Raw genomic sequence first — 67,830 nt, forward strand, 5'->3', positions numbered from 1 at the left:
TCAGTAACAGCTCTGACACCTAAAACACATCAGAATTGATGATTTCAAGCAAATTTCACTTGAAGTGGTGTGACATTTAGAGTGATTCGAATGGAAAGTCCTGGTCACACCATGTATGCAAATACAATTAGCTGTCACAGCTGGAGCTGCTTAGCATGTGGGCGGGATGATGTGGCTGTGTAGACTTCATGTGACTCTCGGCTTATCATAAAATACTTCTTTAAGAAATTATTCTTGGCTGGCACAGTATGTCATGAAGTGACTTCCAGAAAATCAGCTGAGTAATGAGTCTCAGTTTGTTCTACTGCTAATTACATTTAGTGGATTTAGTTTTGAGTTGAGGTGGAGAGTTCTTGACTGAAATCCAAATTTTAGACCAGTTGGTGTTAGTCTTTCTATGTACAGCAAGGTGCCAGCTGGTATGAGTTCTTAAGTGAATCAATCAGATTAAAACATATCAACCAAGCTCTGTCCAGTACACCATGCTGATGATTAAGATACAGGTCAGGGACTTGGTGAATTAGGCATGGCACCATAGATAGGCCTTCATTTAAAAGAATAGTAACATACTAACCCAAAAAAGTGAGAACTTTTTAGTCTTTCGAGCACAAGTGATTGTTGATCAAAGATCCTGAGCTGATTTGAGTTTGTGTCCTCTCACCTGTGAGGTAGTCCTGCGTGTGGAGCAGTTTACAGGTGACGTCTCTCTCCAGCTTGTTGGGTTTGTCTCCGTACGGCGACGGGCCTCCCTGCCAGTACACCCTGCTCTGGCACAGCCTCCGGGCATAGAGCCCATCTGCTCGCATCCACAGCAACACTCCCCTCTCGAGGCTGGCTGGTGGACTCGGAGGACACTCGTCTGGCCTCCTCTGGGATGATAGGCTGTCAACAGGCAGGGGCACCAACTCATGACCTCCAGGCGTCAGGTAGTGCTTATCTGGGTTGCAAGGAGTGATATGGCAGCCATCCGGGCTGGAAGTGGTCACCTCTCTCACCAGAGAGTCCCGGAAATATACGGATACGTGCAGACGGAAGTCTAGAGGAGGACACAGGTAGAAGTTAGCTGAAATTTCTTTTTTTTAAACTCTTTTATGGACTGTCTTTGTTTTATTTTTTAAAAATGAAGCACGTAAGGTTTTCAATGTTCACCACAGCCCAAAGTCGCAGGGTGCTGCTGTATATTATTATTTCAGCGTTCTACATGCTGCTATGTCTTGTACTTCTATAGGAGCGTTCTGCTGAATCTGACAGCAATCTGCATTTTTTTTGGAAATGGTTTTCTGTGTATTGTTTATATGATCAAAATAAACACAAGCAAGAACGATTTGCATCAGATACAAAATTCCTTCACATGTCACTAAAACTAGACCAAAAAACGAAGCTAGTTTGAACACGCTCGGTCGTCAGCTTTGATTAAAGTTGCGTTCCTTTTTTCCAGCCTCTAGGGGGCAGAGTAAATATTCAAAATTAGCCGCATGTCTATTGAATCAAGCTACCAGCTTTACCTAAAAATAAATACATTTTAGATTATAGCCACCTCATGAAATTCCACTGATAGCGGCTCTGTAGTTGCTAGATATTTAACTTTATTATTAAATTTGGTGCTGATTTTCTGTCTGCTGTTTGTTATGGACAGTCAGAGTACAGTTAATAAAAATGGCAGCCTGCAGCATGATACAGATCCATACACTAAATGCAAGAACTGAAATTAAACTGCACTGAATAAAGCCAAGGAACAAAGTCTCAGGTGAAATTAGTAGTTTTCTGACTTCTGCACAGCATTACGCAGTTTCAACCTAATTGTACCTTTAAATGCTAAAATCTGTGTCATACTGTGACATTTTCAGCTGTTTTGAGCTTATGTAAATATGCATTTGCTGCTTGTTCTATGTAGATGGATTTTTGCTTTTTTTTTAAAAAATAGGACCTTAAGTTTAATTCTCAGCAGAGGATTCTGGTGAGAGTTCCTGATTTTATAGCGTGAGGGGAAAAAGTGAACTGAAAGTATTCGTGTACCTGAAAGTGCCTCTGCTGATCTGATGCTGGCGTCCAGTGTGAAAGGCGAGGGCTGACTCTCAGCTGGACCGTATGAGTAAATTGAGGCTCTTAGCTGGTATCCTGCACACAGAACAAACTATGTAGGCAATGCTAAAACTGATAACAATGCTTTTATTTTGCACGCTAAATAATAAGCCGTGTACCATTTTCCATGGATGAGCCCTGCCACGGCAGGGTGCGGGGCGGACAAGGACACTGAGTGAAGGGCAGCTCGGGCAGAGAGGCCTGCTCCTGACAGTAATCTCTCCAGCCGCATTCTGGACTCGCCATGTACTGTGGCATCTATAGAGAGGAAAGCAGTTAGCTGAGTGCACATCTTTGATCATAAGATACCAACAAACAGTCTTTGCATGATGCTTTTGTAATACATTACTCTTTAGTAGGCTTATAAGGACTTTTTTGCAACTTGTTTTATATGACCATTGCAGAATTCTTTCTTCATCCATAGATTTTTGCTTAAGCTAGTGATAAAATCCTTGCACCATAAACTCTGATTTGTTTTTGCATGAAAAGATAACGCCAACTCGCTGACTCACAAAAATAACTTAAATCAACTTGAGAGGAGAAAGCTGATTTGTTCATTTTGAGTGTGTAGTACTTTAAAAGGATAGGTCACACAGATTAATCAGTGCAGAAAAATCAATTATGGTGAGTAACATCTGAAACTACACCATGTCCGAGAAACTGAGATCTAAGAAATAGACATCACATTACTAAAGTACGGATTTAAAACTAAGCATCTGCAGCCTTTGTAGACGTGTTCCATACTTTATGAAAACAAATGTAAATTATTAAGTAAAGCAGAGCATAACTATACTCTTCATTACCCAGGCAGGAAGTACAGATAACTTTAAATAAACTAGGATAGATAAAGTTAAATGCAACAACATTTAATTTAGTAAATGAGAATTAGCATTTACAGTGTGGCAAAAACATATTTTGCCATAAATTGTGTGCTTTTTTTTTTAAATCAGTTGCTGCCAAGAAATCTAAAAAGGACCCAAAAACTCCAGAGTTTCTATCAGCCCCTGAAGTCAGCACAAGTCATAGTTGGGGATGCACATCATTACCCTTCACTTGTGTTTGTAAGGTCATCCATGCATGCACAATATGACACTGTCTGTGTCTTCAACCTCCCTAATTCTCTCTGTCTTACTTTAGTCCCGCCCCACTTGTTTCTATGTGCAGGAAAATCACCTGAGTCGGCACAGAGGGGTAGGAGGGATGCATCTGAAAGCTCCCTGGGCTCAGAGGACTGTCCTCCTGTCTGGGCCCTGCATGCGGGAAAGAACATTTTTATTAGAAAAGCGCTCTAGAAAATGTCTGAACACATTTTCTGTCAGTACATTTAGAAAAGTCCACATCGATGCAAGTACTTCAGCATGACTTGAGCTGGTGCTTTGACAGTTTGAGGAGTCAGAGAATTTCCACTTTATGTCTGATACACAACTAATTATCAGATTGTGATCATCTAATAATAATAACTACAATAAAACACATCAGTAAAACCCTTTATCCAGTTTGGTTATTGCCGCTGTAGCCCAATCAGCTTTCAGTATTACTACCAGCTTAATTCATGCTGCAGTAAACTTTTTTCAACGCTTTGTTCGAAGGGGGACTGACTTTTCTTGGCGCCCTCGGGGATGATGCGGTAAACTTTGTAGGGGTCCGAGATGTCCAGCTGGCTCCTGTCCACCAGTTCCTCAAAGTCATTGCTCTTGTTGAGGGCGCAGCGCAGGCGTGTCTTCCATGTCGGCGGGTCGGGTTTGTCGATGCCCTCCCGAAACTTGCCTTTGAACAGCGCCCAGGCCTGCAGACAGGTCCGCGGGGAAATGTTTAGAATACCTCCCTCAAGTTTAGCGCGAGAGAATCACACAGCCTGGCCTCTCCTAACTGCGACTGCACGGCCTGTAGAAGAACATCCTCCCGGTGCTGATAACTAGTTACTAACTCTTCACCAATAATTATAAAATAAAACTTTCGTTTATTTTCGTTAAGTGGCTTCTTTGGAGCACACAGTCATTTTAAAGAAGTTGTTTTGCGTCGCTCTCCCAGTAATGTGTGACTTTTTTTACAGCATGGTTCAAATATTCTTATATGGAAATAATCGCATCCTAATGTATGGAGCGAATTTCATGAAAGACAGCAAAACCCTTTTTTATATAATGCATCAGAGAATATTCAAACGCTACTAAGACGCCTAATCGAGTTAATTATTTTTACACACATCATTAAAAGGCTATAAGAAAGTTTAACAGCTCTAAAGTTTGTAATACTTTAACACGTATTGCTGTTGTTTTATTCTGAAAGGCGCAGCTCGCTTGTGGCTGGCGGACCCCGGAGGATGCGGGTCTCTTACCTTAAAAAGCGCGGCATCCTCATCCCGGTTGTAGTCCTGTTTCCCGGCGTGTTTCCACGGTATCCTGAAGATGGTCTTCTCGTCGTTCTCCCAAACCAGACCGGGATATTTCCCGCAGTCCACCTGCTCGATGAGCCACTGGCGCAGCTTGCCGTTGCCGCTGCTGCCGGAGCCTCCGTAATCCACGTCGGGGTTCATCTCTGACCAAAAAGACGCACGGGACAACTCCACTGTCTGCTCCTGTAACGTAGTAATATCACACGCTCTCGTGTTTGTGTGTGTTTTGAAAGTAGGCTTGTGTAGGTTTAGTAAAGAATGATTAAGTTAAGTAAAACTACTAAAGGTTAACCCACTGCGCTCCCACGCAGACTAACTTCACTGTGCGCTTCGCAGGCTGATCGAAGCCGTCTTACCTGTGAAACTTGAAAGCCGTCGAGTTTTGATATCAGTCAGGGTCAGAAAGTCCTCATCATTCCGGCGGGCCCGCTTAAATCCACCCAGCCTATGGTGAGCAGAGGGAGGGCGGAGCCGGGATGCTGAGGAGGGTGCACCTGCTGCTTCTGCTAGGCCCGCCTGCTTCCCTCCTGCGAAGCTTATCAGCGCGCACACAGCGGCCGATCTACAGTAATACACTGGGGAAACCCTGCCGGCGTCAACCCGAAGTGTCACACACCCGCACACGTGGAAAATGATAGGATGGAGACGAAAACAATTCTTTGAAATTATAAAGCTTTACGAAAAGTACTCTAGAGTGGTCCAGAGGTAGAAGCGACGCAGAAAAACATCGGCAGCAGTTTTCCCACTGGAAGATTATTCAGAACAGCTGACATAACGCCTCAGACAGGAACACAATACCACATAAGATTATCATTTGCCGTGTCAGAGCTTTAGGAGGCCTGTTAGGAGAATTCGACAGATGATCAATTCTGTAAAAGCAATGCGGTCCAGGAGTCCGAGAAAACATGGTTTTGAAAAGTTCCCACTCATTTCCCCTCAGTATGATTTTCAAAGTGAGTCTGGCTCCTGTGGCAGTTTTGCAGTGCTGCAATAAATATCCATCACTGCTTTCATTACTTAAGTGAACGCAGTGATGTGAGTATAAGACAGATCTAAAAGTGTGTTAGTTACAAACTAACAACTTTCCCCCCTTATTTGCTTTCAGTTTTTCTGGGATAAGTACAAATACTGATGTGTTGCGTAACCTACAACTGTTTAAGGTACTCAGTTTGTATTTTATATGAAATATGAGAGAGAAACGTGCCTAGAGAGTCATTAGTCATTATGCAGCAGACTGGTTCCTGTCAGTCTTATGCTGTCAGCATTAATCAGGAATACACAAACTGTGACATTCTGGGCTGATAACCTGTAGTTATCCTTAAAATTTGTGGATATTTTTAACTTTTTATATGTTTTTTAATTATTCTTATGAACATATTAAATATTTATGAATAGATTTTATTTTTGTATGTTTTGAACATTTAACTCTTGGGACATGTATGTGATGGAACAGATAAATGTCAGCCTCTGATAATGGCCGTTAACCAGGATACCGATATCAGTCTGATACCTGTACACGCCTATTATTAATATATGAATTTACCATCAGTACTGATGCATGAAGCGACATTATAATGTACATTGTAGAGCTTAAGCTCATCTCAGATCGATGTCTTTAATGCTCTCCTACTCTTAATCTCTCTCTCTAATTCAGAAAAGTAAGTACAATTTTGTTCTAATGTCGTGAAGTAGAAATATAAAACTTTGAAAGTAGAATTATGAAGTGATATTAGATAGGTACAAGTACTTATTTGAAGCTTTACCTACTTATCAGCACGAGAACTGAAAGGAACTCATTATGCAAATGCTTCCCATCAGCGTTATACCATAGTTGATCCTAATCTGTAACCGGTTGCCAGGTTACAGAAATCAGTCGTGTTTTTTTTTTTTCTCTGTAGTGTTCATCTTTAAAATGACAACTGTGTGAAAAATGCACATGTGGATGTATGATGCACTTCATCACACGTAATCTCAGTGCTGCTCTACATTTCACATATGGCACTTTTAAACCAACAATATTCAGCCGACAGCTGTAGCTGAACAACTTCTCATGTTGAGATTTTAAATAATTCAAAAATGAGCATATAAAAGTGACCATGCACTGTTATATGTTAAGCCACTTGGGGAGGATTCACGAACACGTTCTAGCTCGTGGACCCCCACTAAAAGCTCTGGGCCCCTTGGTTATTGTAGTTCTGAGTTCCTCTGAGGAGTGGTTTCCACTTTTCAGCTGGTGTCATTTAAATAACTGAAAGAGGCCTGAAGAGGTAGAATTGTGCAATATTTTAAAGGGCAAAGACCTGTGACGCAGAATTTTCTCACCACCAGTTATCTGGTGACCTTTGAGCTGACTGCTACAATGTAGACCACTATATGAAGAAGTCAAAACTAATTCAATTACTGTGGGGTCATAATAATGTCAGAATTTCATCGTCAGCAGAGATACTGTTCTCCACAATATGTGCGATAAACTTCTACTTAAGTCATTTATGACCTTTACCTGGATCTGAATACTGCTTTTATCCAGAAACCAGGTCAAAGATGGATTTTAGTCCCTCGTTTTGTTTCGAAAAGGCTTGAAATAACTAAAAAAAAAAGAAGATTAATACATTCCTTTGTTGCATTATTACAATCTAAATATTTTCACTTGATGAGTTAAATGTCATCTCAATGCATGCATAATTAAACAAAATACGAAATGCAAACTAACATGAAAACGTTAACATAAAAACTCTACATATATAACTGCATTTACACAGACTGTGCACATATTAAACTGCACAAATAACATCAAATGAAAAGTTTACATTTAGGAAGAACAGCACAATAGTTAAAAACAGCACATCTGATTTTTTTTTTTTTTTACTGTAAAATATAAAATAAAGCGTTCTTTAGCTCTCACACGGTCTCAGAAAGTAATAGTCATTTTTCAAGTACAAGACACAGCATAACATAACTGACGGGGGACGGCGGGGTGGGGGGGTGTACAGGAGGAGTATGTGTTCACACTGTGGACTGTATGTACATATATTTCCTTGGTGTCATGCTTGACTGCCCTTGCATGTTGTTTTGACAGTTAGAGGCAAGGACATGACATGACGAAGGGAACTGAAGACGGTGACATAAAATCCCCCCGTCACATGTCTGCTTAGCCACTCCACACACACGGGACTGAACTTATCATCCTGACACTGAACTTTTTATGAGACAGGTGTTGCTGACGCAGTGCGAGGTCGGGGGCAAAATGATTTTAAAATGTGCACCCGGTCTCTGTGGGATTAAAGGGCCAATCAGAAGCCCGCTGTCCTCTGCTTCTTAAGTTCAGGTGAGAAATGACTGAAGATGCAGAAATGAGTTTCTTTATTTGCTGCTCGTGGCCAGCGCGGGAGTGATGCTGGTTGTTATGGCATCGCTGGTGCTGGATTTCCGGTTTAAAAGGGCCTCGATCTCCTCATCATCACTGAACGTGCTCTTCCCGTACAGCTCCTTCCACCAAGCTCGATACTGCGGGGAGCAGAGTCAAAGACAATGTCTCTGTTTAAGACAGGCACTGGACACGTTTTACATCGGACAGTCACTTAAAACAACACCTCACTGCTGTATAAAATCAGCTTACAGGCTGCTGATTGCCTTACACGCATCACTGCACAGCTTACAGATGAAACGCTGCGTTATGTTATAAATTTGGATTCAAGAGTACATGCCTGCATGAATGAAGCCAAAAGTAATAAAAATCCACAGACATTAAATACAAACAATATTTCTAATTAAAAATGCAATAATTATAATCATAAAAAATAAGTCATGACTCATCCTTTTCTGTTATTTGTGTAATATTTGAGACTGTATGTACTTTTGTACACCTGCATTAGTGAACTGTTGAAGTATCAGGTTAATTACTATTATTATTCATGACTAATGCACTGTTTTGTATATATTTTATATATATTATTTTAATCATTTGAGGGAACTCATCATAGAGGCGGAGCATCTTCAGTTGTGTTTGTAATAGCAGCACTATTCATTCCTAAGTATTCATTACCACCGTTGCCTTTTATTGTTTTTTTGTGTGTGTGATGTGATTAAAGTGCAGACTTTATTTAAGGCTTTTACATTAACTGTTTATGAATTACAAAGCATTTTATACCCAGTCCTCCCTTTTTTCAGAGACTCAAATATAATTTGACACTAATATAATTTAAAGTATAAGGATTTTTTTTAAATACCTTTATGAAAAGCCTTTGCAGCTCATGTCTGCCTGAAGTGTAGAGCACACGGATATGACATCTCCCTGGAGATGCTCTGTTAGGTCTCTACTGCCACACCTTCTGCTGCTGGTTATTTGTAGGTCTTTGCCTTCAGTTTTGTATTTAATAACTGAAAAGCGTGCTCGTTACCCATTTGCACTGTGAAGTGAACTCTATCAACAGTCACATCGATATTAACCACCGTTTAAACTGGCAGCCATATGTGATGTGGTATGTTCTGGATCATGAACTGTTCTTTTTCTTCTCCTGGTTTCATCTCTCCAAAGAATTTTTTTCTATGGCTGGGCAAGTTCTTCAGATGTCTAATCTGTTCTTATTGTTCTTGAGTGTAACAAGTGGTTTGAGCAGATTGTTCATTTGGAAGCTCTTAAAGACCTCACATCCACTGAAATCTGCTGCTTTGCTAATTGTCCAATTACTTTTGAGTCTCTGAAAATGGTGTGATGAGTACAAAAATAACTATAGTTTTCAAAGAATTTGTTTTAATCGCCCTGAATCCGAGCTGAAAGTGTCCACTGTTTATGTTTAAATACAACTTCATGTACGGCACATTTTAGTGCTATTTGAGGTACTTCACAAAAAAAATTAAAAGACTTTAAAGTGAAACGAGCAACATAACTGCACCAAAATGCAGTGCAGTTTACGGAATGCATGCTAATTTGATTTAGGCTGCTGTGAAACTTAACTGAAAAAGGTGAAGCATAACCAAAAACAGAGCTGAGGTATCAGTTGTAGTAGTAGCAGGGCCCAGTCCCACTGACAAGTTTATGAGAGCTTTTCGGCAGACGTTCTGTGCCCTTTATGCACACTTTCAATAAGTCTGCATTTTTGCTGACTTTGCCCACAGCTCATAGCATCTTGACTTAAACAGGGTTACTGAAAAAAGCAGAAAACAAGCATGTGATGAGCAGCCTCCTAAATGTTCAAAAATGCTACATTTATTACACACCTGATTTAGACTTTTTTTTAAAGACTGCTCACAGTGCACATACAGCAGGGGGAGTAATTATTTGACACTTATTTCACTCAGTGATGTGTAAATCAATTCTACCTTTTTTTAAAAAAAAATGTGTTGATGTTCTGTCTCGGTCCAAAAATTAGAGACTGTTCGTTTCTTTGTAAGCGAATAAACTAAACCAGCAGGGGATCAGTTATTTCATTGTTTCCCCCACTGTAAGCTGGAGTTTTAGGCACATGTGGCCTGGATCCTTGTCAAGCTGAAGAAGTTTAGATTGAGCACTTTTAAAACTTATCCGAACACATCTGACATCCTTATACACAGATATCATTTTATAATACAGTTCTGCAGCTGTTCTATATTTGTTTTTGGACTGAATACTACAACTGCTCCTTTTCCAATAACTGTCCATGTGGGAAATGCTTTTGGGCCCATGTCATGTGACATGAAGGTCATTCCATGCAGGACAGCAGCAGAGTAATCGTCCAGCAGCTGAATAGGATGAGTAGTCTTCAAACAGCGGCATGCACTGCTCTCGTCACAAAACGGCACCAGCTCTAACAAGAAGAGAGGGTTAAATGGTCCATGTGGGAGCATAAGGAAAAGTACATGTGAAGCATCTGTTTCTCAGATATGTACTTCTCACACAGGTCCTCATTTAGGAGCTTTACTAACACCCATATAAACCAGACTGGGTTGGCTTTTGAAGGGAGTAGTTCACACTGTTGTATGAAAACGTCAGGTTTTTGTTTTGTTTAGTTTTTTTGCAATTTCTCATGTCATAGCCTCCAGCTTTTAGACAAAGAATGCTTTGATGAGCGGTATATTGAGACCAGGCTGTACCTGAACTCACAAATTAAACCCACACACTCATCTGTCCAAATGTATTGCATCTTTTAATCCACATAACCGTTTTCAGCTGTCCCAACATAACTGATTTTTTTTCAATGAATAATCAAAAGTGAAATTAATTATGATGACTCACTTCTGTTAGTTCTGTGTTTTCAAACTCCTCCAGCTGCCGCAGGAAGCCCAGGTTGGGCCCCGCACACGGCCTGACTGACCGAACCGCTGCCAGGGACTCTACCCATCCGTGACCCGTCACCGTCATGATGTAGGCCACCACCAGAGTCACGCTGCGGGACACTCCTGCCATGCTGAGAACACAGGCCTTCACAGCTCAGAGCAAGATAATCACCTCATATTCAGATTCTCTGCTTTAGTGTACAAAGAAGTGAAACCCCTTCTGTCCCAAAGCTGTGGTTAAATGCCTGATTTTGCATGTTTGATATGAGAAAAGATGAAAGGTAATGAAATGTGCAATGAAAGCTTTAACCAAAATTTTTGGCAGACAGCTTCTTTTTGGTGCTAGTGATGTGGTTGAAAATGAGAACGGGGTCGATAAAATATGAGGACCTCCGGTCTGCGATCAAACCCAGAGCAAATTCTCATGATTATGAATAAAAATCTTTTAGATCTTAATGTTGAAACTTTTTACAACATCTCTATGCCAAAATACGTAATATAGTCTACCATATATCGTAACTGAATGTTTTTTTAATATGACCAAGTATCATTTCAGATGACATGTAAAACAGGACTGAGGCGTTCCACTCACCAGTGGACGAGGCAGCCTTCTCCTTTCAGTCGGGATTCATGGATGAACATGATGCTGTCTCTGAAGTACTGAATCCTGGTGAAATGAATCACATTCACAAGATATACAACATAGTGAGGATCATGCCTTTCAACCTTAAAACTGGATTATTATTATTTATTATTATTTACCATAGCTGTACAATTTAGTTTGTAGTCGGTAAAGAGATCATGTGTTTAATTATTTAAACCAACCTTTTTAAAAAAGGATGCATTTGGATAAATTTTCTATTTTGCAAGCTGTAATTCATTTCTTTTATTTATAGAAATGGGGCAAAGAGCTCATACATATATGCAGGTTTTATATATATTCAACATTTATTCAAGTACTCACAGGTTTTGCTTGGAATGGTCAGCTGCGGATATACAAAGGTATGTCATGCCCTGTGAGAGAGGGAGCAGCTTCATTAAAGAAGTGAATACTTTAGTGGCAAAAGTTAACATGATAGGAAAAGGCGAGTGCTCAACTATTGAGCAGGGGTCATTTGTTTGAAAACTGGAACTAAACTCACTTCTTGTTTCTCACTTCCTATGGGACAGCCCCTGAAACCTTGCCCCTCTGGCCCTGCCCATGTGGTAGGTCACGACATAACGATGTTTGCTTGTGTTTGTCTCTGTGCTTGTGTGTGTGTGTGTGCTGTGTTGTGCACCTGGCAGCTGATGGTACATGCAGTGGACAGAAACCACCTCGTCCTGGTATGACTGCACCACTGCAAAAACCCCTGAGCCCTCTGGGACAGACCGAGTCCTGGAAGTGCTCCAGACAGGTGAGATTGCACGCACAGAGCCCCGACAAATGCAGACACATTTATAAATACCAATGAAAGTGCCCATATTAAAGACATGCCTAAGGTTCATGAAGGCTAAATTATTATTTCTGATAGAGAGAGTCAGATTATGCAAACGGTTACCGAGAAGTCCTCATATCTTCACACTATCACTCTTATAGCTCATCATGGCCTTGACTCAGTGGTACTGTTTGTAAAATCATGACTACACTCTAAGTCAAAATATATGAAAATTGTGGATAAATGCAGACATTTATTTACTTTACTTGCAAAAGGAATATTTGGGGCTTGGAATTAGTTGCAAAAGATGACCTTTTATTTTGCAGTATGATAATTAGGTTCATATACAGTAAATGGCACATTTAGAGACTTGGCCAGATGTAAATGCGCAGACCACATCATCGTTGCAAATTCTACCTTCCTCTCTCAGGAACCATCACGCTGTCTTCCAAGAAATCAATCAGTCCGCGGTTTGACTGTTAGGTATGCAAATAACCCATCCCATCTGGCCACTTGGTCTAAAACAGACCTGAGTCATCATTTTTGCCTCAAAACTCAAAAAGTTGCATCACACATGATTTTGTATGTTTTAAAAAAAGCAACTGAATAACTGTCATCACAGTTCAGAATGAGTCCGTAGGGCCAGACTTCACTTCAGGCCCAAAACCTTGTAAAAGTTTTGGTGGTTGACCAGTTTGAGTAGTGATACTGTAATACAAGTTGCTGTTTCTCTTCACTGTTCAATGAAACATGCTAACATGGATGGAGAAAGTGTAGAGAAATCGCTGAGCGCTTTTCATGTTCGCTTTCAACAAGAAAAGATGAAAGTTGTGAAAGCGGACACTGAAGATGGCAAGCGGATTCAAGATTTTCAAGAGACAAGTCCCAGTACGAAGCCGACGGGAGGACGTAATGTATTTAATGGGCTCAGATGAGATCAGGAGACTTAAAGTCAAATCATTCAATCTGTAAATAATTACAGGCTTGTACACATCAAAAGTGTGCATCATTTCATAAACTCTGACTCAAGGTATTGTGTATTTACAGAAAGATACCTCAGAAAAACCTCAAAATCAAACTATTTGTTCAGTAAAACTTACATCTTCACACATATTTTATGCTTCAATCTATCAGCTCCTCACATTCACTAACACACACACAAACACACACAAAAACACCTTTCCTGCTGTTTCATACACAAATTGCCACATCTAAATGCAGCACTGAAAAGCCAGAAACTTTTTTTTGCAAAGTTCCACTTTCAAGACTTTCTGGACCTCAAGCTGCTGAGCTAAAAGCATCTCGTGTGAACAATACTGTGCAACATCCACTAACCTTGGCTTGCATCTGCCTCACAGCTGCATCAACTGAAAACAGCATTCAGATTTTCATATATATACTAGAATCCCACACAATATCGAGGACCCACAGTCAATTAGAAAATTGCTTCTCTGGTGAGAACTGGTGAATTCCAGGTCTTATGACTGAATTTAAAAAAAGAAGACAGAAGACACATGTGACTTTCACACTAATTGAAGTGGTCTCTTTCAATAGCCTTTGATAAAGATCTGATGTTGATAATGAATGATCTGATGATCATTCAGCCTTTAAAAACACAAGGTGACCTCAGAAGATTAGAAATGGAACGATTTATTGCTATTAACTGTGTCTGTATGCAGTGTATCATTTCAAAGCATTTATTTAAAACTTGTCCTCTCTTTTCATAAACTTGTTAAGGTAATAACTATATTTGAAGCAGCTCTGTAAACATATTAAGGTGGGAAAGAGGCTCTGGGCTGACAACAATATCTCACAGTTTCAGAATGAGTATTAATCAGCAGGGGGACACAGCAACCACAGTCGTGCTCAGAGGAGCTTATGTACTTTATGGTTGGGTTAATGTTGAGGTCAGGGGGTCGTGCAATCTGATGCAAGACATTAAAAAAGGCCTCACCTCCAGAACGGGCGCAGCTGTATCATGGATGGACAGGATGTGGGTGATGTTGTGCTGAGCCAGCAGCTCCCCGTCTCGAGCATCTGTGGAACGCAAAGAAAATCGAGAAATACACGATACACCCTGCATCCAATCACCAATCACACCGTGTGAGCTCCAAACTAAATAAAGCATCTTCTGCCCAACAACAACCCCCCTCCTGAAGTGACTTCCAAGCAAATGTGGCCTTAAGATTTCAAAGTTTTGCTCTGGTTTTGAACTGAAAGAAAAACCGGAAAACCAGTGTTTCTAAAACAGTCCAACAGCTTGGCCCAAAAGCAAGAAACAGTAATTGTTCTAATCAAATTTTGTTCTTTGAAAGGAAGCCAAATGTTTTCTACCTTGGACAGATGTGCCTTGAGCATTTTTTCTCATATGCTTTGCAAGTTTGCAGGATGCTGATTGGGGCCACCTATACAAGAGCAAGATGAGTTTGCACTGAAACCTCCTTAAAGCTAAATTCACTCAGTAATTAAATGTTTTGTCATTGGAACTCTTATTAACTGTAGGACACAACCAACCAATTGCATCATACAGTAAGAAAACAGTGTGAGTGGCATCAGTGCACAGAACACTTGCAGAGGAAATACAACCCTAAATCACTGGATGACCGCAGCGTCAATGTTATGCAACAAGTGCTGCAGTGTGTCATGAGATAAATAGTTTAGTTGAGTGTCAGATGCTGATATAACAGTGAAGTGACGAGAGATGATTTTTTGCTTAGGGCTGAGAGGTTCAGCACCACTCAAGGTTTCTAGGTGCTGGCCTAAAACCTGCATCCTCCCATTCAAATCCGTCAGCTTCCTTCATGAAAGATTACGTTTTTCTTTTTTTCCCCCATGGTTAAATATTAGTTCTCAAGGAGAGAAATGTTTCCAAATCTCTTCTGATTTCTAAAGTGCTAAATTTAAGTGTTGTCATCATGGCTACCTTTATTTCTTTTATAAAGTCAGGTTGTTATAAATTCAGAGATCAAGCCTTTAGTAGTGTTGAAGCTGATGAGATTGGGACTAAAGATGTGGGATTAAGCAAAAACATAGAAGATGTGATGAACATTGAAGAAACTAACAGCTTAGTTTAGCAGACTAGCAAAGCTAAGCAGAGTACAGACTAGCTCAGAATAGTAAGAGTAGAACAGCAGTAACGCCTGTAAATATCCAAAAGTGGCATTGATGGAACTTTCGCAGCCAAAAGCTCCAGCTCGCTTTATATGTGCTAAGTCATGTAGATGAATGAAGATCAAAGGCCTGCTTAAGATTAAAAAGGTGTCACATTTCCTATTTGACAGCAATTCCTTGAACATACTTTATTTCTAAAAAAGAGCTGCCTGCATTTTAAGACGTTTCCTGTGTAGTCATGATTCTTAATGTGTGCAAAGATTAAAAAAAGCAGCCCAACAATTGCATTTGGTGCTTTATGGAAACGTGTGGAATGTAGTTCACACCGAGGGACACCCCCGCGCCATGGGGCATCCCCTCCCACACCACCGCTCAAATATTCACATCAGCGCTCAAAGTAATGTTTCCCCCAGCTGCTGGCAGATTTATACCTACTCAGAGGGTAAAAAACACACTTTTTTTTGTTAAAATGCAATATTTCAATAGCTCAGCTTTACACTGTGACCTCTCGACTCTATAGAAACTGAGCTCAGTGTAGCATCTCACCACATGCCCCTCCGTATGAGGAACTGAAACAAACTACTACTACATTATCCGGAAAATAAATCAATTTTTTTACACACATGACAAAAGGCACCGCAGCCTACCTTTGATATTTCCAAGATAAAGATCAGGCAGGACCTAAAAACAGTTCAAAATTGTGTAAAATGGAAAATGCAGAAGTTAAAGAAAAAACAAGATCTTGGGGTTGTTGTTTTTGTCTTTTTTAGAAAAATATCATGGCAGGCTCTGAAGGTTTGATTTCCTAGATATCGTTGTTGATACTGTACCTTGTTTATTCCGTTACCCATCTCTGCCAAAGGTGTGTAGATAAGCACACTGAATTTAAGAGGAATTTGAAGTCATAACTGGAAAGTGATTCCTTTAGGGAGACGCTTAAAGCAGCAACTTAACTGTCTCTAGTCACTAACTGCTACTCGGTTTAAAGGAACCCTGACAACTTTTTAGTTTAACTCAAACTGTCATGAAGACCTCAGCTCGTCCGTCTCCCTGAGTGCCACTTCATTGAGAGCACGTTTTCCTCAGAATGTGACCTTAGCACATGTTTATATTTAGACCATGCGTTGGTCATGGGACCATGGATAGGCACATAGCAACCAGACAAAGATGGTTGAAGGCCAGAACAGATCCGATGGCCCAGCTATCACTATCTGCTGAGCTGTCAGCACCCTGCTAGGAACACCTTTGAATGAAGCTCAAAATCAATTATCTGTGTGTTCCTGCTGTAAATGAGAGGGCAGCTGTCTTAAAACCAAGATTGCAATCAGGATTCTTTCTCTGTGTTTATCCATTCAGATCAAATTCAGTCTCTATTTCTACTAATATCTGTGACAACCTCAAGCCAGTGTTACACGTTTGTGCCCAAGAGTTGCAAACCAGTGTGGCAAAAAAAATCCCCACAATTTTCTGTTTCCTAAAAACAAGTTGTACTTTTCAAATACCCGTTCTAATATTTTCTAATAACAAAGTAGTGCTTTTAAACCTAATTTCGTCTTCGATTTCAGAATTCCCCCATTTATGTCTAATTTTGTGCTTCTCAGTGGACATCCTCTTAATTCTAACTCGCTCTGTTCATTTCCAGTAAATCTGGCTACATCTTCAGTGCATCGCTCTGAGCCGATCGAGGTATTTTTAGCCCGGCTTTGTCTTGTGTTCCTCTGTGTGGTTCAGTGTGTGTGTGTGTGCGTGCGTGTGTGTGTGTGTGTGGCACAGAGACAGGCAGGGGAGAGTGGAGGCGTTTACAAAAATCTGCCTGCTGCCTGCCTCAGAGAACTAGGTGGAACAGCTCATCGGCACCGAAAACTCAAAACCATTGATAAACAAAACAGCTCACACATTAGAAACCATGATGATACATTAAAAATACACCTTGATCAGAGCTGAGAGAGTGCGCGTCTGTGTGTGTGTGTGTGGGTGGAGGGGGTGGGAGATTGGGTTTCACAATAAAACTGTCTTTTTAACAAGAAGAAGAGGAGTCTTTCGGGTTTGAGGAAGGTTTGCACATCAAGCCATCACTTTATCGAAAGCCGTTTTTGGGCTCCAACTTAATACTTACTTTTTAAATGTACTTAATTATTAGTTTGCTTATTAAATTGCCTCTTAATAGTGAGGAAACACGTTGTTGTGTGTGAAACAGTCTAAAACCTCAAACTATCTCATTTATGGCGAAATAACTGAGAAAATCATCACATTTGAGAAGCTGAAACCACAAGACCTTTGTGTCTTTAGCCACAGGTCTTTGTAGCCACATGCAAGCCTGTCTCTCTGTGGTTGGCTGTGTTGTTGTGCTGGCACACCACTTCAGTTTAATATTGCAACAATTATTCCACGAGTTTCTCTAAAATCCTATACAGACGTGTACAATCACCAGAGGTTGAAACCTACTCATTTTGGTGAATTTGGGACTTGTCCTCTACAGCTACCATGAAGTTTATGGTAGTGGAAATATCTGAGAAATCACAAAATATTCAGCGTCTCTTAAGGATGAATTCCAATAACTTTGGTGCAAAGTTTTCCTCTCCAGAGGGTCAAAGATGTTGCTTCATTCATTCAAGCCAACATCAGATAAGGGGTCTCGTACACATATTCATATTTCCCTGTCAGTCCATCCCCTGACTTTACCTTGAGGTTGACATTTGACAGATATCTGATTACACACCCATGAAATTGCGTGAAATACTCAAGCTCGCTCAAGGATTAATGTAGGCCTTTCGTTACATAAACAACAGTAGAAAGATGGCAGGAAATGAGGGGGGAGAGAGCAAGAAGGAAATTGATATGCAACAAAGCTTCCCGTGAAAGGAGTGGTTTCAAAGGGCTGTAACATTTCAGATCTCTCACAGGGATTAACCATTCTGAGGTCTTACTGATCCAACACACAGTAAGTTCTGTAATCAAGTAAAAGAGGTTTTTTTGTCATATCACATATAAAATCTGGAATATTTCCATATGTAGTGTAATGTTGATGCTTTATGGTAATTTTTAAGTGTGTCACCTTCCTCAAATAAAGTCCATTAAAAGGCAAAGGATGAAAAAGGAAAGAACGCTTCCTATAAAACAGAAAAGGAAAACCCTATATGAATTCTGAGAGTATATTTTGTCGGGCTTAAAGGCGGGAGTCTTTTTAAAGAAAAGCCTCTTGAAATCTATAAGTGCTTATGAAGACCAACTGTACAAAATAGTGCTGAAACCTTTGGAGCCTTTTAGGGACTGAAGTTAGACATCTGTATCTGTCCACTGTGATTCTTCTGGTATCAAAAATGTCTATGATTATGCTATAACTCATAATTCCCACTCATTTTTTTTTATATCGTAGGGGTGTTTACGCAGTAGTCCAGAAGGAATTGGGCCCAAAGAAGCTCAAACCCAAAAATGTCAATGTGGTGGAGTAAACATTTTTCTTCTGGAAATTTAAATTCAGCATGTTTCAGGCGTTGAGACGATATTTGATACAGTTCCATTTTTTATAGGTTTCAGTTGTAGGAAAACACCCTTCTGTAAGTATTAGGACTATTACAGCACTATAGGGCACTTTACAGCATCCACCATCTTGATTGGATTGTAGCAGCAGCTTCAAATCACCTCACACAGCTGCTTCTAATACACATGTGGAGGTTTCTGTTGCGGTTCGGCTACGTTTTTAAACTGTTATCATCAGAGGAGTTCTTTCTCGTTGTAAAACCTTAACCAATCAGCATGTATATACAACACAATACCAGCATTTTACGGACAAAACTGACTTCAGAAGTCAGAAAAACCAGAAACAAGTGTTTTATTTCCATTCTCTTCCGCTTATCGATTCAGGGTCGCGAGGAGGGCTGGAGCCTATACCAGCTAGGACAACAGGCAGGGTACACCCAAGACAGGCCACATAGGGCCAGTTTGTACAACTGATCAATTCTGTATTTTTGAGAACCAAAAACAGATTATAGCCACACACCTCTATTTGCGTCTTTGTATTTAGGAATATCTCACGAGTACCCCCTGCTGCAACCCGGTTTAACTGCAGCTAATTGCTGTACATTGGCGTTAACAGGATGTGGAAAAGCTCTTGTAGACATGTTGAGTTTCTTGGTTGTAGAAGCAGTCAAATGAACACTGCAGAAAGACATCGTTCAGTTAACCTGCACCATGAGCGGGACTAACGACAATATCGAGCAGATCTAAGCCAAAGTCCCTGACATCTCCTTTGGGTGGAGCGTCATAGTTTCTCTTTTCTGCGCATCTTGTTCATGTCTTTTCTTTTCTTTACAATTTGCAAAGCTTCAATCCTGACATTGAATTGAAAACATGTGACACACTCAGTCACACACTTGGTCTTCATGGGACAATAACCCAGACATCTTGGAAACATTCACTTAATGACCTCCTTTTCATGAAGGAGTATATCTCAGAATATAAACCATAGTTTGTATTAACTTCACTCCACTCGTTAGCTCTAAAAAAAAAAAGAAAAGAAGAAGAAGCAGATTCCAGATCTGAAAAGTAAAGCCAATGTATTCCGCATTCTTTATAATGGCCAGCAGGGGGCAACTCCTCTGGTTTCAAAGAGAAGTCTGGATAAAAACAGCTATGGGCTCTCATGCATATGTCCTCAGTTCACAGTCACATAAATCTCTTGTTTGTCACGTCCATTCTCAAAACAACAACAACAACAACAACGTGGTGATGACTGAAATTTCACAATAAAGCGTCACCAAACAACTGGAGAAGTCCATCTTTTATATACAGCGTATGGCTTCACCCCACTTCTAAACACACAGCAAAGCCAGTATCAAAGCAGACGTGCTCAGCTGATTTCTATTCAGATTAATAACATGCTGATCCATGAGAGGTCATGTTAACAGAAGCCTGTTAAAAATCTGCTCTGCCATTATTTAAGACCTGCAGCCTGCGCTCGGACTGGTGGGTCAGCTACTTCACTCCAGTGAGCCTGACATGTCAGAGTGACGACGGAAAAGTACAGTTTTCAGATCAGCTTGTGATTTTGGATTCGCCTTCGTACTTTCGCCTGAAAATAGTTCACTGGATAAACGGCGACGTTGAAAGTGCCACACTGATCCCAGCACTTCCTTTAAAAACAAACACGCAGGGCTGGAACGTGTGGACTTTGGTCCACTTCGGAGAGAGACTGTACAATTTTTAACCAGCCAAATCAAACCTGGGGACTGACTGAGGACGTGCTGAGTGTGCGCACCGATCATACATGGCGCTGTTTTTACTCGGGAGACGTGGCTTTAAGAGAGCCATGACAGCGATCCGGCCGTACTGGTAACAATTCTTACTGTCTTCATACTGTGTGCACTGTGAAATGACACGCACGACTCTGCAAGGACAAACTGCACAGAGCTGCAGAGACCACGCAGGAAATGCGTTGGGTTTTCTTGCAGTCGTAGTTCTTGCCTCGAGGTTTGTTTGATTCCAGTCCACTAGATGGTGTAGTATGCCCACTCACTACAACATAGTGTTTATGAACCAACTGTGATATTACGACAGTATCGATTATATATACCTATAAAAACTGATGTAACAGCCATTTATATTTAATGCGAGTTTAATGTCTGTATTCGTCTTCATCATGGCCACACTGTGTCCTTTATCTGTCACAAATATTACATAAATATAATATTCTAACACGTTTTAATGTCGTAAATTATACTTTGCAAATATTTTAAATGCAGAAAAGGGGGTTAAATTATTATATTATATTATATTGTCGATCTGGTGAATAACTGTTAGGGATGTTTTTGTTTAATAGCAAATAATAACAATAAAGTTCCTTTTTCATCCTTTATCCTTCCGTGACTGTCTTTCAAATTAAAGCTAAACACCTTGCTTGTAGACGGATAATATTTAGAATAATCTCATCGTCATTTAATGCATAAAGTGTTTGCCTCGAGGCTTTTGCAGGAGTAAATCTTGATATTATAGATGTGTTAGACTGCAAAACATTACCTTTAAAAAGATTACTGCGGGTTTTTTTTGTTTGTTTTGTTTTTAAAGGATGGAGAAATATCACAGTCGCGCACATAAATATATGACTGCCATCACGTGATGGTAAATAACCACCAGCAACTATGAGCTGTTGCAAACACTGTTATCTCTGAACATGTAATTTGCCAGTAGGTTAGTTTTATTCAGTAAATGAATAATTGCTGCATCTGAACTGCTTATAATCAAAACTCATATGAGTTCATGTACACCTTTTGTTTTATTCAAGTACCGTTGTTGGCGCACTTTACTCAGAGCCTTTGATTTTCACAGCTTTGAAATGTGTTCTGCAGTAATGTAGGTAGAACATTTACAGTTCATCCCAGCAAAATAGCTTTAATAGTAACAGAGACCAAGAATAAGAGCGTGCCATACATCAGCATTCTAAATCTACAGGAACAGATGCTGTCAACGAGGGTTAAGCTGAACAATGGTTCCACTTTTCAAACCTGCTTTTAAGGGCCCATAAAACCCAAGATTCTTCTATTCTCATAAAAGGTGAACAATGTGATTGCTGTAATTGTCCTAACAAAGGACGACTTTATCTTTGGTTGTAACATTCAAAGTAACTATCCCACCTTATTCTGCTATCCACAGCTCATTTTGACTGCCACCGTCTCCTCGTGTGTTTCCCTGCAGCTCTTCAGTGGCCTCAGGCAAGAAGCCTGTTAATGGAGTGGATCTGTACTACGAGCAGACAGGCAGAGGAAAACATGCTGTGCTGTTGCTTCCTGGCGCTCTGGGTAAGTACAAGCACACGCCTCCTTTTAATGTAGAAAAGAAGTTTGGCTATATGGGAAGACATCAAAATCTTTATACTCAATATCTCTGTTGTAAGAATAGCATATCATTCAGTACAGTTTGATTGAGTCCTTTAAGCATCTAAAAGAAAAACTGCTATATTTTCTACCACAGGAAGCACAAAGACGGATTTTGGTCCTCAGCTTAAGTCTCTGGCCAAAGAACGCTTCACTGTAGTTGGCTGGGATCCCCGCGGGTATGGACAATCCCGTCCCCCAGACAGAGACTTCCCCCCTGACTTTTTTGAGAGGGATGCGAAGGATGCAGTTGATCTTATGAAGGTTTGCTGATAAACTCAGGGTGAAAATGATTACCAATCTGACCTTTACAGGTTACAGAGAAGCCCCTTCTCTGGGGGGCATGTGAAAGAAAGGAACATATGGGGACTGATAAACTTCATGCTCAGTTCAGCGTGTCGTAAAATGATAAAGGTCTAGAATTCATTCAAAATGGAAAATAAGTTAAATTCTGCAATCCAAAACCTGCTAGATTTTACTACAGTCTAATATCTGGATAAATATTAGAAAGCAATACTAATCCTAATTTTTTTTTTTTTTTTTTTTTTTTTTAGCCACATATCGAGTTTTACCATTTATGGAAACTCCCATAACAAAACAGATAATGTATTGGCAGGAAATTACCTTAAAAAAATTACCTGGACCTTTTCTTTTTGGTCTTTCTTTTCTTTTCTTTTTTGCGCAGTTTAGAGAAAGTGTTTAAAGCACAATTAATAAATTATTATATACAGTTAGTGTATATGCCTCCTCTATTCTCTGCTTTGTGTTCTGATCAAAATTTAGGCAACCCTGACTTAAATGATGTCTAATCCACGGTCCGATTCTAATACTAAGACATGTTATTTTCATACACCAATATTAAAATTCCTGGTTTACGAAGCTATATCCTTCTTTTACCCTTCAGTAATGAACATGACAAAAAGCCCCTGTCTGGGGTTTTAGTTTCCGGTATGAGGCTACAAACAAACCCCCTCCTTTCAGTACTTATTTACTGCAATATTTTGTATGCCAATCAAATTGCTTTTTGACCATCATCATAACTCTTATGAAAATATACATTTTGAAATCACTGGCAACCTATGAGCTACACGTACAGTGTGTGAAATTAGAAGGCTGCAGAATCCAACACAGCTGTTGTATGTTGGTAAGCTTTAATAATATTTTAATATTCTCTTTGATTTTTCTCTTTGATCTTGTTATTGTATACTATATGTTCCAATAGTGGATACTCATGTTACACACAGCCAAAGTTGCGAAAAAGATTGTAAATACTAGATGCATACAAGTAATCTTCACAGGCACATTATTCTGGCCCCGCCCACCTGTTATTCAAATTTGAGTGATGATTCAAAACAGAAAATTTAAAGGCCACCCCCACCCCCCACCACCAACCATTTGCATGGTTCACTGTTCAAAATGTCTTAGAACTGTGAATCATGCAGGAAGGATTCTGTCAAATAGGTTTCTCACAATATCTGTACATTCAGAAGCATGAAGACTAATTGTCTTCTGCATTATTTACTGCATTTCATGATTTATATATCACAATTCATACACAGATAAATGTACAACTGTCTGGTCTTGCAGTTAAAGAAAGTTTTTGCATTTTTTACAACAGCAAGTTGTGTTACTGCTTTGACACAACCTACTTTTTTTTTTTTTTTTTTTTTAAATCATTTCTTTGGCAGACACTGGGATTCGGCAAGTTCTCCCTGCTTGGGTGGAGTGACGGGGGAATCACGGCTCTGGTTGCAGCCGCAAGGAACCCCGATCTGATCAACAAGATGGTCGTGTGGGGAGCCAATGCTTTTGTTTCCCAGCAGGACCTCAAGCTTTACAATGGTGTGTCACGTTTTATTGCCTTGGACAAGTGGCAAGTTATTCGAGCTACAAATTGGCTTTCACTTGAATATGTGCGCGTTGTGTGTTTGTGTGTGAACGGTTATGTTGTGGGAACACTCAGAGGTGCGTGATGTCTCCAAATGGAGTGCGAGGATGAGGCAACCCATGGAGGAGGTGTATGGGGTGCAAGTCTTTGCTAAACTGTGGGAGGCCTGGGTGGATGGAATCGCACAGTTTGTCCACAGACCAGAAGGTGATGGCTCTGTGCTGTTGCAGGCACACTAGACAATCTGAAAAGACACTTGTTAATTTTGTCTCTTACTAATGCAGATAATCTGAATGTTTCCTTTTTGCTCTCTGGTTAGGAAGCATCTGCATGGAACTTCTGCCCCTGATCAGCTGTCCAACCCTCATCATCCATGGAGAGAAAGACCCCATGGTGCCAATTCTCCACCCTGAGTACCTCCTCAAACACATCAAAGGTTCACGGTGAGAACGCACAATAATATTACCACAAATTGATGAATTTCACTTTTAGGTACAAGCTAAATCAAGATTTTCATCCCCAAATCTAGATTGCATTTAATGCCAGAGGGGAAACACAACCTCCACCTGAGGCATGCTGATGAATTCAACACACTGGTGGAAGACTTCCTAGAAGAGTGAAACCACGGCTTCATTATTCGACTGTGGAGAAAAAGAGTTGGTGTTACTTTAAAAATAAAATGTAGAATGTGAATTGTAATGTTATTTTGATTTTTTTATGATGCAATCTTCATTTGGAATGTTAGATTTAATAAAAAAAAAAAATAGAAATATGCGAAACAGCTTTTTACACAAATTAAAGTTACAATTTAATGTAAATAAATTCCATTTGTAACAAAATCTGGGTTCCATCCAGCTACAGACCTGTGACAACTGTTTTTTTTTTTTTTTTTTTTTCTCCTTTTTTCCTGCCTGTCCCATTTGGTTCTTTAGCCATCAGAATTGTTGTCTGAAGACCAACAAGGATACCCAATGGATTTACTTTGCCAAATGGATCATCGTGGCATTGCCGTATTGGTCCATTTGGTCGATCTTTGTTTTTATTATTTATTATATTTTATTTTCAGATGTTACAGACGGGACAGACATGAGTGAGGGATAGGAAAGGGAGAAAGAAAGAGGAAGGAAAGGAAAAACAGAAGGGGGGAGGGACAGTGAGAAAGGGGGGGAGAAAAAAAATAAAAATCTCCTGGATCACCTGTTGAGAGAAGAATAGAAAACAAGCAAAAAAGACAAAAACAAAACAAAGCAACATACTAAACACAACACCATCGCATTAATCTAGCTAAGTGTAAACAGCAGTAAATACTAAATATTCAATGTTGTTGTGCAGCACGCAGGACAGATGTGCTTCGAAGTAGTAGCCAAGAAAGGTGTAATTTGGGTCTACGAGCAGTGAACACCCGTGTGCATACCTGTGTGGATCCGCGCGCTTGTATTCCAAAGGTTTCTCCATGTAACGATCTGCTAGGGAGTGTGGGGGAGCCACAGCCCTGTCCTCCAGGGTGTGAAGCAGGTATGGAGGAGATCAAAACTCCAGACATCCAGAGGTCCCCAGAACACAAGAGACCAAGGAAGACCAACAGAGGGGCAGCCGCGCCATTGTTCCAGTAAGAGCTGAGGAGAGTCCCAGATGAGGGTTCACTCAGCAGCCGCGGAGCAGAAGCCAGAGGGAGTTGCAGTGACGCGCCCATGAGCTCCGCCGGCCGCCAGCTGTGCCTGAGTGACCGAGCCCCAGGCCGAGAGGCCGGGGGCACCCCACCTCCGAAGGGGCCCGAGCGAGCCCCAGGCTCCAGGCCCCGATAAGCGGCCGCCAAGGAGTGAGCCGGTGTGTACCTGGACGCCCACCCCCAGACACAAAGAACCACCAACGCACCGACACCTGAGGGAGTCCGACACCTGAGGGAGTCCGCCACCGGCAGGGGAAGTGGTGGTGGGTGGAGATAGGCCTCCAAACCTTGGAGGGCCTGAGGTGTCCCCAGAGAGGTGGCGTCTGATACCCAACCTGACATATAGACACAGACATACAGGCACACACAGACACAAACATCCATTCCCACCCTCATGCTCTCATATGCACTCACTCCACACTCAACCAACGTGGAGACAGACATAAAGAGACGCTGTACACACAATCACACTCCCCAAGCGTACTCTACAAACCGGGTCTAGGTACCCTTGCCCCTGGAGGGGGGAACTGCACCCAGACCCAGGTGGTGTTACCCTTTTCCCTGCGGTGGGGAGAGGCAGACCACCCCGACTCCGTAGCAGCAGGGAGGCCCCACACTCCAGACCGCAGTCGGACGGCCAACTCCTCCTACTAGCCCTCCCGCTCCAGCAGGCCGCAGAGAATGGGGGTGGGAGAAGACTCCAAACCTCCCTCCACCCGCTCATTGTAGTGTTGATGCATATGTGTTCTAAGGTGCAATTAAAACCCAGGAGGGCATGGAGCTACCTGCCAAGGAGCAGCAGGTAAGCGCATAGTCCCTCCTGATAGCCCTCAATGTCTAAGTGTGTTTAAAATTGAGAGGTGGGCAACGACGCCAGGGGTGAGGTGTACACCCTGATGGTAATTTGGACTCCGTGATTGTGCCCACCCCCAAGATAAAATGGGATAAAATTGAGGCAGAGGCAGCCAGAAGGGGACGGGGGGGGGGGTAGCCTCCTCTGCACCCTGGTGACATACCCCTACTCCAAGGCCCTGCATGTGTGGGTGGTTGTGGTGGAGTGGGAAGAGGGAGGCAGCTGGAGATGGGGAGGGAAGGAAGGGAGGGGCAGGTAACCCCTCCCTGGGGCCAGCTCCCCCGCTGACCCCAGTAGGCACTCCCACACGCCAGGGAAAGGGGGGCCCAGGCCCATCCAGACCGGGGCCCAGTGCAGCAGCGCCCCCCGGCCCCACAGAGCCCGGGACAGTTCACCCAACCCCACCACAGAGAAAACTGCACCCACCCCACCATCCACTCATCTTCCAGACTACATAAGACAGTAAACGTCCAGGCTGAGATCTTCCTCCACCTCTCCTGTATCTCCCCCTCCTGCAGAGAGAGTTCCTGAGGAGAGGAAAGCTCCTGCAAGATGTGACCATCTCCCCCACCAGTTGAAGGGCCCCCCAGGTGGCTCGACGCACCGGCGGCACCCTGCTCCAGGGCTGGGCCCCCATGCACCCATCCGCCCACAACCCCGGCAACACACCAACCAGGACCCAAGCCCCCGAGGCCCGGCCCGGGCCCCAGCCCAGAGACGGAGCGCCCCCAGAACCTCACGCCCATCCCGGACCCACCCAGGGCCAGCCAGGCTACCAGGTCAGTAACCCACGTCCGTCAGCACAGACCCTCCCCTAGCCCCGCTGCACGCAGCCACGAGGAAACAGTCACCCGAGAGCCAAAAGAGCCCCCAACCGGACATGACCGCTACCCCGGGTTGAGCCCCCCAAGGAAGATGCCTCCGGGGAACCCCCCGACGCCCTAAGCCTGTCCCTACCCCCACACCAATCACAACAGTGAAGGCGGGACCAAACTATGACCCCCCACCCCCACTAGGTGATGGAGCTGATCAAAGGAGCCCAGAGCAATTGATCTGATGTGGTGGCAGAGGCTGTATCAAGACTAATGTAATCTAATAGATAATTTCTATATTGGTTAGAATTAAGATTATTTTTATTTTTCCAGTTCATGAGGACAGTTTTCTTGTCTATGCATAGGGCAGTGAAAATCATATGGGCTATATTCTTTTCTGAAGTGACATTATCTAAGCTGCCCAACAAACACACTAAGGGGGAAGTTGGAATGTTACATTTCAGACACTTTGATAAGTCTTCACATATCTCGCGCCAAAACTTTTGCACTGGTGGACAGAACCAAAGAGCGTGGATGTAATTGTGACAACTGTCTTTAACAGGATGCTCTGAAGCAAAGTTTACTAAAAATGTGTCAAGGGCTCAGCAGGTCAAAGGCTTTATTTGAAGAGGAGAAACATTACTACCATCTTTAAATATTGTACATTTATTTGACAAGGAAAGCTCAAAGCATCACCTTCAAGGGCTGAAGCAAGACTTCAGTGGTAAAATCCCTGAGGCCCCAGTGTTAAAATGCTTATAAGCTCACAGCAAAATAAAGATTTTTACAGTCCGGTACAAGAAAACGTTTTGGCCACAAGAATAAAATATTTACCAATAAAACTCTTATAAAGTCTCTGCTATTTCATAGAGGGTGCCACTGTAAGAAAGTGTCATTAAAAGCTAATATATGTGTCTTAATTCACACTGAATGTGTAATAGGGATCTAGTGCGGCACCAAGATCGGTTGTGCTGGATTCTCACTCTAGAGCATCGATGATCGATTGCTTTGGCCTGCCTTTTTTGCTAAACCAGGAAGTATTCCATGCTGTTTATAGTTAAGCTAACGCGGCCTTTAGATGTTCATCCAATAAAGAGTGAAACAAAATTGGCAAAATGCAGAACGGTGCAGAATTTGAGGGAATTTCCGTTCACAATTTCTCTGAAAAGATTCTGGAGCAGGTGGTACACTTTCACGTCATGAAGCTCAGCGGCGGGTTTTTCCTTTGGGTCGGTTCGGCTCCGGTTCTGTCCAACTTAGCAGTGTCTATGAGCAGCAAATATGTAAGTACCGCACAGCACACCTTCATTCACCAAGTACTGGTTAGCTGTTTTCCAGAAATAAAGAATATTGGGTATATTCGTCGGGTGAAGAATAAGAAACTTGGAATTTAAAAGCGCAGGTCTTCAGTTTTTTTAGGAAGATTTTCAAAGTTTTTCATAAAGAATATAAACGTTAAAAATTAATAAAATATGAATATTGTAAAACAGCATAATTAAAAAAAATCTTATTTTGCTGGGCCTTTTCCTAAATGTATGTATAAAAAAATTGTGATTTTTTTTAATTAATTTGGCGGTGTTTGTATACGTACGTACACACACACACACACACACACACACACACACACACACACACACACACACATATATATATATATATATATATATATATATATATATATATATATATGTGTGTGTGTGTCTGAGTGAGAAAGCGAGTCTTCTGAAGATTAGAAGTGTTTCTCTATTTCCCTGAGTTGTAAAAGAAATTGCCTAGGCCTATAAACAGGTATTAAGTCACTTACATGTTGATTTGGAAAGGGAAGCTAACTGCTTATATGCTTTTGTCTGCAGGATTCAATGCCGTTATCTACATTAGTTATGGGGGACCCATCCAACACAGCACCAAATTCTTTGGCACAAAGATTAGGTAATGTTTAACACTAGTTTGCAATATGTGTTGTATGTAGGAGATAGCTACAGCAAAGTCTTAAAATGCTCATTTAAGTTGCATGTGGTTCTTAATTGTGGATTTCTATTATATTTAGAATTGTACCATTGATATAATTTTGAACCCAGAGTCAATGGCACGCCTTTTTCTTGCATGTGTTTTTGGTGTCTACTTGACCTTCCTTCCTGAGGGTCAACAGGGAGAATTGAAACTTGAGTAGAGTGATGCTTCAAAGTAGCGTATCTGTGTATGGAGTATTCAGAGTGTGTGTTAGTACAATAACTAGTGTAACCGTGAAACGATAGGTTTGAAATCAAAAGTGATATTGCATTTAGTTACAGAAGCAAGGCAAGTCTCAAATCTCCACAAAGTCTATCGTCAAACTTAATTACAGCTGGCTTGGAGAAGTGTTTCACACCTCTGATATGCTGCGGAGTGTTAAATAAAACACTACATTTAACTTGGTTCAAAACACAGCAGCAAAGAATAGCCATTTATCTTTGTTTTGTGAAAACACTTAGCTAATCTCAGTGTCCACTGTAAAATGACGTCCGCACTGGAAGACACTACGTAATATCACTGGAACTCAGCAGCTTGCAACAGGTGAAACATTGACAATGTGAAGTGAGTAGGAGGCAACTAACCTATTTCAGTTTTGAGGTGACTGGTAACTACCAGTGTGAACAAAGGACTGCTGGTTGACTGTTGACTCAGTGTCAACTGAGTGTTGACTCATTAGCAGTGTACCTACACAATGAGAACCTGGTATGCTAACTAATGTTGTAGTATCTATTCCTGAAAATGTGCAGGGTGATGCAGAGGGCAATTGTGAGGCTGAATGTGGACGTCTTTTTACCTGCCAGCTCATGCCTGGGTAGATTTGTCTGTGGAGACTCTATTATACAATACAACAACTTTGTCTGTACACATGCCTAATGCAAAGTCTACAGAGATGACTACTCATCTATGGTGTCTTTACCACATAATGTTGCCTTGACAACTAAACAGGAAACATGGGATTTTTTTTTCTCACCCACAGCCAATGAAATTAAGGAATTGACTGGCTGAGGCATGCTTGTAAAGTCTGCAGGAATGCAGAACTATAAAATATGTGCATAAAGAGCTCAAATTGTCTGCCAGGGAGTCCTTGTGACAGTGGGACAGTCCTTATAGGCGTGTTATAGTTTCATATCTAACTGACCAGAAGTCGGGATTCCCGAAAACAATTTTGTGACTATTCAGACTCAGTACACATGTTGTTCAGGCAAACTGTAACCAGACCTCGGAGAACAATAACAGGATTGTCTGCAACTGATGATTAAGTCCTCGTGGTCTTTGCAGCTATGTGCTAAGTTTATAAGTCTCTATAGACATTAGAGTTGGGCCACTGCTGACCTTAATTTATTTTTACCATTTCATGTTTTGTGTGAACACAAAGTTAACTAATGTTGTGTCTCTCCATATTTCAGCAAAGAAGACCAAAAAACAAGTATTTGTCAGTTACAGTCTTCCAATGACAGATTCCAGCCTCAGTCTCTTGGTGGAGAACAGGATCAAAAAGGAGCTGGAGCTGCACGCTGAGCATTTTTGAGCACATGTGACCCTTTGTAGGAGGAGGGCAGCAGTGTAGTACTGGAGTCATACTCAAATGCAATAATCAGGACAAACGGCCACATCAAGTGTTTTTTTTATTGACAATAAATTAAGTAGTTTATTATCAAAACATGTACTATAGGCCTGTGGCTTTGTCTGTTTGTTTGTTTGTTTTTACAAATCCATATTAAAAAAATAACACTTAGAAAACAGCATTAGTGGTTGAGTTTTTTTCCTTCAGTTTTCTTAGAGTATTTTTTTTTACTGTTGAAAACATACAAACTACCAAACCATACTGAATGTCTAAAATATGTGCTGTGTACTAAATATGACTATAAAAATGGAGGATTCTCGGGTTCTGGTGTATCTGCACAAAAATGCTTGATGGGATGGTTTGTCTATTCAGTGTGCTTCACAGTCTATAAAAGTAAGGTTATGTTCCATATTTTATAAATGAATGGCACATATATACATACCTTAGATTTTTATGCAGTCCTAAGGGATACCTATATAATAAAGTGTATAATGTACACCAATCACAACTAAACCAGGTCTATGCAGACTATGCTGCTCTATTCTAATCTTCACACATGTCAAAAAACTGTAAAATATTGTGCTTTCTGTCTAAAGTTACACACTCTAGGAACAGGATTACAGTATTAGCACAGTACAGAGAACGAGGAGTGAGTTTGGAAATGTTTGCTAATTAAGGAGGTATTTCAAGCAACAAAACTTTCCCTTGGCAGCATGACAAAAAATAAATACAGTTTTTTTTCTTTCATTACATCGTATCTTCTCTGTTTTGTTAACAGAACAGAGCGATAAAGCCATTTAAATTGCTGAGGTGCATCATAAGACATACAGTAGTGCACTAGCAGGTCACGCTCATGTCCGTTCAGCTCTCAGATTTGTTTAACATTATGCACAAAGTCTCTGTAGGCTACACATATGGTCTGCAAGAAAGGTCTCCGGCTGTTCGTCTTCCAACAACCATCATACGCCAGCATCAGCAGTAGTAACGCTTCTTTAAAAATCAGTGTCCACACTGACCTCTCAGCTGAGGATAAAGTGCCACATTGGACTTCATATAAAGAGACCACAAATGAGGGAGTACTTGTAGCAGTTCACAATACAGCCCGCAACTTATTGTCTGGTTTCCCAACATTTACCATGTATTATTTAGTGAATTCAAAGTGGATTTTTTGTGTGTTTGTGTGTAAGTCCTTGGAACTGGTTCGGGAATGGGCATCATTAAAGGAGGGGTCAATATGAGTTCTCTTTCTTTTATAGGTGCAGTTCCTGGCACCTTGGTAGTCTCTTGCAAACCGGGCAATAGCTTCAATGTTGCCTACAAATACTCGCTGGTTCTGTAAAATGTTGTTACAGTAGATTAAGGGAGTTTAAAGGAAATGAGAAACAAATTGTACGTTGAGCATTTTAATCTTTGAGTACCTTTCAAGTGTTTTAGCAGTAAGGTCGAAATTTTGTCTTTTTGAAATGACAATTGGGTTTAGACTAAAGGCCAAGCGTGTAATACCTAGTATTACACTGGGTATGAGGTATATTAAAGAGTAGCCTAACATCCACTTATTTTTTGATAATGTAGTATTATTGTGGGTATAGGCTATGAGATACAGTATGCTGGCCTCCACTTCTGACACAACAAATACCTAAAAATAACTACAGTGTAATTCATCCGTCTTTGTATCCACTTACAGAGTGGATACAAAGAGGTTACAGAGGGGGCTGTCCCAGCTGTCATAGGGCAAGATGCAGGGCACACCCTTGACAGGTCACCAGTTTATCACAGGACTAACACAAAGAATAAATGGTAAATAGACTGGTTCTAAAATAGGGCTTCCCTACTTGAGAACATCACTCTTTCATATTCACACAGGGACTTTTTCTCTAGATCTAAGTGCTTTCTATCAAACATTTTTCCATGTTAGGAGCAACTTGGGCTTCAGTATCTTGCCCAAGGATACTTCGGCATGCAGACTGGAGCAGCCACCAGACAACCATTCACACCTAGAGCCGATTTAAATTCGCTGATTAACCTAACCCTATGTGTGTATGTCTTTAGGTTGTGGGAAGAGTTCCCAAAGAGAGCATGCAAATTCCAGTCAGAAAGGTCCCAGACTGGATTTGAGCCTAGATACTTCTTGCTGTGAGGCAACAGTGCTAACCACCCCACAGCCTGTTCAGTTTTTTCCTTTAAAACTGGGTACAGTAAAACATAGTTTTACTGTACCTGTTGGTAAGTATTGTAAGGTACTGAAAATTACACTGTCAATTGAGAATTACTTGATAAATGCTGGGGAATTGCACAGTGAGTCACAGATTGTATTAACCAATGCTACAGAACAAAACAAAAAACATTTGTGCCCTTTTCATGCAAAAAGTTAGTGGCTTTAGCCAATCCCTGGATCTCCAATGTGTTGGCTGCAAATCACAAACACTTGATTGTGTCTCTGACATTTAGTGCAAAATAACCTACCTACAAAGAGATCTAAGATGTAGTGAAATCCAGTTTCAACGAGTTACAACTACAGACAGTAAACTCAGAGCACACGTTATTGAAAGTTATTCTGCTGTACTTTGTCTCTCCACTTGTGTCTGCTTGTACCCTCGAGCAGAAGGTGGCTCAAGAAAATCACCAACACCACTGAAGACGCTCATATTATCTGACATACACTGACTTCAATACAATATATTTTTGGCAACTCCTGAAGGAATCATAGTCACTACAAATGACACAAATTTACTATCATCATCATCTGAATCCTCAACATAAAAAGAGTTCATATGAACAATTAGTTTCCCTTAAAGTACAGGAAGTTCAGTCATCGCTTGCTCAGGTTAGTGCTTGGAGCAGTTATTAGCACAGAAGACAACTTGCAAAGCTGCTCACACTCCATTGGCTATGGCATGATTCCCGATCACCTCCCCACCAGTTGCAAGGGCGTATGAGGCAGGTACCGCTGCCAGAGCGGTGGCTGCTGCCACTGTAGCGCCCCCAGTGGCTGAGAGATGTAATGGTGTGTCCTGAACACGGGAGTAGTCCCTATCACTCTTGGCGAGAAGGAGGTGCTGCTCTCCCGGATGGAGCAGGGTCTGACGGGTAAAGGTCTCTCCATCAGCCAGGCTCTCCGGCAGTGGCTGTCCCCGTGGCTCAGGCAGCAGCAGGAGGCAGATGATGCACAGCAGGGTGCAGCAGGCAAAGATCACATGATGCAGGAAGTAGCCCTTCTGGTTGTGGAGCTCCATGATGGGTGCAGTGAGCATGCCAAAGCCAGCGCTAGCCAGGACCAAGCCCAGTCCTCCACCCCTGCAGAAAAAGAGGTCAGAGCTGATTTATTTCCAAGGTGTTCTAGAAGCATTCTTCATACAACAGGATTGGGACATCATTAAAAGTTGACTTCTTATTTTTTGAGATATAAACATGGTCAAATAACTTTAAATGGACTGCTACTTATAAAGTAGCTTTCTACTACAGGCCTCACTTAGCTTGTCTCATGCAGCACTTTTTTAACTATGCCTAAAGGCTTTCTAACCTCCTAAATTACCTAAATTACTTCCTTAACATGTCTCGAAGGTCTCCAAAGGCCTGGTAATGAACGAATCATTTGATTCAAGTGTGCTGACCCAGTGTGATATCTAAAACCTGCATGACGCCAGCCCTTCAGGCCTGGAGTTCCCCAACCCTGATGTAAGGAGTCACAGATTGATCCACGACTTTCTAATTGGTAGATGACCCAGTCTACTACTCGAGCCACAGTCACCACAATGCAAATAATGAGATCAGCCTACATACATACCCCTTTTTTTCCTATTTTTGTCTCTGTATTATATTTGCAAAAGTAGAACACATCACCTAGTCATGTCATAAAAACAGCTCTAGTTGTGAGCATAGAAGCCCCACCCACCTGCTGTTTGGACCTTCTGTTTGTAAGGGAAAGCCAATCAGAACAATTGGAGGCTGGAGTGAAAAGGAAATGAGCTCAAATGGCTTTTTTCTTTCAGATGAAGAGGTTGCACCAAAGCCTAATGTAGGATATTTGTGGATTTTCTGACTGGTGAATCATACGGTGCTAATGTATTAGGAGTACAGAGCTGAAAGTGGGCAGGATACATCCCACTTAAGAGTATTAAAATGGCAGGCTTTATTCAGCCACTTTTATCACTTTCTTAAGCTGACAACGGTCTTCACTCAGCATCTGGTCAGATCTGTTGCTCTGAACCTCCTTCATAACCTCTTACAGCCCTTTTTCCATAAAGCCACGTTTTCACCAGTTTTCTGTGGAGCCATTGTAATCAATAATGTGGCACACATTTTTCTTTCCAAACACTTGTCAGTCATAAACACACCACAAGAGGGAGCAAATATGCAATTTGAGAACAAAAGCTGTGTGCAGACACTGTCATAATAGACGATATATTTTTTAAAGTAATAAGACTGTTTGCTTTCATAAGATGTATGTTGTGTTTATGACTATGCAGGCTCACCTGATGACAGTAGGAGTGATTTCAGCACAAAAGAAAATGCTGAGTGTGCTGACAGCATGAGAAGAGAACATCCCAATTATGGAGAAGGCCACAGAGAATTTCCTGTTAAGAGTGTCTCGCAAAACTGTTCAAAAGAGAGGAAACAAGCAATAAAAATCAGCAACAACAAATGTAACATGATTCCAGGGACATAAATGACATTGTTTACTGTGTATCACTAAGTTTTCCTCAAACCAGTGGAAAGGTTTATCATTTTAATTGTTTTAGATGATAAATCTCGTAACTGCAAATGTACCTGTGTCATGGCGAAGGCTGTACTTCCCAATCACTGGATTCCATTAGTGAGCATTGGAGAAAAGAGAGATGTCATTAGTAAGCACGAAGAGCAGCACAGCACTGACTCAAAACAAGCAGAATAAAAGCCTTCAGGAGAACAGTTTACCACTGAAGCCTGAAATAATGACTACATGCTCCAAAAAGTTTCAAGGATATATTCATGGTATTTTCACCAGTAAAAACAAGAGGTGAAAAGTGTAAAGACTGGATTAACAATGTTTCTATTAGTTTTGAGAAGAGAGGCTAAAGTTAGCATGCCTAGCTAATAGCTTGCTACTTATTTGAAATATAGTTTTACTTTGAAGGCAACAGGATAGTATAACATTACAGTCATGGTGTCTGTACAAAGTTAGTTGTATTTTAGACCTTCACACCAAAGTTTCGTTTGAGTCAAACTTTACAGTAACTTTAGTAGCTATAAAAAAATTCTAAGTAATCACTTTTATCCTGTGATAAAACCCTTCTGTCATGATGGTAGTGGTCTCCCCCCAAAAAACATGGCCGTAGATGCATTACAGTGCATCTATGTAACAAAATGTGATTGTGTAACAAAGGTGATTGTGGTTTGGAGCTATATAAATAAAGTTGATTTGAATGGTCTACTTGTGCATTTTTTTATTACTTACAGTTAAGCAAACCCAGCTGCAGCAGTGATGCCAGGGCTGTTATGATCATGAATGTGAGCAGCCCTCCACGCCGACCCATCAGCCCGACCGCAGGGCATAGTGCTAGACAGGTTGCCACGGCGATGCCCGCCATGGTGTAATAGTCAGCATGGCACAAAGCCGTGGGCTGAGCCTCGGGGTCCATCATACTGCGAGCGAAGCAGTGGTGAATTCCATAACCTGTCAGACTGTACATCAAGACAAAACCACAGAATAAGAGAGTGGCCAATGAGGTGCCACCTAAAACATGCGTCCGCCACAGGGCACGTGAGGTTTGAGTATGTCTTCATTCTCTGGAGACCAGCTCATGTGTAATTCATGCTCTCAACACAACGGATGTTGGCTGTTATTAGCAAAGGAACTGTACAAGCCGGGACCACAAACGCAACACACTTACGAGTTGACACACAGCACCACAATGTTTTTCCACAGGTTCCTGGTGCTCATCATCTTGACAATGCAGCTCCTCTGGGGTTTCTTGTGCAGCTCCTGCTCCAGCTCTGGTAGGAAACATGAAATGCACACCTTGAGACCTTTCCTTTTCAGGTGGTAATGAGCACCCGGCCATAAGGGATCTCTAGCACGGAGAAGCTAAAGAGCTTTGGGGGGGCTTTAGATAGATGTAGGACATCACTGTGCCCACTCTCATCATCCCTCTGACTGCTTGGCTACTGGGAGAAGCAGCGACAATGAATCAAACACCATCTCGGGGGAACAAGAAGTGTCGTGGCAGAGAAAGGTGAGACACGTTAAATCTGTCGCAAGACAATTAATAGCCAGGGATCTCATTTATAAACATGGCGCACGCCGAAAATGAAGTCTGAAAAAGGCCTGTGCAACTTCCCACGCACAAGTTGGGAGTTTTCAAAGGCAATCTTGACGTGCACACTGGTACAGAGAGTCCGACCCACGCTTATGAACATTTTGGAGACAGACAGAAATTAGCAATGCACATTGTGAGGTGCTAAATTAAAGGCATGATGTAAAAACCAATACATAATACTTCACCTCATACGTTAAGTATGATTTCCTATAATGTAGTACTTATGGATCTACTTTATCATAAATATTGAAATGCCAGTAACCCACGGCAGCACTGAGATGAGCAGAATCAAATATTTCTCCAACTCAACATCATATTTTTCATCATACATCCATTACACTAAATATCATCACAAGTTATTATAAAGTGGGCCAAGTTCACCACAGCAAAACAGCTTTTTGAGGGAAGGGTAGAAGACTGATTGAAGTGCACACATTTCTATACTGACCGTGATTTATAAAGGGAAGCTTCTGAGCTGGTGAGCATAGGCATGCTCTATAATTATTATTGCTATTTTTTGTCCACACCATCTCAGCTTCTCTGCTCAGGTATAGTATGGATCCTACACATTCTTTTTAAATGAGACCCCAGGTGCTTCGTACTCAACTGAGATTTACAGGATAACAATGTTGTTGTTAACTGACAGTGCACATGCTCTCGGCACTATTTGGAAGTCAGACTTTGTGTATATTATAATAAAAAACCATTAACAACCTAAAGGACTATGGATCTTTACCTTATTGCGTTTGCATTTCATCATATCAATGGTCTGAGCAGTTTTATATGCATGTCAGTGTCTTTGCTTGCTCATTTCATCACACCGAGCAGCAGCTGTAATGTAACATACTGCAGACAATTTAAATACATTGCAAAGTGAAGAGAATTGAAGGAAACCAACAGAAAGAATAGAATTCGTGGCCCAGTGGTTGTGGGATCTTTCATCTTCTCGCTCCCTCTTGAATTCATCCTCACCTGTAAGAACTCCGCTTGGCTCAGTTGTCATGTCGACTTGGTTCTTCCTGGCGATCTGCAGCATCATGGCTTTGGACCGCCGGTAATGCTGGGTGGCCAGCAACCAGCGCAGGGATTCGGGAAAAATCCTGTAGAGGGAGTGAAAGAGGGGGATGGCGAGGAGAAGCAGACAAAGGATGAGCAGAAGATTTGTAAACGCAAGAAAGAAACAAGTGAGGGCAGAAGAAAACAAGAGGAGAAAGAGACTATTGTTTGTAAAATCGGAGCGAGCTTGTGTGGTGCCGTGTGTACTGTACAAGCCATCGCCTGGCTCAGAGCTGTGGATTTTCTTCAGAGGGCGGGACTCACCAGACGTATGGCAGCATCAGTACGAAAGGACTGATTATGACGATCTGCAGGACCTGCCAGTCATCCCGGTTTGGCCAATGGCGACACAGAGCGGCCACCCCTGGCATCAATAGCTGCCCGCCCACCATAAGAAAACTGGCCACCATAGTCATGGAGAAACGCCAACCTGGCAAACACAGCTCGATCCCTAAAATAAAAAGACAAGCACGAGAACAAAAAGACTTAATTTTACAGAAAACATGGCTTCCTTTGGTGTCAGTGCGCCACGATAGGCGAATAAATTATGTATGCGCTCTGTGTGTTTGGATGTGATTACCATTATAAACTTGCAGCTGTCTTAATGGCCTGAAAGAGCATGTGTTTGTTTAATGGTGAGGTAGGCACTGAATTTCCTGTCATGAATTATTGAACACTTATTGCTGATCCTTCCCCTGAGAGCGCACTAGTTTAACACCAGGCCTCTTCATTAAGTTAGGATGGACTGCATGTGGAAGCGTGTGAGTGAGTTCAGCTGCTCGGTGAGCTTTTCGCTGGAACCGTCCTTTAAGTCCTTCCCACGTGACTGGGCTCCTACACAGCAAAATCTCCAGTGTTAAATTAACACTGGAGAGTGTCTATATGGGTCCACACCTCTGAGTGTTAAATACAACACTGTTGAGTGTTAAATTAACACTTTTGACAGTGTTATATGTTTAAAAGTAACCTAGTCAGTTTTGAAGATTAACAATGGCTAACACTGAGCAGTGCTGATTTTCTAACACTGGAATATTTCTAACATTTTGAGTTATTTTCCAAACATATAACACTGTCAAAAGTGTTAATTTAACACTCAACGGTGTTGTATTTAACACTCAGAGGTGTGGACCCATATAGACACTCTCCAGTGTTAATTTAACACTGGAGATTTTGCTGTGTATCCTTTCCCTTACTGCCTGTAACATGGCACAGTCCAGATGGCCTGGCCCATATGGCAAGGGCCTTTTGAAGGTGACCATTGTTGGTGGATGAGAAGGGAGGAAGGGGGGCATACTCACTATACTCACTAACCTGTACTGTCACTTGTTATTGTGAGGCAGAGAGAGGAAGCTGGGCTGGGGGGTTGACAGAGTAAAGAAAGTAGAGTAGGGACTGAATACAAATTACCTAACCCTCCAAAAGTCCCTCCATTCATCAGTGGAATCACCAGAGGAATGATAATAAAGACTGGTGTGTGTGAGAGAGTGAGAGAGTGAGAGCGAGAGAGAGAGAGAGGAGGAAATACAGAGAAAAACACAATGAGGAAGAAGGAGGCGGGATGGAAAGATGACTAAGATTTTCAGATAAAAGAATGAAAGGAAAATGATTCAGCTAGAGGTTAAAGGTATTACTGAAATTCCCTTGAACTGTTTTTCTTCCTTAGACCTGAGTCAAAAATCTTCCCACACAAGGTCCAAAACAGATGAAGGAAACTGCACTGACCCATAATCCTTAACCTGGCCTTCTGCTTCTACTTTTTCTAGCCAAAAAGACAGTGTGAGTCTGTCTCTGGCCCAGTGATGGGAGCAGTATACAGCTTTTCACTATTTTTTAACATAGCGGTCTAAAAATATAGCATTAAATGTAAATTATCAAATCCAAATGTTTCCAATGTAAAATAAATAAATAAATGATAACTTTATCTCAAATCACAAAAAGAAACTGAGAAGTCAGACCACGAGCCAGAGTTGACCCAGGATGTGAATGTGATGGATGCTTAGTTACACTTCTGCTGATCGGCTTTATTTTCATATCGGTTTCTTGTCCTGTGTGTTTAGTAACCACACGCTGTTCCCAGATCTCGGTCAGTCTGTACAATTAAAACTGCACAAATCAATAATTTACTCAACAGCAGATCGAACGACTGAGTCTAATGTGAAAGAGGTCGCTAATGGTGACAAACAGACTGAGAAAATCACCCAACTCTGCTTTTTATATCCACCCTGCTGAGCAATTTAGCATTGTTTATCCCAGAAAACTCAACCCTGTATAAGGCAGCAACAGGTGGCCATTATTAAGCTTCAGTTAAGCTCTGTGCACTTCGTAGGAAACAAGACCAAATGACAAGGATGATGCAGCTAAAAATACAAGTCGCTGACTTTAAATAAACAAGCTTTGTTTCAGCAGGATATGTATACTGTACGATAACTCATTACCCAAAACAACAGTGAATGCAACTTCAGCTTTAAGCATTTGCCTTAACCCATGTCAAGCCATCAGTGCTAAATGTGTCTAATATGTATTAAGATAAGATAAGATAAGATAAGATAAGATAAGATAAGATAAGATAAGATAAGATAAGATAAGATAAGACAAGACTTTATTGATCCCACAGCGGGGAAATTTTTGCGTCGCCTCAGCTCAGGTACAGATATATGAAGGAAATACAAAAATACAAATAAGTACAATCAATGAAAAAAGTAAGATAATACACTATATACAATGGTAGCATACACAGTATGTGATTATGGATATAGTTGGAAATATGGAAGACATAAACTATATAGCTTGGAAGGTCATGGAAGGTCCATTATGCATGAAGTGGTGACCGTGGATGTTCACAGTGTCCAGTGACTTATGACATCGTGATAGAGGAGTTATAGAGTCTAACTGCTGTTGGGATGAATGATCTGCGAAAGCGCTCCTTCCTGCAGCGAGGGTGTTTCAGTCTCTGACTAAAGGAGCTGCTCAGCCCACTCACATACTCATGCAGTGGGTGATGTGGGTTGTTCATGATGGATGTCAGCTTTACTAACATCCTCTCCTCACCAACCACCTCCACAGACTCCAGGGGACATCCCAGCACAGAGCTAGACCTCCGCACCAGTTTGTCAATCCTGCTCCTGTCCCTGTCCGTGCATCCACTCCCCCAGCAGGCCACTGCATAGAAAAGGGCAGATGCTACCACAGTGTCATAGAATGTCCTTAACAGAGTTCTGCAGACTCCGAAGGACCTCAGTCTCCTCAGCAGGTGGAGTCGACTCTGGCCCTTCTTATACAGGACGTCTGTATTTGTAGTCCAGTCCAGTTTATTGTTGAGGTGAACACCCAGGTACTTATAAGAGTCCACTATCTCAATGTCTTTCCCTTGGATGTTCACCGGTGTTGTAGGGGGTGACTTCCTCCTGAAGTCTATGATCATCTCCTTTGTCTTGCCGGCGTTGATTTGGAGTACGTTGGTCTCACACCAGCCAACAAAGTCACTGATGACCCCCCTGTATTCCCGATCATTCCCGTCTGATACGCATCCAATGATGGCTGTATCATCTGAGAACTTCTGTATATGGCAATCGTCCGAATTATAACAGAAGTCTGAAGTGTAAAGGCTGAACAGGAAAGGTGAGAGAACCGTGCCCTGTGGTGCCCCCGTGCTGCAGATTACCACCTCGGACACACAGTCATGGAGCCTCACATACTGTGGTCTGTTGGTAAGGTAGTCGATGGTCCATGCAGTCAGCTGTTTGCCTACTCCGGCTCCCTCCAGCTTCCCTCTCAGTAGTGCAGGTTGGATGGTGTTGAAAGCACTGGAGAAGTCAAAAAACATGATCCTCACAGTGCTCCCCGCCTGCTCTAAGTGAGAGAGGGATCGGTGCACCAGGTAGATGACAGCGTCATCCACCCCAATTCCAGAACAGTAGGCGAACTGCAGGGGGTCCATCTCTGAGCCCAGCAGTGGCTGAAGGTGGTGCAGGATGAGCCTTTCCATGGTCTTCATCAGATGAGAAGTCAAGGCAACAGGCCTGAAGTGGTTGGGCTCCCTGGGGTGTGCGATTTTTGGCACCGGAACCACACAGGAAGTCTTCCACAGTTCAGGAACCCTCTCCAGGCTCAGGCTCAGGTTGAAGATGTACAGGGCCACCTGACAGAGCTGCTCTGCACAGTCCGTGAGCAGTCTGGAGCAGATTCCATCCGGACCTGCTGCCTTCCTTGCCTTCGTCCTCTTGAGCTGATTTCTCACCTGATCAGCTGTGAAGTAGATGTGATGTGAGACTGGGCTGGAGTGGGGGGTGGGGCTTGCTTTGTTGTGGATAGATGTGTGAAGGGGGTGAAGCAGGGTTGTGGTGAGAGGAGAGCTCAGGTGACAATGGCATTGCACCCGGAGGGGGGGCGGCAAATGGAGGGGGGTTAATGGAACCTGGGGGGTGGGAGAGGTGATAAGTGGGCCATTGTCAAATTTGTTAAAAAACAGATTCAAGTCGTTAGCCCACCCCCGGCCAGCAGACACTGTGGCTCCTCCATTGTCCTGGAAATGTCCAGAGATTTGTTTCATGTTCCTCCAGACTTCTCTGACGTTTTTCTGTTGGAGTTGGTTTTCCATCTTCCTCCTGAGGCACTCCTTGCCTTCTCGGATCTTGTATTTAAGATCCTTTTGGACTTTCTTAAGTTCCTCCTTGTCTCCCGACCAGAAAGCACTCTTCTTCTTGTTCAGCAGGGCCTTCAGTTCTGGGGTGACCCACGGTTTATTGTTTGAGAAACACTGTATCTTCTTGGTAGGCACAGTGTTCTCAACACAGAAATTAATGTAGTCCGTGATGCAGTGAGTGAGGGCGTCGATGTCCTCACCGTGAGGCTTGCAGAGTTCCTGCCAGTCTGTGCATTCAAAACAGTCTCTTAAGGCCTCAGTGCATTCCTCAGACCACACCCTTATCACCTTCTTCGTGGGGGGGGGGTGGTTCCTCTTCACCATAGGAGTGTAGGTGGGGTGGAGAAGGACCAGGTTGTGGTCTGAGTGGCCAAGCGGGGGGAGGGGTGATGCACTGTAAGCCTGCTTTGTGTTGGCAAACAATAGATCCAGGGTTTTGCTGTCCCTTGTATGGCAGTCAACGTACTGGGAGAAGTTTGGGAGAGTGACAGATAGTGAGGCATGATTGAAGTCCCCAGAAATAATAATGAGGGACTGCGGATGTGCCATCTGTAGCTGAGAGACAGTGGAGTGAATGTAATCACAGGCTGCTGTAGCGTCGGCCGAGGGTGGGATGTAAACAGTCAGCACAATAACGTGTGAAAATTCCCTGGCCAGGTGGTATGGCCGGACGCTAACTGCCAACAGTTCAATGTCTTTGGTACAGCTCTGTTCCTTCACAGTGATGTGCCCCGGGTTACACCATCTCTCATTGACATACATTGCTAGTCCACCACCTCTCCTCTTACCACTCTCCTTTGCATTCCGGTCCGCTCTAACCAGTTGAAAGCCATCCAGAGTTATGACAGAGTCCGGTGTGTGGTCCCTGAGCCATGTCTCAGTGAACAGGAGGAGGCTGCTCTGCTTGTACTCCCACTGCAGTCTGGTTAGCGCAATTAGCTCTTCCATCTTGTTGGGTAAAGATCTTACATTACCCATGAGAATGGATGGAATGCTTGGTTTGTACCGTCTCCTTCTTTCCTGGTACTTCACTCCAGCCCTGCGTCCCCTCCTCCAACGTCGTAATTCCTTCGGAATCTTGGGTCGCTCCTCCAGGAGTACTTTCCTGTTGCCCAGTGCTAGCAGCTGCTCCCTACAGTAAACAATGGCTTGGCTTACAGATTCTCCAGAAGTGGTGGTAAAAAGTCCCAAAAAGAGTAGAAGACATACTACTACTCTCACAAAAATTTGTGGGTCCAAATTTTAGCTTCTTCTTCTCCTTGACTGTTTCTTAATATCCAAGTATGCAAGTTTTTACTTGTTTACATGCTAGTTTGTACCTGGAAAGTTCATTCGGGAGTCCAGACTTCCCGAGGACGTGAGACGCGTGCGATCATTCACAATTGGAACGGCAGTGATGGTATTACAGTTCAGGTCCAGTGTGTTTTTACCACATTTTCACTTTAATTTCATTGTGATTTTTATTTACAATATACATTTTCCATGATACACCTAATTAGATTAGACTAGATTTCTTTTTAAAAAATCATGTTTAAAAAACTGGCTTTAAGCAATCATGCAAAATGCTTGGCTATAAAAGGACCATCCATGTGAAATTATTTGGCAAGATTGCAGTAAAAACTGGACTGATTCCTTCATTAATTTACATTGGAGTGATCTGAGAACATGGTAAAGAGTTGTTACATGCCAGAGTACGTTGCTCTGTTTTTCTGTTGCTCCTGTCTTTCAGGTGTCAAGCCTCCACCTATTGGCCAATTCAAAGATAATTGGCACACGTCTATTGGCTGACCTGGGCACAGTAGGTCAATAGCTTGCCAGGGATCAGTAGAAAAGAGCAGCTCCCTGGACAGCTGGGCAGCTTCTGACTCTTGTGGAACTCTTGTTTGTAGGCTTCTGTGTACGTAAAACAGAGTGTGTTGGTGGGAGGCTGGACAAGTAAGCTTGGGGTACCCTATACACTGGCAGCAGAGGTTTGACTGTTACAGACACTAGGTTATGCGGCTGATGCCACTTTTGTATGTTTTGACTGGACTTTTTTGTCGAGCAGCTAGACGGGCCTTTTGTTTTGCATATTGCTTTATTTAGACCCAGGGAAGCTGTTGACCTCCTTTTGTTTTGTTAATTTATTTGATTTGGCTCAACCGATTGGTCCTCCTTCCCCACTTTTTTTTGTTGTTGTCAAGTTCATTGTTGTCAAGGCATGACAACAGAATGAAATCCTGCCTGACTATTAACCTAGCTGTTGTCCGTCTTCGTTAATTTTGGTGGTCTTGTGTTAATGTCTCCTCCCTGCCTTAGCCCCCACCATGGTCAGGGGGGGATGCAACACAAATGGAGGCTCGTCCAGGATTCGAACCCAGAACCTCTTGCACCTGAAGCGAGAAGCATACCCCTAGAGTCTAGGGGTATGCCAGTGTTCTAGACATGCTACCTACTATAATATTAATTTTGTCTTTAGCTAAGCACAAACAAACAGATCATCTGACTCCATCTTATCTTATTCTTTGCATCTTCTCCTGTCAAATCAAACCCTTTGCATTTTGTATTCTACGGGTGTGTCGAAATACAAAAATTCGCTATTGTAAGGTTAAAAAGTTTTGTTTGTTAAACCTTAATTTGCTTTACTTACAGACAACACTAAACACCAAACTTTATCATCTGGAAATATAAAATTATTATTGCACTTTTACTCAGCTAGTATGCACATGTAGTCAGTTTGAGCTGCAGTCACTCAATATTACCTTTGTTCACAGTCAATAAGACTGAATCACAATCGAAAAGAGAAAATCAACTGTACTTTGGCAAAGGCAATGTATCCCTAAAGTAACCTCACAAAAAAAAAAAAATGCTACCCAACTCTCTGGGGGAGGAGCCTGATCCTGCTGACTCTACTGGGATATCAATACGCACACACAAACAGGCATGCTGGCAAGGACCTTTTGTTCCAGCTGAGTGGGAGAATGGCTCTCCTTGTGCTGATTATCTCACTGCCCACTGCCACCCTCCCTCCTGTGTGCAACCCCCCCCCCCCCCCACCCTTCCCTCTAGCTCATCAGTGTGGTTGAAGTAGCTTTCACACCCTCCATAAAAGCACCTCCACCCCCAGCACCACCACAGTTTTTTTAACCCCCCCCACAGCTTCTCATACTTTGCATCTAAAAGTGAACAGTCATACAGAAAGAAAAAGGGTCTGAATAAAAAGAAGCTGATAGAATGGTCAAACTAATTTTCAATGATGAATGGTTGATAGTACTACCACACACACATACACACACTTTTATGTTGTCTGCTGCTCCCTGGCTAACCTTGCCTCCGGCATGAGAACAGCATGGAGAGACAATTAGCTTCCTAACAGCATGAGCTCAGAGTGAGAACCACAGTCTGTGTTTGCGATTATGACGAAGATTTATAGCTCAGCTGGTGATGGGAAAAGATATTGTTGAAATTTTGGAAAAAGGGAGTGTCGTGTTCCTGAAACAAAAAGCTATACTGGAGCCAAAAAACAAACAAACACCCAAAACTATTATAACAAGCTTTCATTAACTGTTCTTAATTGTTTAACTTACAGAGTTGCTATAAGTTAAATGCCACTGTTAGTATGCTAGCTTGCTCACAATACTGCAAGCTAAGATGCTAATTAGTGCTAAGCATGAAATAGAACCAAGAGAGAGATGGGATTTGTTAGGTTGTAATTGAACACTAAGAATCGCAACAAACATGACAAATTGACATGAGACGACCATGCAGTGAAAATGTATGCTATGCCTTCTGATGATACTGCCTAAGGGAAGCATATATAATGTAAACAGAATTGGTCCTAGCACTGAACCCTGTGGAACACCATAATTAACCTTGGTGTGTGAAGAGGACCCTCAGTTTACATTAACAAATTGGAGTCTATTAGATAGATATGATTTAACCCACTGTGATGCAGTACCTTTAATGTCTACAGCATGGTCTAATCACTCTAATAGAATATTATGGTCAACAGTATCGAATGCTGCACTGAGGTCTAGCAGAACAACCACAGAGATGAGTCCACTGTCAGAGGCCATAAGGAGATCATTTGTAACTTTCACTAAAGCTGTTTCTGTGCTGTGATGAGCTCTGAAACCTGACTGAAACTCTTCAAATAGTCTATTCCTCTGCAGATGATTAATTAGCTGTTTTAGAACTACTTCAAGAATTTGTTAGATAAAAAGAAGGTTGGACACCCCCCAACCTGCTCGGCCTGTTGATTAATTTAAACTAACATAATCATCCTGTTGCAACCAGGTTTCTAACAGGCAGAGTAAATTGACTTGTTTATCAATTATTAATTCACAGTTAGTTTTTAGTTTATTTTTTGTCTGTTTGGGAGCTGACACAGTGGGGACTCTGTGGGGATGGGATTTGGGGGGGGGTAACAGGAGGCGAGAAGTAAGAGGAAAGGCGTGTAAGACTGCAATTCTGCTTCCTGGTGCCAACTCTGGATAGTCACGTTTTGGGTGTTTTAATAAATTTGGCCAAATTTCTAGAAATTAGAACTGCTCCATCCAAAGTGGGATGGATGCCGTCTCTCCTAAACTGACCAGGTTTCCTCCAGAAAGCATCCCAATTATTTATAAAGCCCACATCATTTTTTGGACACCACTCAGACAGCCAGCAATTAAAGGAGAACATGCACCTAAACATGTCACTCCTGTCCAATTGGGGAGGGGACCGACTACAGTTAACTACAGAGTCCAACATTGTTTTGGCAAAGTAACACACAATTCAATATTGGTTTTAGTGACCTCCAACTGACGTAACCCGGTGTCATTACTACCGATGTGAAATATAATGTTATAATTTATTGAATTTATGTTTACCCTTAGCCAGCAGTTTTAAATTTCCCTTAACGTCGCCTGCTCTGGCCCCTACAAGACAACTGACTATGGTTGCTGGTGTCTCTATCGTCACGAGCCCTAGTTCGATCCTGGGAGGAAGCACAAATCCCTTTGGGTTGCGTCAGGAAGGACATCTGCAGTAAGGAATTTGCAGAGTCAAACATGCAGAGCTACCCACTGTTTTAACCCTTTGTGAATAGAAGCAGCTGAAAGTAGCTTTTACTCTCCAGTGTGAAGATTTGTGACTTTTATAACACTGTTCACCTATTCACACACACACATTCATTCAGCACTTTCTATTTCTTTTTAACTAATACATACAGTCTCTCTCACAATAATGAATGTTTTGGGGGAAATGTAGGGTTCAGTATCTTGTGCAAGGACACTTCAACACGAGACTGGTGAAGCTGAGGCTCATACCATCAATCTTCCACCTGAATTTCAATTCAGTTTTGTTTATATGGCACCAAATCATAGCAGTTGCCTCAAGGCCTTTTATACTGTAAGGTAAAGACCCTACAACAATAAAAAGAAAACAGAAAACAGTCATGCTGTTAGCATGTGAGGATTTAACTTAAAATAAAATACCAATTGGAATTTGGACAGACCAAACAAGCACTATGTAGACACCATATGGGGCTCCTGAAACCCCGCTAGGCATTTTTGTGGCATTTTATAGACTAAACAATATTAATCAGTCATGACACAAATCTGTTTCAGCCTAAGGGGGTGACTTCATAGACAGCTTGACAAGGGCACAGCATCTGAGTCAGCAGAAGTCCTCACCATGAGCTCAAAACTGCACACACCTGCATACACCGTATAGTGCTTGTCTTTGTCATTTCCTACAAGGAAATCAAGGGGCAGAGACAGAGAGGAAAAGGCAAAGGCATTAACCTTGTTCCACTACTCTAACGCAACTGCAGCCTAATTCTTCTGGGCCCATGCAAATTACATTCACTGAAAATCTTTTGAGAAGCGAATACCAATCCCCCTCTAGGATTCAGTAATGGTACTAAAAATTCTGCAGCTTTCTACAGTTGCTCCAGTGAATCTGCTGGGATTCATATGTTTGATTCACATGTTGACCCAGTTTATGGAGAAAAAGAAACTTACCAAATGTGTCTGTATAAACTTTTCAAATGACTCCTGCAGCATAAAATCCACTTTTCTGCCGCAGTATGCTGCAAACCAGAACATTCAAGTCAAGTCGGAGGTTCGTCAGTACAAGAGAAACTCTTTCGTGTCGAGTCTGAATCGAGTCTGGAGTCCTTATTTTTACTTGAATGTGCCAACGACATTTGGACACTTTGGGGAGGGTAAACAAGTTATAAATAGAGCTGACTATCAGTCATCATTGGTACTACTGAACAAAAATGTATTTCTCCAAGCTTAATTGCAATGCAGGAAGGAACAGTATGTGAAACAAGATATACAACGGCTGTTTAATCAGAACTTACATCTATTAAAGGTGAAATGGAGTCATCAGGCAAACTTAATCAGGAAATAAAGCAGGTGTTAAAAGGAAGAACACGAAGAGCGAATCAATGATGAGAAATAAAACTAAACTAAATAAAACTCTCGTAAGCTTGTTAGCGAACATGTGCTTATTTACACATCCAGTAGATACATTTTAAAACTGTGTCTGTGTCCAAAGAGTCCTTGGGGAACTACGTGGCTCTTTAGCTGTTAAATGGTGCAGTGTGTTCACACAGAGTGTGCCAAGCTTTTGTTGAAAAAAACCTGCCAGCTGTGGCTAAAATTTGCACTTTGATACTGAGCTAAAACCCACACAAGGAAATGTAGTCTGAAAACAAGGTGAAAATACTTTTTTCAGTACTGTACTGAAGTACCATTGGGCTATACGAGATATCAAAAAAGTACATGTAAGTACAACACACCATGACGCACTGTGCGTTTTGTATTTGACAAAAATATAAAATCCCCCTACGTGCACTAAAGGTGCTCTATATTTGGATATATTCAGGGTTATATGAGAACTATAAACTACATGGCATGTTCACATATGGTCTATGAACCAGTGAATTTTGTCAATAATTACTGCTGTAAAAAAAGCATATTTTTGTACACTTTTTCAAGAAGACTATGTCTCCAGGATTGTTTTCAGTGTTTGAGCAAAAAGAAAATAATGTCTGAATTGTAAGTCCAAAATTTAACATCTGTGGATGTTGGATGCTTGGTGGGTTAACCTGCTAACCAGAAAATCCAAATTTCAAATGGAAATACATCATGATGTTACGCAAAACTGGAGGAAGGATCCCACTCCCACCACAGACTTATTGTATGTAAGCATGAGTTGGAACCAAGTCCACCAGGTTTTGGATTCAAACACCCAGTTTCTCAGTTTTGGGTGGCTTACAAATCAGTAACTGCATAACTGCAGTAACTGCATAACTGCAGGCTCTTATTCCCAGCAGGTCAGTTAATGCCAGGGTGTTGGTGTGGCTCGTTACACAAAAGCGGACACATCAAGTTATGGCGTCAGTGTTGTTCTCAGCATGTAAACCTAAGCAGCAAGTGAAAAAAGTCGTAAGAAAAAAGGAAAAGCAAAGTGCAAAACGCAAAGCTAACAAAGTGCCTGGCGTCTGACCGAATGCCTCTCTGGCAGTGAGTTGACATGCTTCATTAGATTTTGTTGGTTTTAAAAAGACTGTTTCTCATTGGAAGTATAGCAGCTAATGTAAATATAACCATCTCCTGAATAAAATCCATGGCCCACAACTCAAAAGTTAAAAAAAATGTGGAACAGAGGTCTATTTTAAATACTTTGTCCAAAGCGTGCATAATCGTCAGCCATGTTTTCATGACGAGGCTCAGCATTCTCTTCTGAAACAGACAGAATAAGAAGGAAAAAAGCACGAGGAAAAGGAAACGCTATCCCCTGCAGTTCCCAGAGGACAACTCAGAGGAAGGTGCCATATTACAAACTAATAAGCCCGTGCAGAAATTGTGAAACAACCAAAAACGCACTACAACGCACTATAACACACTACAACGTGCACGTGAACACATTTATATTAGGCAAGCTTCACGGCAGCTCAGTGGATTTTATTATGTGCTGTGTGCTATAGAGAGATAACTAAAAGATGAGAGATTTTAAATGAGCCTCCAGAAAATGAGCGCGCGATTGTGTGAGCGCTGGTAGTAATAAGGATGATGGGGTGAAAGGGTGAGGGAGAGAGGGAGGAGGAAGAGGATGGTGTGAATGGGGAAGTTGAGGTAAGCAAAGAGGGGGGAAATGGAAAGGGCTGGAGAGCTGCTGGATTTAGAAACTGGAAGTCAGCGCTGCATTCACAGCAGCAGAGGGTGAAAGGAGGTGGAGGATGAGGCAGGCAGAGAAGAGTGTTTTTAGACGCGATAATGCAGACAGAGCAGTGCATCCACAGCATGGACAAAATCATCTATAATACAGAGCACGCGTGCTACATGCTTATTTTTGCATTTCTTCTTCCTGCTGCATGCTATTTCCAACTCAGCAGTCCAACAGACACTGCAATTATGTGCCTCTGTTGTTCCTCAGCATCTGTTTTTAACAGCACGTTCAGAACACTGAGACACTCTCTATTATTTTGCTTCCCTACTACAGCTCATTGGGTTTGAAATGTAACATGACTTTGGGATTAAAATATTGCCTCTGAGCTTTAATTTGAGAATGTTTACATCAATGATGGCTGTAAACATCTGGCCCCTTTATGCACCCGGTTCCCCTGTTATGGCGCAGTGCAGCTGGATAATAATACTGAACATTACAGAATAGCCAGCCATAGGGGGGGTTATGATCAAAAAGGAGCGTTCTTGACTGGTTAGTTCAATCACATGACCTTCATTTAGTTTCACCTGCCCCCAGCCTATCAGTGAGCAGTGAACATAGACACAATTACTCACACTCACATTCACAGCTAAGGGCAGTGTAGAATCACCAGTTAGAATAACATGCATATCTTTGGACTGTGGGAGTATCAGGGTACTCCACAGAAATTGCTGTTATAGTTTCCGTCTGCAGCCATAACTGATGACTGTTTAAGTGAGTGAGTTAAAACTAGGCTTTTGAAAAGTTCAAACAAAACGAAACGATTTGCAAACTTGGAAAATGGACGTGTTTATTGAGCCTCTAATTGTCAGCAGTTGACTGAGAGTAAACCATTTTCTAAAGCATCCTACGCAATAAAAGTTGTTAAAAAAGCAGGAGCTCAGCCTGAAAGCTGTGTGGAGACAGTTTGGTCAGTTTGCTTTGACTGCTTTCCACATAAGATAGGATGCAAACTTAGAAAGATTCCCAGCTTGTCCGATCGCCTGGCTTGCTGTGTTTCTCTTGCACTGCAGGACGTCTTTCCTAGATCTCAGAGAAGATAGCACAGTCACGGCATCATTAAGCTGCCTGGGGAATACCAGGTGCTTCGAAGATGAAACAAAAGGAAACGACCACTTAAAATTAAATCCAAGGTAGCCATTACAGGCAAACGAACAAAACAATATGTCGTTGACTGACTTCACTATTTCTGTCCTACTCTACCTCTCTTGGCAAACAACAGAAGGTGATACCAGTAGAGTATGAAGAAATTTTCTATTAACAGTTCCACCTGCATGTGTGTGTTTTTAGCTTGCAATGAAAACAACTGCAAACTGTGTTCCACTGTTCTGTTGTCAGGTGTAAGTACAGTATATAGTCTTTACTGTTAATGGGATGCCAGCATCTATTTTCACTGTCATAGTCTGAGTTCACTTCAAAGAGCACCAATCTGTGGCGGGGAGCCGAATGTTCCTCCTACTGCATGCATCCACACCTCACACAAACACCTTTTTTGTTGCACTTCAAAGTGCATACAGACAATCTGTTGTCTCACACACACACACAAAAATAATCCCACACACAAACAGTTACTTATCCCATCATTGTTAGCTTGGAACACACAAACAAGTGAAACACAGAAAAACTGCCCCACGCTACAGACATTTTTCTTTAGTAAGCAGACTGTGAAAACAGCAGCGAAAGGGGTGAAGCAATTCATTAGCCAAGTATAGAAACAGAGGATCAAATGTATGCTGTGTGACATTCATGTATGTGAGAAAAAAGTTCAATAATGATAATGAAACAAAAAACAGGCTTCTGACTTTTTAGGAACAAGGTGGGAAACAACGTCTTTTGTTTAAATGACATTTTTAAAAATTTGACAGCCCACGAACATGACGCCCCCGAGAAAAAGCTAAGCACATCCTTACTGCTTCCATAGGAAATACAAGTATTAAAGCGGGGATCATACTTTCCACGGCTGCGAGTCCACTAGGGTCTGCTTGGGTCCCAGTGACGTACATTTAGTCATCAGACTGTTAGTGCAAGGGTTCGTGTGAAGGTCTGTACACCTGCCTATTTTCTGCGACCACACAGATGTTTTCTCTTCTCTGGAACAAGAACTTGGCAGCATAGCTTAGGTTTGTAAAGCTGCAGATGAACAAACCACAAAACTTGTGAAACAACGTCCTTTGGACAAACAAGACCACATTGGAGATTTGGCCACAGTGCACAGCACATCACCACAAACACCTCATACTAACAGTCGAGTACAGTACTGAAGGAGTGAGGAGATCATATTCTGTGGCCTTTCGTACATTTTCTATTATATCATATTCTTTGTAACGACCCAAACTCCAAGTGGTTATCAGTAATATCAAAGCGAAACCTATTATGTTCATTTCCACTTACACATTTTTATTCTTGGACTTGTTGATTCACTCATGATTCATAGTTCAAAACAACCCTAATGCATCTTATACTGGGCCTTCATGCAGCCACACAGTTCATCTTTTAGCTCCCTTCCCCTCCCTTTAACACTTTGTTTCCTGATCGCGAGGGGCTTCTGTGCTCACAGCAGAGCCAAGAGTACAAAAAACTACCTGAAAACAGCATTTTAGAGCAGCCTGAAGCCCGAGCTGTTGTTTTACAGGGATTAATAGCATAGGGACTGATCTCGCTATTTAAAACTTTGGTCATGTTTACAATATGATCATCCCCCATTGGAACAGTATATTCGTGCAAATATTGGATTTATAAGCCATAAAAACAAATATTCTCATATCCATCACAGATTAAATCTGATTCCTCACAAGGCTCTTGGCAGACAGCTCAGGGGAATCTATTTTGCTTGTTTGTTTTCAAAAGCAGTTCAGATGAGATTTATCCAGGCCCCTGCAGAGAGGGACAAAACCCACCCCAAAGCCTTATCTTCATAATGTATGACTAATCTCACTGTGGCCTGAGAAAGAGGGGGCAAACAGAGCAATGAGAAAGAGTGAGCGAAGCGGTGAAGAATGCAAAGGGGTCAAATTGAAAGTATCTGGTGTCGGTTTTAAAAACCTCTGACTCTTCTGCAGAACGTGGCACAAGGAGAATATGTTTGGAGTGAAAAAACAACCTTACTGTAAAACATATTCCACTTTAACATTGAGCAACAGAGTATCATGGTGTGCTGTAGCAGCTAACTTTAACAATAAAAGCATATCATACTTCAGATTCAGCCACCAGATCCACTAATGGAAGCTCCTAATAGAGATTCAGGGCCAGGGTTAGTGTTACTACCTATGATGACTTACACCTCAGAGAGCTAAGTAGGCGAGTTTAAGTGCAGTTAGTTTTTCTAAGCATCAAAGTTGAGTTATATGATTCCCTTGACTGTGTGATGTTTTCCAAAGAGGTCAAGGTGGAGTGTTTAGAAATGATCAATTATGCTGGAGTATTTAAACTTCCACCCAAGATATCAGTCGATACATTTAACTGTTGCTGAGTTATGATCAAATTCATTTCGGCTTTAGCAGATTATTCTAGGCTTTCATAATAGCATTACTGCCATTGCCAAACACAGCAAAGGATACACCAGGAAAGAGAACAGAACAGAAAAAGGAGAGAAGAAAAAGACCAAGCAAACAGGCATGAGAAGGTGAAGGCTTGTACTTACTGAGCACGTAGAGGGAGAGAGCAAGGCCCGCCAAGCAGAAACCCTCAAAGAAGCGCAAGGTGCTGAACATGGTGACATTTACAGAGAAGGCAACACTCAGACCAAACACCAGCATGAAAAGCACCGAAAGGATCAACACTGGGTGTCGACCAAACCTTAGAAACAAGAGAGAAAGACAAGGAGATAAAGACGTAGCAAAGAGCTTAAAAACCCAGTTAAACTGAGAAACTTTTCATGTAAAGTCCGGAGAAAGAGAACATTGCATTCATCGTTTCCTTCAGACTCTAAGCACGTCCTGGTCTGGAGGGGAGGGTTAGGAGGTCACTGGGTCAGGTCCCAACTGAGGCCTCATGGCCCCCGTTGCTTCTTTACATTGTTTTCTTTACATTGTTGTGCATAGTTGCTGATCCCTAACACAATGCAGGTGCTTATTTTCCCACGATGCCACTCGGGCGGCTTGCAGACGGCAAAAGTGACCATAATTAACTTGATGACAGTGGCATTTTGCTCAGTTACAAAAGATATTGTATCATTTAGCTTTGCAGATAGTTCGATATTTAACCATTAAGGCTCTGCGATACTCTTCTTTAAGCTTCCCACCACTCCTAGAGAAGCTGTCAGACATTTCTTTTTTCTTATTCTCGATAACTCTGGATAAAGCACTTTTACAATCTGGTTAATGCCAATTCCACTGTTTGTCTTTTTAGTTTGAATTTGTTGTTATTGATTTTTGAATGGCTTTAAAATCCTCCTCACACAATTTTAGACATTTTTAAATATCTAGCCAGCTAAAGATTGATGTGACACGACAGTCAACAGCTGATGCTGATCTTCACCCAATCAACTGGTCCGTCCTTCGATAATACATTCACTGGCCTTTTTTTTGTCACCTCGCTAGTACCAGGTTGGACCCTTACACCACCACCAACCTGAGCCATTACATGCAGGATGGATCTTTGCTTTCATGTTGCTTATGGGAAATTCTGACAAGATTTGAATGTAGCAGCAGAAACAGAGGCTCGTGTTTCCATGTTCTATTGTTTAATTTTGGGAAATCCATGCAAACTGTAGCCTCATTTTCCTGTCATTTGCTAACAGCAGCAGTATTCAGTGTGGTCTTCTGCCCGTACAGTCCATCTGCCTCGAGGTTCAACATGTTGTTCAGAGATGCTCCTCTGCATGCCTTGGTTTGAACGAGTGGTGATTTGAGTTACAGTTGCCTAATAATAGCTCTAAGCACTCTGGGCATTCACCTCTGACCTCTGACATTAGGAAGATATTTGCACCCAGGTAACTGACCATTTTCTTTAAACTTTACAAGCTGTGTGGGAAAAGCCCAGCAGATGAGCAGTTCTGACAAGAAAAACCCATCTGCTACCAATAGCCAACATTCAAACTTACTTAAATCACCTTTCTTTTTCAATTTCAACTTCAGCAGGTCATCTAGTCCATGTCTAAATGCACTGAGTTCCTGCCATGTGATTGGTTGATTAGATATTTCAGCTAACGGTTAAAGAGTGGTGCCTAATGAGTGACCGATGAGTTTATATTCTTTGAGTTTATTGAAACAATAATGCAGCACAAAGACATACTGCAGTGTGTTAAAGGGAAAGAAATAAGGTTTTAAAAGAATGGGCAAGTTTAGTTAATCGTTGCTTACACGTTTTTGTCCTTCTTCTAGATATGTTTGGCTTTTCTTTGGGAATTTTTTTTCAGCCTGCCTGAACATGTTTTTCTGATTCCAAGCAGTGCTGAGGACACTGTTACCATACTGTTACCACCAAATGCAGATCTTAGTTGTGACACCTGGAATTATCCTTACAGTCTAACAAAACAGACAAAGAAGGAGGCAGCGTACCAGTCAGCCATGACACCCATCACCAGGTATCCAAATATGGAGCCCACAAGCAAAGAGAACTTGGCAATGTGAACCTTCCAGGCCGAGTCACACACTAGGTTCCACTGGAACAGAAACAAAAAGAATGAGAGAAACATAAGTCAGATATTGTTTTCAGAGTAAGGCACTCCCAACATGTTAAAAGGGAATAAGACATCAGGAGGAGCTGAGACACTTATAATATGAAAGCTGCACAGAAGCCAAAAAAGAAACGTGGGCTTCTCTCATCAGAATCCTGTCAAACTCTTCTCACTCTCTGACTCACTGTGTTGATAATTCATGAAGTTGGACGCATCTGCAAACATGCTACAAACACTTCTTAAATATTCAAGTGTTCATCCCACATCTATATTTATATGTGTTTCTGAGAGACAAAGAGAGAGCAGACACAGTGCATGTGGGAAAGCAGCTGTATGTCTGTTATAACAACAATCAATAGTTTCCCACTCTTTCCTCTAAGCCAGTGGGTCAGTGCACACACCACTGCAGCACTCAGCAGCTGAAGTTTAGCCAAGGACACATGCAGAAGCACTACGTGTGCACCATACTTGTGCATAGCCTTGACAGCATCTGCAAGAGAGCCCAGTGGAGTGACTGAGCTGTGTGTGAATCCAATGTTGGTGTTTAACAAAAAATTTACACATCTCCCTGCTGAGCATCCAACTGCACCACGAAGAGTGAGTAGAGAGAGACAGTTAGAGGTTATGCTCTATGATGGCTGGACAACACAGCCACTGTGAGTTTATTAAGTCTGGGCTTTTAGCACCGCTTTTATCTGAGAAAGCAGGTGTCATTAATGCACAAATGCAGAAGCAACGATCAGCATTGTTGCTTATTAACGTTCAGCCTCTTCTTGTCACAAGGATTCAGTTTGGTGGGTTTTTTTTCTGAATTCTGTCTCTGTAATTGGATTCCAAGAAAAAATAAATAAACTAAGGTTTGAACATAAGCACATGTCAGAATTATCCCGCTTGAGGACCCCGGGGCAAATATGTCAAACAGAGTTTCATTATGCTTCTGTGTTTATTGTGCTTGAATACTGCCTCCTCCCACTACCTGTAGAATAGTATGCTAATGTGATCATTACTGTATTATCTGTGCGCTGTGCGATATAAATGAGTCAACCAAAGTTTTCAGCTATTGTGACACAAGGGCTTCAGTATTAGTTTATTGCCATAAACCAGTTGACACTAGCACCAGCAGAGCTCTGGGTAGGAATACTAGTCTTAATGTATGTGCGAAAACCTCCCATGATGCACTGAGCGCTTCTCCTTCATTGGCCTCTTTTGACTCGCCATCTGTTTATATACAACTTCAAGTCATTAACTCTTTTTCGGCTCTGTCCTGTAGTTTGTGTATGTGTTAGGCTCTCCGGGCTCCTATTTTCTCTCGTCCCTTTCTCTCTCTGCACACTCCACTCATACACTCTGGAATTCAGGCGCTTAAGTGTAAGATGTAAAAAGAGTCTCATTATTCTCTTTGAACTGATGTACCAGGCAGCACCAGCTCACTCCAAAGCACAATAAATAAATAAACAGTACGCGGGTCAGTGGGTAACGTGTCAATCAACTGTCTGAGGCTGGCAGTAGTGATGATGACGGCAATCCCCCCCACCTACCCACCCCTGAATAACACTATGGGTCTATGGCGCTCACTCGTTACCTTGGTAACCACATTCTGACTAAGTCCCGTCTGCAGCTCCAGCCTCCACTCCTTACAAGCGCACAGCATTCCGACGCCGTCGCCGTATCCGTGCCCGGTGCCGTTGCCTGTGGGCTTCAACGAGGGCGCGATGCTGGTGACGGTGACCGGCGGGGTCGCCGCGGTCCAGTCGCTTTCGTTTGCCAGTGGCTGCACGCAAGTGCCATTGGGCTGCGCCAGGAGGAAGTAATCCGAAAACTGGCTAAAGCCGATGAACAACGCCGGTATCCAGGTCAGGACCACGAGCTGCTTCTGGTGTTTCCCGAAGCCCCCGAGAGACGGCAGAACGGAGCCGTCGATGTGCGGCAGCAGCCGGGGCGCCGGGCGCTCCAACGGGGTGAAGCCGTTCTCAGGCGTGTGGTCCTGCGCCTCCGGCTGTCCCGCTGCCATTACGACCCGGCACAAAGAGAGCAGCTGTGCGCAACAGCGGGCGAAGCGAAGCCCCCACTCTGTCGCCCTCCGCGCACTCTGCGTTAAGCCCTTTGACACAAAGGAAGCTCGCCGCACAGATAAATCCGGTGTACGGCCAACAAAAGCACAAACCCCAAAACACACACAGACAGAGAAAGAGAGAGAGAGGGGGGGGAGGGAGGTCTCCGGTCCGTGCGGGCGCGCAGATGCACCGAATCACCGAGCAGTCGTCCTCATGGCGACGGGACTTGAAGTGACCGGTGGGTGTCCGAGTGGAGCGGTTGTGTCAGGAGGAGGATGACGCTGTGGAGAGGCTCCCGGAGAGCGGTGGGCTCGGACGGGCATGCTCACGGGCTTTGTATTCCATGAGTGCAGCCGGATCCATCCATGCGCCAGGCCCGGTGGTTGAATGGAAGTGTGATACTGAGCTGCATTCAGATCTTCGCAAGTGCCACATCCGCGAGTGCCACAGGTCTCATACCTGTCCAAAACGCGACCCTCTGCAGGTGCGCGTCATTTATCTCCTCGAGCCCAGAATGCGCGTCCTCGCAGACATCACGAGTCCACTTTTGAGAGCGCTGAGTTCAGAGACGCAGTGAAGCACGCTGCTCGGTTTGTCACAGTCTAGTCAATGGGACGCTGTGCCAGAGAGGGGCTTGGAGCAGTAATGGGGGACGGAAGACAAACCCCGCCCTCCTTCGTCGCGCTATGCGCTGCGATTGGAGAGCCTTCAAAGAGCGACTGCACCACTGACGGGCATCTGCAGGCAACAATGATCCCCTTTGTGCAGCCTGTGCCCTCTGCACTGAGCAGAAAGCGTGTCAGGATTACGCACTCATCATGTTTTCCGCTGATTCCACATGATTCACGGTGAAGGGATCAAGTAGAGGGCTCAAGTTTGTGTCTTGTGTTTTTCTAGTCGATTTGTGCCGAAGCGTCCGCCGAACAGCCCACTCAGGCAGTTTTGCGTCATACAATCTTTTTCATAACCGTCATATAAATAGGCAACGTTACTTACTGGTTTGGGGAGACAATAGAAGAAGATGGCAGGGGATTGAAGGAGTGATGTGCTGCACCTCAGACGCGAGGGGGCGTTAGACGATCGCAGGTCGGTTATATCAGCTCTAGATCAGACAATCGGCAAAAATCCAAGAAAGGGAAATAAAAAAAATAGCCCGTATTTCTTAAGAATGGTGCACGTTGGGACATAAATGAGGGCCAAGGCTCTTTGGTCTTCAGACGTGGCTGCTGATATGGTGATGTGCCAGCGTCTGTCGCACATGTTGTGAGTGACCTTGAGATTCCAGCAAGTGACAGATTTTGTCTCAGGACTGGGAAAAAAGTGTAATGTGTGAAAACTAGTGTGACTTGCGTGAAGCTGTGAGCAGTGTACTCTTGAATGATTTTGAGTGACATGAAGCTGGTGTTCAGGCTGCGGCTCACTGAAGTGACAAAGAGGTGACAACTTGTGCTCAGCCCCAACTCATTTCTCACCTCCTTCTTTATCCCCAGAGCACTTTGTTACGGCTCGACGCTGAGGAGAAGGAAGAGGCTTAAAAAGAACCCAGGAGGCTGTTTTGTCGTGTGTGTGTGTTCCAACCACACCCATGTTGTAGCACATACCAGAGCTGATTTGTGCTCTGCCCTTATTAGAATGCAACCCCATCAGTACATCCAAAAACAACAACAACAATGCAGAACCCCATCTATAGAGGATAACCTTTGTTATTTTGTCACAGCTACAGCTGGCAGATGTGCGGTGCACAGGGAATTGCCAGGTTTCTGTGATAGACTCGCTGGTATGTAACTGTGCCTGTGTAAAACGTGCGGCTTGCAGTTTTCTCAAGGAGTGCTGATCCAAACCACCCGAGTGAGTGACTGAAGTCACATTGTGACACATTTGTTACATTAAAGAAGAGAATAAAGAAAAAAGAGATTTTTTTAAAAAGTCAGTAAAAACTAAAGGAGTCTGCATGTTCTCCTCACATCTATGTGGGCTCTCTCCAGGTACTCCAGCTTTACTCAAAGGTGTAAATGTGAGTGTCTGCCCAGGATGTATGCCGCCTCTCGCCCTGTGGCAGCTGAGATAGGCTCCATCAACCCTGCAGCCCTGAACTGGATAAGCAGAAGAAAATCAATGGATAGACGGTGCTTTATTGAGACATTTAAACCTAGAGTAAGTCATGAGAACATAACTGTTAGAGAGTGTTCTCATGAACAGAGAGAAAGTTTGTCTGTATCCCTCTCGCCAAATACACACAGAGTGGCGCAGGCAGCAGTCACTTCACTCCATTAAATGAGACCCGCTCATCGAGATGGTCCCCAGCAAAACACTCTCCAACTCTGAAGTGGTGCAGACAAAAAACTGTTGAGACAGAGAGATGAAAATAGAGAGATTTTACACATTCTTATTAATATATCCAAAATAAGCATTTAATGATTTCCTATTTTTCAGCCTGTGGGCACATCTACTCCATAGGAATCATTCACCATAAACAATTTCAGAGTTAAATGATAAGAGATATTGGTCTAACAGAGGCATAGGAATGGTACAAGTGCAGTAAATCTGGTGATTTTTAAAGTAATTCTTAAATTTATCAAGTATCAAAACAGTCTCAGCAGTCGGGTGATTAAGCAGACTGCAACCAAGATCATTTTGGTATTTTTAGCAGCTGATAAAGCACAATGTGGTGGGATTACCAGCTTTTAGTTCTAGGACCACAGACTTCTTCAAATCTAATCTTCATTTTATGTTTATAGCAGGCTTGCACAGTTTTATTGCATGGAACTTGGATTGTTGTAAACTCTCTCCACTACAGACAGACACACCTGCCAAAGCAGTCAGAGTCACCTTTGTGATTGTTCCTGCTGCAATGGTTTTCATTTTCCAGCGCCACTTTTTGCCATAATGAAACGGACACGTGGACAGACACAACCACAGAGTGAAAACATTACTAGCTACACTGTGTTAGGTAAATATTACATCTTCTTACCCTAGATGACAATACTTCCAATGAAAAGCTACAAATCCATTAATAAATGTAAAACTGTGAGATCTAAGTTCATGGTAGTCAGTCATCGTTTTAAGTGACAGACATCAAGTAAAGTCAGGGTTAGGGTCACTAATGATGATTTAGATTCGAAAAGGTTAAAAGGATGTGGCACTGGTGTGCCCTCTTCTTCAGGTGCCAACCCGGGGATTGGACCACACCTGCACATTTTCACAACAATCCAAGGTTACATTTAAATGCCTGTCAAAGTGCTCAAAACTCCCTCTGTTGTAGTCCTGCCAAAGGACATTTCCCAAACACAAGGAGAGATGCAGAAAGACTCACAAGGCGAAAACAATACCAGCAACACTTTCATAGCTAGTTAACAGAAAACCTGTTTGTGATTTTCCCATCAAAACCAGCATTAACAGACAGTTAGTCATAATCTGTCAGTCATCTCATTAGGCTGACTCTTTACACAGGTAAGAAAGATGCAATCAGCACAATCGTGATCACTTAAAGTAAAACACAGGGAAACGCTAATGGCCCACTGAATCCAGCAAAACTGTAGGTTGCCTCAAAATGGAAATGTAAAAAGATGTAAAAATGATTGTGAATCAACCACAGCTTGCTTTGTGAGGCTTCCCACCTAACATCAGCTTGCTGAGGTGGGAGAAAAGGTTAACTGTTTGGATTTTGCGGAGGAGCTGAATCGGAGCGTATTTGAGCTGGCGGTTCTCACACATTGACCGTGAGACTCAGGAAACTTCAGAGAGTACTTTTCATGCTCCCTCACATCACACATGAATGCAGGCTGTTCAGTAGGTTATATGTTATGTAATTGCTGAGTTGTGTGATGCTTAGTGCCACCTAGAGGTAATTTTAATAGACCAAGTTGCAGAAAAATACTTTAAATTAAGGCTAATTGGTCATTTTAAATAAGCGTGGCTGCAGTGTTTCATCCCTTTCTGCTTGTGAGAGAAGTGAAGAAAGCAAAAATGATGTTTACACTGATGTTTAAGTATTTCTTGAACCCATTCTTCATTAATTAATGAAGGTTGGCAACTGGCGTGACTGCTTATGTTTGTTGTTACAGTCTATCACAGCCGCATGTTTATGAGGTAAAGTCTGGAGCCAATGACTCAACTCACAAGTTCCAGTCAGGTCTGTGCTGCCTTTCATAAGTCCCTAGAAACCAGTGACCCAGACTGGCTCAGGTGTCAGGTGGCATTCATCACCGGCTCCTCCCTCTCATTCATCCCCCCCCCCCCCCCAGGAGGCATATCCATGTCAGCCTGCTGCACAGGTACACCACTGTCACAGGATGACTGAGCTGCAGCAGACTGCTCTCCTGCTCTGTCCTTCCTTAAGGCAGACAGCAAGCTACACCATGTACTACATAATATTATTCTAACCTGCAGGTTTATACCAGCTTAGATTTGACTGTTTATGTGCAATCTGAATGTTTATACATCAACCTGCAACCTTGCATCAACCTGAACAACAGGTTGATACAAACTGCCCCAGGCAATCAGTTGTGTCTTTATCTTTTCCTTCCTTATATATTCTCCATTTTATTCACACACATCTGCAGAGGTGCAAACAGAAGAACATGAGAGCTTTCTTTCACCTCCTTGCTTCCAAGTCTCTTTTTAACATCGATTCAATGCCCTTCATTAAAAATTTATGGCTGCCAAAGCTTTAAGAATAAAACCTAATTCTTCTCTTTGAGTGTCAGTTTGTGTGTGTATGTGGTGTGTGTGAAGGCCGTGTGTGTGTGTGTGGTTGCCACATATCCAGCTCCACCCATAACTCTGCACCAGCACTGGTATCAGGAAATTCAAAGTGTGTGCAAACAGAGTCTGCACACAAAGCGAATCCAAATGAGCAAAAACACATAAATGAGCCATGCACTAAAGACATTTCAATTCAGCTGCTCACTAATGTCTCTCTATTGTATGTGTTTGTTGCTGTGAGGCTTGCGTGGCTCTTCTTTTGGCTTTACTTGGCATGAACTAGACTAGGCATTTAGGATTTTTACAGCCTGGGTGTGAAAATGTTCTCAAAATGAAGTGAGTTTCTGAGAGCTGTAAAAACAAGTCTGCTTAGGTCTCAAACCCATCTGTCACTACTTTCCTATTACAAAAGCAGATTTTCACTTTTGGACTTGGTTCCAGCAAAACTATTTTTAGAAGTATTTTTGCAGAAAGCTTCGGTAAGAACAAGGTGACCTGACATGCAACAAAGTTTCCCAGCAAGTATCAAACAGTGTGTTTGAAACATGTGATTCGGCATATAGATTCCATTTGTAGTCACCTCTATAATGATTTGTACTTGTTTTGCAGGCACAGGACCTGGGCACCTTGCAGTCACTGAGTTGACCATGAACTCTTCTGTATACCAAAGTACTCTAAAGATAAATGTGAGACATATATCTGACAGCTAAAGCTTTGCCAAAAGGTCGGTGACGGGACAATGATCCCAAGCACATCAACAAATCTTCAACAGAATGGCTGAAATAGAAAAGAATAAAGGTGGCACATTGATCCAGGCACATTCCAGACCTCAGCCTAATTGTTGCTGTGGCAAGACTTTAAGAGAGTTGTGCACAAACGAATGCCAAACTTAAATGAACTGTAGCAACAGAAAAAAGAGCAGGAAAATATCATCCACAGTGAAATGAGAGACAGGAACCACTTATTTCAAGTTGTTTCAAGTTATTGTTGAGAAAAAGCGGTTCTACAAGCTACTCTGTCATAGCATGCACTTACCGTCTCACATGAATGCATAGAATCCTAAGAAAACTTTCTTTCTCATGGGAGAGTTTATTCAAAATGCCAAACCATTACTTCCATTTTCAGCTCATTTAGTTGAACTTAGTTTGTCCTCACAGCACGTTTGACCACACAAATACTGACTTATTCATTAGGATGATTTTTTTTAGGGGGGGTCAACATTTGGTAGCTTCTTTTCTCATTTTTTAAATGTATTTTTTTATTTATGGAAATTATTGCTTTCACTTTTGTATAAGTCCACTTTGCACCAACTTGCACAAGTGCATGCTTTAACATGTCACATGACATGCCTCTAGCCTGCAGGGTGCAAAGTAGAGGGGGTGTTGCAGGGCCACGCCCGTGCTTGAGTCCATGATCGGCTCTGCACTTTGGTCTTTGTTTATTCTGTGAAGTCTTATATCGACAGCGCAGCTTGACACATACTTGACATCAAGCGTGTGAACTGCAACAACATTTGGTGTCAGTTAATTTAAACGTAATCAAACTTCATACGTCTTACTTTTAATCTGCACTTTAACCTACCATGGAAAGCACTGATTTATGAAATGCAGATCAAACGAAATTCAGATCAGATTAAATTACACTGATTTCCTAATTGCATATCCTAATCGTTGCTCCAAACATTGTACTTGTGTACTTTTATAACACTATTTCAGTGTGATGCAGGTTCTAACTAGAAAATGAAATCTAGTCACAAAGACAATTTTCTTCATGTTCATCATTTCTAGTAATAACTCGGAGAGCTGAGAACAATAGTCAGCCAGCAGACACACCCTGAACTCTGACAATTATCAACATTGCTCATCGCCACTTTTAATCCTTTATCGTGTTGACCGAAAACTTTCCCTTGGCACACACAGGGATGCACACTCACTCACATACACTGGAACACTGAAGATGGGACAAGATGAGACAGCCCCTCAGACAGTAAAAAAAAAAAGCAAACCAAAAACAATTAACATTCTCCTGTTAGAGGGAGTCAGTCAGAAGGTATGAGCTGTTTGTACATGCTGTGTTGGCACGCCAAGCAGAGATGGTTGTGTCTGTAAAACCCTTGAAACCAACCATACATGGGTGTGGTCCTGGGTGTGGAGTATGTCCTCCACTGGGCGCTTCCCAGAGCTTGCCCGAAGGTGTTACAGGGCGTTGAATATATTAATATTAATCTGAAAAGTTGCAACGGCTCAAGGATGAGTCAAGCTTTACTCAGTTAATTTTTGTTACTTGAAATACCCTCTTCTTTTGAGTTATGTAAAAAAAAAAAAATAGCAATCACGGATCTGATAAAGCCAGTTTATATAAGCTCTGCACTGCATTTAACACCAAGTAGTTGCATTTGAAATAATGCATTAAGTGTAAAACTAAAATCGTCACCTTCTCTTGGCTGCTGTCCTTACGGGTTGGCTCACTGGACCATCTCCCTCCATTTCACCCTACCCCTAGCATCCTCTTCTTTCACACCAACCCTCTGCATGTCCTCCTTCATTGCATCCATGAATCGTCTCTGTGGTCTATTCTGTACAAGTCCAAACCATTGAGCTCAGCCGCCTGTCTTTTTGTCAGTAGAGAGCACCATAGCAGGTCTCACTAACACCTTGTAAACCTTCCCTTTCACTCTAGCTGTTATCCTTCTGTCACCAATCAAGTGTAAACTAAACAGATATACAGACTGCATACATTATTATACTTTATTGAGCCCCGTGGGGAAATTGCTCTCTGCATTTAACCCATTCACTCAGTGAAGCAGTGGGCAGCCATTGGGCGCCCGGGGAGCAGTGTGTAGGGACGGTACCTTGCTCAGGGGTACCTCAGGGTAGCTGTTAAGGGGAATCGAACCCCCGACCTTCCAATCATGGGGCAACCACTCTACCTACTGAGCTATCCCTGCCACAAAAATGGATGTAGCTTTACGATTGTTATGTCCTGATGATCACTGGAAATAAAGTCAATTAAAACAGTGTCCTCAGAATAAATGCTCACATATGTGTCTGGAGGCATTTTAAAGAGGTCTGCTGACTTCCAGAAAGACTTCCGTGTGTAGAATACATTTTTTCAAGCATAAAAGTTGACATTTTGGGTTTTGCTTGGTTATTTTTTGAAAATGCCCTGCTGTTATCAGCCAATACTATCAGACTTGGTTAGCATAAACTGAACAGGTGTAGCATTCATAACTGCCACCTAGTACTAAGTAAGAAGACAGGTAAAAATACTACAGGATATAATTTGTGGACAGGCTGTACCTCACAGACCACAGTGTCAACTAAACTGAGTTGGTGAGCCAGCAGCACAGTAGCAATACAAGCTCTGGAGATTTGGTCTCAGGACTTGTCAGAATTTCTTTTAACTGATTGTTACTAAAAGTGGATAAACTCTGTTAGTTAATTCACTCAAGACGCAGAAAGTATTTATGTATTAGAATCATCAACACTGGTAGACGACCTGCTTCCAAAAGAAAACAAGTTTGCTGTTGGTGCACTGCAAATGCATATTTAATAGCTCAGCATGCACACAGAAAATGTGAGGCTTTACCTGTCTTCCACAAACAAATCCACCAATTTCCACTGAAATTAAATTCTATAAAATTATATTAAAAAAATAATAAGGGTTGGGCTGCCCAGCCCTTATTTTATTTGATAATTTTATGCAATAGGCAGCTGCTTTGAGTTTAAACACGTGTGCCCAACCCTTAAACTCAAAGCAGACTCATCACTTACATAAGGATGAATGGAAACATAGAAGAGCATCTGTCTCCTTTCCTGTTAGATGGCCCCCCTTACTCACTTTCAAATTTCTAACTTTGGCATTTGTGGCCCTTGATGTTTACCAGAGATTGTTTTCTGTAAAATTAACCATGCCGTAAATATCTCAAATATTTCAATGTTTCAGTTAAAAAACAAACAACCAACATTTTAAATAATGGAATTCAGCAGCAAAATACAGCTGATATTTAGGCTCATCATACTGTGGAAAATACATGTTGCATTGCCCCAGGACCTAAAGGTGAATGTTGGGTTGTGGAGAGGTTAAAAGAGCAGCAATGCAGGGAAGGAGCAACACTGACAGTGAAAGGGACAGATAGGAAACTCTGAGAAATTGGAAGGTTGAAATATGAAGTTTATGAAGTGAGAGTTGGGATTCTTTTCAGCTTGAATGTTCTGAACTAGATGAGGTCCCACCAGGAGAATAAAGATCAGTGGAGTTGTTATGGTTTTAAAAATGACAACATGAATAAGTTTCTCAGGTCAGACTAATTACTGAAAACGAAGTGTCTGCTCTTTGA

At 42.2% G+C, this 67,830-nt stretch overlaps 6 protein-coding genes across 7 annotated transcripts in view; 2 read left to right on the plus strand and 4 right to left on the minus strand.

Moving 5' to 3' along the window:
- Positions 1-4,882, minus strand: part of LOC146649418 (interferon regulatory factor 4-like) — a 7,856-nt gene extending 2,974 nt beyond the window's left edge. Inside the window, exons 1-7 of the mRNA XM_085387058.1 lie at positions 4,831-4,882; positions 4,418-4,657; positions 3,682-3,868; positions 3,256-3,332; positions 2,202-2,340; positions 2,017-2,118; positions 662-1,036 (exon numbers count right to left, since the gene is read on the minus strand). Coding sequence (XP_085243184.1) covers positions 662-1,036; positions 2,017-2,118; positions 2,202-2,340; positions 3,256-3,332; positions 3,682-3,868; positions 4,418-4,615 — 1,078 coding nt within the window. The 5' untranslated portion in view covers positions 4,616-4,657; positions 4,831-4,882. The remainder of the gene's footprint in view (positions 1-661; positions 1,037-2,016; positions 2,119-2,201; positions 2,341-3,255; positions 3,333-3,681; positions 3,869-4,417; positions 4,658-4,830) is intronic.
- Positions 4,883-7,054: 2,172 nt separating this feature from the next.
- Positions 7,055-16,304, minus strand: LOC146649419 (dual specificity protein phosphatase 22-B-like). Of its 2 annotated transcripts, XM_085387400.1 has the most exons (7): positions 16,086-16,304; positions 15,903-15,936; positions 14,099-14,181; positions 11,691-11,740; positions 11,319-11,393; positions 10,686-10,857; positions 7,055-7,978 (listed from the first exon to the last, which is right to left on the minus strand). In XM_085387400.1, the coding sequence occupies exons 1-7, from the start codon at positions 16,104-16,106 to the stop codon at positions 7,835-7,837; spliced, it is 579 nt and encodes a 192-aa protein (XP_085243526.1). In that variant the 5' UTR covers positions 16,107-16,304; the 3' UTR covers positions 7,055-7,834. The 2 variants fall into 2 exon arrangements, with proteins under 2 accessions (XP_085243526.1, XP_085243525.1); XM_085387399.1 differs by lacking the exons at positions 15,903-15,936; positions 16,086-16,304 and having other exon boundaries at positions 14,099-15,891.
- A 3,925-nt stretch (positions 16,305-20,229) lies between these two features.
- Positions 20,230-24,807, plus strand: bphl (biphenyl hydrolase like). The gene is made up of 7 exons (XM_085386690.1): positions 20,230-20,586; positions 21,946-22,049; positions 22,222-22,388; positions 23,813-23,966; positions 24,088-24,219; positions 24,332-24,455; positions 24,542-24,807. Exons 1-7 carry the CDS (start codon positions 20,522-20,524, stop codon positions 24,630-24,632), a joined length of 837 nt encoding a protein of 278 aa, XP_085242816.1. The 5' UTR covers positions 20,230-20,521; the 3' UTR covers positions 24,633-24,807.
- Positions 24,808-28,365: 3,558 nt separating this feature from the next.
- Positions 28,366-31,102, plus strand: psmg4 (proteasome (prosome, macropain) assembly chaperone 4). The gene is made up of 3 exons (XM_085386020.1): positions 28,366-28,629; positions 29,200-29,275; positions 30,766-31,102. Exons 1-3 carry the CDS (start codon positions 28,462-28,464, stop codon positions 30,885-30,887), a joined length of 366 nt encoding a protein of 121 aa, XP_085242146.1. The 5' UTR covers positions 28,366-28,461; the 3' UTR covers positions 30,888-31,102.
- On the minus strand, positions 30,889-59,412 carry slc22a23b (solute carrier family 22 member 23b). The gene is made up of 10 exons (XM_085386019.1): positions 58,316-59,412; positions 56,615-56,718; positions 54,757-54,911; positions 38,540-38,726; positions 38,192-38,319; positions 36,794-36,896; positions 36,358-36,584; positions 35,691-35,723; positions 35,396-35,519; positions 30,889-34,217 (listed from the first exon to the last, which is right to left on the minus strand). Exons 1-10 carry the CDS (start codon positions 58,742-58,744, stop codon positions 33,797-33,799), a joined length of 1,911 nt encoding a protein of 636 aa, XP_085242145.1. The 5' UTR covers positions 58,745-59,412; the 3' UTR covers positions 30,889-33,796.
- On the minus strand, positions 41,130-45,891 carry LOC146649423 (uncharacterized). The gene has a single exon (XM_085387515.1). It carries the CDS (start codon positions 43,893-43,895, stop codon positions 41,130-41,132), a length of 2,766 nt encoding a protein of 921 aa, XP_085243641.1. The 5' UTR covers positions 43,896-45,891.
- Positions 59,413-67,830: the final 8,418 nt, after the last annotated feature.

Source organism: Rhamphochromis longiceps, linkage group LG17, assembly GCF_057381845.1.
Source record: "Rhamphochromis longiceps isolate RC_006_pf linkage group LG17, R_longiceps_female_GT1.1, whole genome shotgun sequence".
Classification (NCBI taxonomy): domain Eukaryota; kingdom Metazoa; phylum Chordata; class Actinopteri; order Cichliformes; family Cichlidae; genus Rhamphochromis; species Rhamphochromis longiceps.

Bases quoted from the DNA above. Each gene is read 5' to 3' on its own strand.
- LOC146649419 (XM_085387399.1), bottom strand. From the start codon at position 14,272: ATGCTTTATTTAGTTTGGAGCTCACACGGTGTGATTGGTGATTGGATG. The intron at 11,741-14,098 runs GTGAGGCCTTTT...CCTCTCTCACAG, and splicing joins CAGCTGCGCCCGTTCTGGAG to GGCATGACATACCTTTGTAT. The intron at 10,858-11,318 runs GTGAGTGGAACG...CTGTGTTCTCAG, and splicing joins GAAGGCTGCCTCGTCCACTG to CATGGCAGGAGTGTCCCGCA.
- bphl (XM_085386690.1), top strand. From the start codon at position 20,522: ATGGCGCTGTTTTTACTCGGGAGACGTGGCTTTAAGAGAGCCATGACA. The intron at 22,050-22,221 runs GTAAGTACAAGC...TTTCTACCACAG, and splicing joins GTTGCTTCCTGGCGCTCTGG to GAAGCACAAAGACGGATTTT. The intron at 24,456-24,541 runs GTGAGAACGCAC...CCCCAAATCTAG, and splicing joins AAACACATCAAAGGTTCACG to ATTGCATTTAATGCCAGAGG.
- psmg4 (XM_085386020.1), top strand. From the start codon at position 28,462: ATGCAGAACGGTGCAGAATTTGAGGGAATTTCCGTTCACAATTTCTCT. The intron at 28,630-29,199 runs GTAAGTACCGCA...TTTTGTCTGCAG, and splicing joins TGTCTATGAGCAGCAAATAT to GATTCAATGCCGTTATCTAC. The intron at 29,276-30,765 runs GTAATGTTTAAC...TCCATATTTCAG, and splicing joins TTCTTTGGCACAAAGATTAG to CAAAGAAGACCAAAAAACAA.
- LOC146649423 (XM_085387515.1), bottom strand. From the start codon at position 43,895: ATGGGTAATGTAAGATCTTTACCCAACAAGATGGAAGAGCTAATTGCG.
- slc22a23b (XM_085386019.1), bottom strand. From the start codon at position 58,744: ATGGCAGCGGGACAGCCGGAGGCGCAGGACCACACGCCTGAGAACGGC. The intron at 38,727-54,756 runs GTAAGTACAAGC...TTTTTATTTTAG, and splicing joins TCTCTCCCTCTACGTGCTCA to GGATCGAGCTGTGTTTGCCA. The intron at 36,897-38,191 runs GTGAGGATGAAT...GTTTCCTACCAG, and splicing joins GCCAAGCGGAGTTCTTACAG to AGCTGGAGCAGGAGCTGCAC.